This window comes from Ziziphus jujuba, chromosome 3 (assembly GCF_031755915.1).
Source record: "Ziziphus jujuba cultivar Dongzao chromosome 3, ASM3175591v1".
In the NCBI taxonomy this organism is placed as follows: Eukaryota; Viridiplantae; Streptophyta; class Magnoliopsida; order Rosales; family Rhamnaceae; genus Ziziphus; species Ziziphus jujuba.
In genome coordinates, this window is record NC_083381.1 from 19,182,475 (window position 1) to 19,253,094 (window position 70,620).

General features: G+C 35.5%; 5 protein-coding genes across 6 annotated transcripts in view; all 5 read left to right on the forward strand.

Annotated features, from left to right (window-relative positions):
• LOC125423400 (MDIS1-interacting receptor like kinase 2-like) overlaps window positions 1-830 on the forward strand; it is a 3,420-nt gene extending 2,590 nt beyond the window's left edge. For both annotated transcript variants that reach the window (XM_048477280.2, XM_048477281.2), the window contains one exon: window positions 269-830. In XM_048477280.2, the coding sequence (XP_048333237.2) occupies window positions 269-639 (371 nt within the window). In that variant the 3' untranslated portion in view covers window positions 640-830. The remainder of the gene's footprint in view (window positions 1-268) is intronic.
• Window positions 831-4,663: 3,833 nt separating this feature from the next.
• Window positions 4,664-5,533, forward strand: LOC125423223 (MDIS1-interacting receptor like kinase 2-like). Its single transcript, XM_048476878.2, has one exon. The coding sequence runs from the start codon at window positions 4,664-4,666 to the stop codon at window positions 5,531-5,533; it is 870 nt and encodes a 289-aa protein (XP_048332835.2).
• Window positions 5,534-5,963: 430 nt separating this feature from the next.
• Window positions 5,964-6,727, forward strand: LOC107422645 (MDIS1-interacting receptor like kinase 2-like). Its single transcript, XM_016032119.3, has 2 exons — window positions 5,964-6,395; window positions 6,491-6,727. The coding sequence occupies exons 1-2, from the start codon at window positions 5,964-5,966 to the stop codon at window positions 6,725-6,727; spliced, it is 669 nt and encodes a 222-aa protein (XP_015887605.1).
• Window positions 6,728-7,363: 636 nt separating this feature from the next.
• LOC107422644 (MDIS1-interacting receptor like kinase 2-like) lies at window positions 7,364-8,499 on the forward strand. Its single transcript, XM_016032118.3, has 2 exons — window positions 7,364-7,823; window positions 8,381-8,499. The coding sequence occupies exons 1-2, from the start codon at window positions 7,364-7,366 to the stop codon at window positions 8,497-8,499; spliced, it is 579 nt and encodes a 192-aa protein (XP_015887604.3).
• Window positions 8,500-31,280: 22,781 nt separating this feature from the next.
• Window positions 31,281-56,804, forward strand: LOC125420409 (probable LRR receptor-like serine/threonine-protein kinase At5g10290). Its single transcript, XM_060815385.1, has 2 exons — window positions 31,281-31,434; window positions 56,380-56,804. The coding sequence occupies exons 1-2, from the start codon at window positions 31,281-31,283 to the stop codon at window positions 56,802-56,804; spliced, it is 579 nt and encodes a 192-aa protein (XP_060671368.1).
• Window positions 56,805-70,620: the final 13,816 nt, after the last annotated feature.

The following is a 70,620-nucleotide window of genomic DNA, read 5'->3' on the forward strand; positions in this document are numbered from 1 at the left end:
AAGAGCTTCAAAGGCAGATTTCTAGACCAGACATGAGAACGATGTATTATGCATATTTGCTAGACATAGATAACAAAGATTAACTAGAATGGTTTGAGTACTGTTGATGTACTTTTGAGGCCTCTGTATATACATAAATAGAAGAGGATTAATATAATTTAATTTACCTACTCTGATGAAAAGAAAATGTACCTGACTTATTTGCAATTACATATACGAAATTTACGATCATCATAAGATATTAACTCAAAGTCATATTTCTTTGAAGAGCTTGCTTATACAATGGAAGTAAATGAGAAGATCGACGTGTACAGCTTCGGAGTTGTAACATTAGAAGTGATCATGGGAAAGCATCCAGGAGACCTCATATCATCTCTGTTATTATCACCACTACTGGCTGTTGACGCTCTGATTAAGGATGTACTGGATCAACGTCTCTCACCTCCAAGGGGGCGAATAGCACACCAAGTGATCTCCATTGCAGAGATAGCATTTGCGTGCCTGCAACAAAGTCCACAGTTCCGTCCAACTATGAAGCAAGTATCTAGAAAGCTGTCAACTCCATTAGAATCATTATCAGAGCCATTTCATATGATTACAATAAAGCAGCTGTTTGATTCCCCAACATGGACATCCTAAACTGCTGGGATTTCTCCTTGTTTGATATTGTCAAATTTTGTTCATTTTCTTTCTCAGATTAGTCCTAGGATTGTGTTTCTTTTCTTGTGTAATAAGATAGCCCGAGCTTGGATACACCAGGACTTTGTTATGTCTTGTACTTAAATAAGGAAACTGATTTTTTTGTCTCTAATGGATAAAACTGAAACATGATCCGGTATTTCTCTACGAGTTTTTCCAGAACAAAACAATTTCATAATCTTTAATTTACTAATAGATGGAACTGAAGCAAAATTTGCAGCCATATAATATTTACTAAAACCATTTCCATATGTGACATTGTGTTTGGACCATAATTTCTTGCATGAGGCACACACTTTTATCCTGCTGCAACAACAATTATAATCCCAAGCCCTGCAAAAACAGATCCAATTTTCACCTGGCCTTACAATTATATATAGTCCCAAAATAATCGAATGCATTGCAGCAAAGTTACGTTGTTCTGCCCTGCAATGGTGCATTACCATCTCCAAAGTCATATGGACAATTTTCAGCTATTAAATACCTCTCTCAAAAAAAAAAAAAAAAAAGTTGGATCAAACCAACCAAACTGTTGGACTATTCTCTAACCTAAAGAATGACAGTTCAGAAACTAACAGGCCACCTAAATGTTGACCTTGAATAATAAAATAACTTTACCAGCTACAAATTATAAATTCATCGAATATAAATGTCATAATTTCCCCAAAAAAACAGACAAGATATTTTTAAGTCAAAATATATATAAATACATGAATCACAATATTTTTGTTATCTCCTTCCAACCCTAGACTTGGAGGGCATAGTACAAAGAGGGATAGATGGAATTCTTGTTTAACCAGTTGATTCCATTTTTAAGCAGGACAACAAAACTATATAAATTAATATAAAAATATTGATTTTATGGAACTATCAGAATTCTATACAGAGTACGGTATAATATAGCAGATATATACAAATCAAAACAAAATCTCTGTTTCAGGTATTAATTTACAAGTAATTATAAAAAAAAAATTTATTATCTATTGTTATGCTTGTGGACATATATATATATATGTACATAGAAATAACAAATTGCTTTACAGCAGACCATTTACAAAATTTCTATGAAACTGTCATATTTGTCTAATATAACCACACATTTGTATCTAAACATAGGAATTAATTTTTTTTAATAATTTGCATATTTTAAATTTAAATTAGAATAACTTCACCTAATTCCTATTATGTAAAACTTTCGTTCCTTGATGTATCTTGGCCATTTATTGCAATATATTTTGTCCAATATATATAAGTCGGTCGATCGGAGCAGTTTTATTAAAACAAGTGAAAATAAGAAAACTTGTGTAAGGATTTTCTTTTGTTTTTTGTTCCCCTCACCTTTTTATATTCCCTATGAAAATATGAAAAGCAAGGATGGGCCTATGCGGCCCATCAGTTAAATATAAAAATGACCAAACAGATTGCACAAGAGTGCACCTTTTTGCACGGCAAGAATTGCTACCCACACTACATAGAATGTAAAATTACTTAAAAACTTCTTTTTTATAATTTTTTTTGAATTTTTAACCAATTTTTCTCTCCTCTTTTATGGGATTTTTAAAATTATGGTCTTATCTTCATCAACAAACTTTCTCTTTATGCCCTGTTTGGTAGAAAGGGAAATATTAAAGAAAATTGATTCGCGAGAATCAGGTTTTTGATATTCAATTTCCAAATAATAAGTTTTTTTGGAATTCCTTTTATAATGTTTGGTCAATAATAGAATTATTTAAGACTTACAAGTAATTAAATAAGTTTATGAATTAAAATTAAAAGGTAAAATTTTATTTAAAAAGATAAATAAAACCAATTTTCTCAGAGAATTTTAGAATGATACATATTTAACGATAAATTTAGATAACAGTACAGTTAGTGGAAATTTAATTCCCTTGTAAATCAATTACTTTCTTTTGTTTGAATATTTATTGTAAGGTAGAAAAATATAGGTCCAAAGAATTAGATTCCTACCAATGTAGGAAAATATGTAAAAAAGTTGTTACACCTATAGATGTGTCATTTTGAAAATTCCAAACAAAATAGTTTTAAAATATATATTTATCTTTAATTTATTATACAATGTTAAATTTAATTACTTACAAATCCCAACTTTCCTATTACTCACCGAACATATCAAGAGAAAAATTAATTCTCATGAAACTGAATCGTAGAAAACTAAATTTCAGGAATCAATTTCCCTCTCAATTTTTCATGTTAGTTTTCCATATTCTGAGATTTATTTTTTGCTGGTCTCATAAATTCTTCCTTTTAAAAATCATCCAAACAAGAAAAAAATTTATTTTTCTAATAATTTCAGATTCTTAATAACTTTGTCATTACCCAAATACCCTATCAGCATTAGTTTTTAACCGGTAAGTGCAACAATTTTTATTTCAAACTTATTTAAAACTTTTTTTCTTTTTTTTCTTTTTTTTTACTTTTACATTGGGAAACAATCTCATTCCAATAAACCATGAATAAAAATACCAAATGTCCAAAATATCAAAATATTAATAAAAATATTGAAAATTTTTTAATATCAATTAAAATTTATAAAAAAAAATAAAAACTTATAAAATAAAATAAAAATTTTTATTAAAACTTTAAGATTAATTTATTTAATTAAATAATGATCAATTTCACTATAAAAATTGAAAAAATATTAAATATCTATTATATTTTCTTAAATAATCATTAACAGATATAAATATAATATTATTGATTAAAATAACAAAAAGCAAAACAATACATATTTGGTAAAATTTTATATTAATTAAAATATATCATACAACTATTATTAATTACATTATAATCTATGAATATTATCTCAATATCACACATAGAGTTCCTTAATGGTTAAAAATTATTTTTTTCTTCCTCATTCTTATTTTTAAATGTATAGTACGAAAAGTAATAATGTAAATTAAATAACAATAATATTTTTTAATTTTTTTGACAAAAAATATTAAATTTATATAGATATTTTTGAAATTTTTGCAGAATCTTTAGTAGAAATTTTGGAAATGCGGATGGATATTGTTGAAATTTTGACCAAACTGTAAAGGAACAGATGTGGATGTATATAAATGGAACGTTTCGGAAAAATATTAGAAATTTCATTGGAAATTATTAAAATTTTATCTATTTCATTTTAAAACCTATATTTTCTATTGTTCTATTGGGAAAATGTAAATTTCAAAGAACTTATGGATATTTTAAACTATGCCCGCAGCCACCATCAACAATAATATAAACCATGCCATAAGAGACAAAATTGTGACGACCAGTGTATTACCAATTGCGAATTTGATATTGTTTATCAACCTACCACTTGGTTAGTCATGTGGTTAATGCTTTTCCTTTTTTTTTTTTAACCTCTTTTTTTCCTTTTGGCTTTATTAGATAGCCAGCTCATGGATCAAACAACAGTCATGGCAGCAGCATATATATATATATATATATATATATATATTAACAATTTTAGCACAAAACAGAACTCCATTGAGGTATTGAACTTACTTGTTTGAGCTTAAAAAAAAAAAAAAGGAAAAAAAAAAGGCTTTGCAGCATGTTGTTTGAATTTATTTAGCATAATAAGAAAAGCTTTAATTATAATTAACAATGATTTCTTCCTCTTACTTGACCAATTAATCAGTTTGAATGATGATCATTTTCCAATTTAATCAGCAGATATATACCACTTTCAGTATCATATGGGATTCTTTTTGTGCTCAATGTTACAGTCACCAAATTAATTAAAGAAATTGAAAATATATCTTACCAGTACAAAGTGAGGCCAAATATTATCCTTTTCCACATCTGTAACCATTCGAAACTGACCAATCTTCGCTTGGATATAAATAATCTCTCGGGGAAGATTCCATCGCAAATAGACCTTTTAACAAGTTTGCAACACCTTGACTTGAGTTCCAATGATTTAAGTGGATCTATACCATATGAAATAGGCATGTTGAGGTCTCTTATGGTGTTCAGAGCTTCTAACAATAGTCTTTCAGGTTCAATCCATGCATCCACTGGAAACCTAAGCATCTTAACCATTCTAGACCTTGGTCGGAAAAAAATTTCTGGATCAATACCGGAAGAAGTTGGACATATTTTATCATTGAATAAATTACACTTCTATGGGAACCATCTCACCGGCTCAATTCCTGCCTCCATTGGGAACATTAAAGCCTTAAAGGAGTTGGACCTTTTTAACAACCAGCTTTCTGGACTTGTTCCCACCACGATTGGAAACTTGACTAATCTCAATGTCTTGGACGTAACAGTTAATCAACTATCTGGCCCTATACCTCCAGGAATTGGAAAACTCAGATTCCTCACATGGTTGAGCTTTTTCAATAACAGCATGAATGGATCCATTCCATTGGAAATGGACAATCTTACAAACTTGGAGTATTACCAACTGCAAGTCAATTCATTCACTGGATATCTACCAGATAATGTTTGTCTTGGTGGGAAACTTTTAGAGTTTTATGCAGATGATAATAACTTCATAGGTCCAGTTCCAAAAACCTTGAGAAATTGCACTAGCTTGATCATAATTCATCTTGAAGCAAATCAGCTTACAGGAAATATATCAGAAATTTTTGGAACATGCCCAAATTTGTATTATATGGATTTGAGTAGAAATAAGTTTTTTGGTGAGCTTTCTGAAAGGTGGGGAAAATGCAGTAATCTTTCTTTGTTGAATATCTCTAAAAATGACATTTCAGGTAGGCTATCTCCTGAACTCGGGAAAGCTACTGATTTGCGTATACTTGACCTATCCTTCAATCATCTTGCAGGGAAGATTCCAAAAGAACTTGGCCAATAGAAATTGTTATTCGACCTCAGATTGAACAACAGTAGTCTTTCAAACGAAGTTCCATCAGAGATTGGAATGTTATCAGAACTCAGAAATCTTGATCTTTCAAAAAATAATCTGACTGGACCAATTCCTAAAGATTTAGATAGATGCTCCAAGTTAACAGGGTTGAACTTGAGAGATAACAAATGTTGGGGCTATTCCATTCCAAATTGAGAACTTACACTTTCTTCAATATCTAGATGTGATCCACAATTTTCTTGGAGGGGAGTTGCCTTCAAAGCTTGGAAATCTATAGAATTTAGAGACGTTACAACTCTCTCACAACAATCTGTCTGGCTTTATTCCATCCTCTTAAGATGATATGTTGAGTTTGATATTTGTTGATATATCATACAATCAGTTGGAAGGTCCACTTCCAAAAACCAAAGCTTTTACCATGGCAGTATTGGGAAACAATAAAGGTTTGTGTGGCAATAATACTGGTCTTAAACCTTGCCCAACAAACAGAAGAAAAGGTAGCAATGCAACTTTAGTATTGATCATCCTCTATATTGTATGCCTTATAATTTCATTGCTTATCATTGTTGGCATAATTTTCATCTACCGAATGAGAGAGGCTGCCGTGGATGAGCCAACAGCAGCACCTATTGAAACTTACTTTGCGACATGGAACTATGAGGGGGAAAATGTACATGAAGAAATACTTAAAGCCACACAGAAGTTTGACTCCAAATATTGCATTGGAGTTGGGGGATATGGGTGTGTCTACAAGGCACAATTACCGACAGGTGAAGTTGTTGCTATAAAGAAATTCCACAAAAACGATGGAATATTGGACGGTGAAGAAGCTTTTACAACTGAGATCAATGTATTACCAAATGCACATCATCGAAATATCATTAAGCTTCATGGTATTGTTCACATGCAAGATATTCATTTTTGGTGTTTGAATTCATGGAAAAGGGAAGCTTAGCAGACAACTTGAGAGATGAAGTTAAAGCATTGGAGTTGGGATGGAGAAAGCGAGTGAACATTGTGAAAGGTTTGGCAAATGCCACATGCTATATGCACTATGAATGTTGTCCTGCTATAATTCACAGAGACATATTGAGTAAGAATGTTCTGTTGGATGACGAATGTGAAGCTCACATTTCTGACTTTGGTTCTGCTACAACTTTAGATCCAGACTCATCAAATTAGGCTTCGTTTACAGGGACTTTTGCTACTCAGCCCCCGGTAAGAATTCCATCAAAGTTATCTTTTATTGACAATCTTTTTGTTCCTTTTAGCAATCAGGAAAGCTCATGTTTATCTTAGTTTTATTAGAAAAATCATTTAGAAATAGATCTTTTTATGTTCAACAAGAGAAGATCAAGTTTAATTATCTAATTACTGAAAGATATATGCATTTACACACACACACACACACACTCTTATATATATATATATATATATATATGAGTGCATATATTAATTTAAAAGCCATTTTTCTCTGATTAGAGCTTGCTTACACAATGAAAGTAAATGAAAAGTGCGACGTGTACAGCTTCGGAGTTGTAATATTGGAACTGATCATGGGAAATAATCTCTTCTTGTCTCATTCTGAATCATCATCATCATTGTTACCAACTGCTCATCAAATTCTGCTTAAGGATTTATTGGATCAACGACTTTCACCACCAAAAGGTCGAGTAGCAGAGGAAGTTGTCTATAAAATTCTTTGAACCATGGAGCCATAATGGGAGAAAGGTTCATGAAGAAATAGTTGAAGCAACAGAGAGCTTCAGCTCCAAATATTGCATTGGAGTTGGAGGATATGGAAGTGTCTATAAAACAATGCTGTCAACGGGTCAAGCTTTTGCTGTGAAAAAATTGCATGAGAATGAGGGAGTGGTTAGTGAGGAAGCTTTTGAAAGTGAGATTAATGTGTTGACAAGAGCTCGCCACCGAAATATCATTAAGCTTTACGGATTTTGTTCACATACAAGACACTCATATTTGGTGTATGAGTTCATGGAAGAGGGGAGCTTGTTGAAGATATTGAGCGATAATGTTAAGGCAGTGGAGTTGGAGTGGACCAAGAGAATAAACGTGGTGAAAGATTTAGCCGATGCTATATCATACATGCACCATGAATGTTGTCCAGCTATAATTCATAGGGACATATCAACTAAGAATGTTCTATTGGACTATGATTACGAAGCTCACATTTCTGACTTTGGTGCTGCTACAACGTTGGATCTAGAGCCATCGAATTGGACTCCATTTGCAGGAACCTTTGGCTTCTCTGGCCCGAGTAAGTGTCCAATCAAAGTTACTCTCCTTTATGTTAAATCTATAATGCATCCTTTGGTTCCTTTTTTATTTCTTTTAAGCAACCAGGAACTCATGTTCTGCTGATTTTATTAAAAAAAATTAATAATAATTTGTACAACAGAAATAGTACTTTTTATTTCGACAAATAAGAACTAGAAGTTCCTAGCTGAAGCATAAAGATATACCTAGCAAAAGGATTCAAGATCAAATCACAGATCAAATCATACTCTTTGTATATATTTTTTACGTATTGTATTTTTCAAATAGCTTCAAAGGCGGATTTCTAGATCAGACATGAGAACCATGTATTATGCATATTTTCTAGACATAGATAACAGAGATTAACTAGAATGGTTTGACTACTTTTGTTTATGTACTTTTGAGGCCTCTGTATATACATAAATAGAAGAAGATTTATATAATTTAATTTACTTACTTTGATGAATATATATATATATACCTGACTTATTTGCAATTGTCTTATACGAAGTTTCTAATCGTCATAAAATATTAACTCAAAGTCATATTTCTTTGAAGAGCTCGCTTATACAATGGAAATAAATGAGAAGATTGAAAGTGATCATGGGAAAGCATCCAGGAGATCTCATATCATCTTTGTTACCATCACCGTTACTGGATTTCGATGTTCTACTTAAGGATGTACTGGATCAAAGTCTCTCGCCTCCAAGGAGGCAAATAGCGGACCAAGTGATCTCCATTGCAGAAATTGCATTTGCATGCCTGCAACAAACTCCACAGTCTCGGCCAACTATGAAGCAAGTATCTCAGAAGCCGTCAAGTCCATTACAATCTGTAGTTATAAGACACCAGATAAAATATTGAAGACCAGAATGTGTTTTTTATTCACTGCACTACTCTTTATATAGAGCTAACATTTAACAGAAAAACAAAAATATTTCCTAAACACAAGGCATGACTAACAGCTTCCTAATTTCTAGCTATTAACAAGTAAAACAGCATAACAGCATAAATAATAACAAATATCCTAAAGACTTGGTCAGCTAACTGCATAACAAATATTCTAATGACTTGGTCAGCTGACAACAACTCCATATGCAGCTACCTAGGCACTGTTACAACAATTTCTCCTCCTTGCCTAATAGCTGCATAGACTTAGTTTGTTTCTCAGAACTTCGAATCTTGCTTTTGGAAGAGCCTTGGTAAGCACATCTGCAATTTGGTTCTCAGTCTTACAATAAACCAGTTTAACTTCACCAGCCTTCTGTTCTTCTCTCAAATGATATAGCTTGATCTTGAAATGCTTTGTCCTTCCATGAAAAATAGGATCATTTGAAATTGCAATGGCAGCTTGGTTATCTACATAAATTTCTGTTGGCTCAGTTTGGTTCATGTGTAAATCTGCTAGTATTTTCCTGATCCAAATTGCTTGATTCACTGTAGCGTTTGCTGCAACATACTCTGCCTCCGCTGTACTTTGAGCTATCACATCTTGCTTTTTTGAGCTCCATGAAAAAATTCCTGATCCAAAACTGAAACAAAAACCTGTTGTGCTTCTCATGTCATCTATAGAACCTGCCCAGTCACTATCAGAATAACCATGAAGCTTAAAAGAGTGACAGCTAGAATATTTAATTCCATAATTTGTTGTGCCCTTGATATATCTTACAATTCGTTTGGCAGCCTGAAAATGCATTTCACTAGCACAATGCATAAATCTCGAGAGCAAACTTACTGCAAACATTATGTCTGGTCTGGTAGTTGTAAGATACATCAAGCAACCAATCAGACTCATGTATAAGCGTTCATCAACTTTTTCAGCTCCATCCTCTTTGCTAAATTTCTCCTTTTGATTCATGGGTGTGCTAGTGCTTTTGCAATCTTCCATATGGAATTTCTTGAGTATTTCCTTTGCATACTTCTTTTGGCTTATGAAGACTCCATGATGGTCTTGCTTCACCTCCATTCCTAGAAAATAGGACATTAAGCCAAGGTCTGTCATCTCAAATGCTTCAAGCATTTTGGCTTTAAATTCTTTCACCAGCATCTCATTGCTTCCTGTTACAAGAAGATCATCAACATAAACAGAAACTATAATTAAGTTAGCATCTGTTTTTTTTATATATAACGTAGCTTCACTTGGACTTTTAACAAAACCAAGGCTTTGAAGATATTCATCGATCCTGCTGTACCAGGCCCTAGGAGCCTGTTTAAGACCGTATAATGCCTTCTTCAATAAGTAGACCTTCTCCTCCTATCCCTTGACTTGAAATCCTTCAGGCTGCTCTACATAAATTTCATCTTGAAGATAACCATTTAAAAAAGCAGATTTAACATCCAACTGGTAAATCTTCCATCCCTTTTGTGCAGCCAAAGCAAGTAACATTCTGATTGTATCCAAGCGTGCTACTGGAGCAAAGGTTTCTGAAAAATCTACTCCAAACACTTGACTATACCCTTTCACAACTAATCTGGCTTTGTGTTTATTTACAGAACCATCTGCATTAAATTTGGTTCTGTAAACCCATTTGACTCCAATGACCTTTCTATGTTGAGGTCTATTCACCAACTCCCATGTGTCATTCTTCTCAATCATCTTAAGCTCTTCTTCCATTGCTTCGATCCACTTGACATCCTTTTCAGCTTCTTTAAACTCTGTAGGCTCAAACACAGCAATATTACATCTTTCATAAATATCAGATAATAACCTTGTACCTCTAATTGGTTCATCATCTATGTTATCATCCATATTTTGTTGAATTTCAGACCGCTGCTCCTTTACTGACTCCTCCCAATTCCATTGTCTATCTTCCATGAATGTGACATCTCTACTTACAAGAATTTTTCCACTTTGTGGTTGGAAAATTCTGTAAGCCTTGGATTCTTTACTATATCCAATAAAAACTCCCGGTTCCGCCTTTTTATCGAGTTTCTCTCTTTTCACCTGTGGCACATGAGCGAAACAAAGACAACCAAAAGTTCTTAAATATTGCAGGTCTGGTTTGTAACCAAACCAGGCTTCAAATGGAGTTCTTTTCTGTAGAACTCTGGTTGGCAATCGATTCAACAGATAAACTGCAGTATTTGCAGCCTCCGCCCATAGGTTCTTTGGCAATTCCTTTTCATGCAGCAAACACCTTGTCATTTCCATAATACTTCTATTTTTTCTTTCACTTACACCGTTCTGCTGCAGAGTATACGGTGCTGTAAACTGGTGCTCAATGCCAGCTTCATCACATAAATTTTTGAAACTATCACAAGTGTATTCCTTTCCATTGTCTGATCTGATTGTTTGCATCCTGTAACCACTTTGATTCTCCACCCAAGTTTTATATTTCCAAAAAACATTAGCAACTTCAGATTTAAATTTAAGAAAATAAATCCAACAAAATCTGGTGCAATCATCAATAAATACAATATAATATTTACTGCCATTTAAGGAAGATGTTTTTAGAGGTCCTCCAACATCTGTATGTACCAGTTGAAGTTTGCGTGTTGCTCTCCATGCAGTTTGAGGAAAGGATCTTCTGACTTGCTTTCCATATTGGCAAGCCACACAATCAGAAAGTTTGTCTTCCAGTAATGGTACTCCTTTTACCATTTTGTGATTCTGCATGTATAGAAGTCCAGCATGATGAAAATGCCCAAGCCTTTTGTGCCACAATTCCGCATTGCTTGCACTGCTAGGAAATGCTATCTGCTCCCCCTCCATCAGATTTAGAGCAAAGCTTTTTGCTCTCATTTTCACCTTAAAAGCATCTCTTCCTTCTGCATCTTTAATCCTGCACCATTTGTCTTCAAATATAACTTTGAAGCCCTTCTCAATCAGTTGTCCAACACTAAGTAGGTTTTGGTCAATATCAGGCACATATAAAACGTCAGTAATATACTTCAAACCTGATAAGCTTTCTAAAGCTACAGTTCCTTTGCCTTTGACTGAGATGTATTCCCCATTTCCAATTTTTACTTTGGAAATTTCAGTTTTGTTGAGTTCTTTGAAAAGCTCTAGATCATTAGTCATGTGATGTGTGCAACCACTATCAATCAACCAAGAATCACTATAACTGTTGCTTGCTGCAAAACAAGTTGCAACAAATAGCTGCTCCTCTTGATGTTGCTCAACAGCAGTATTTGCTTTTCCTTCATGTTGTTGTGACTTACAGATTCTCTCCATGTGCCCAATCTGACCACATTTCCTGCACTTGACATCTGGTCTCCACCAACACTTCCTTTGTGGGTGGTTAGTTTTTTTACAGTATGGGCAAGGTGGATATGTTACCTCATCCTTTTTGTCATTGTATTCAGTTTTCTTGCTGTACTTCTTTTTGCTGTCCTTCTTGTCTTTGCCTCCTCCTGAATTTTGTGCCTTTGCTTGAAAAGCACCCTCTACATATTCTTCTTTTCTCATCATTCGCCTTTGCTCTTGGGCCTGCAATGCATTTACTAATTCTGCCAAGGATATACTTGACAAATCCTTAGATTCTTCTAATGAAGAAATTTTAGATTCGTACTTTTCAGGCAAAGTCACAAGAATTTTTTGTACAATTCGTTCATCAGAAAAATCCTTACCCAGCAACCTCACCTTGTTTACTATGCCCAGCAACTTGTCAGAGTAGTCTTTGATGGTTTCTGTCTCCTTCATTTTCAGCATTTCAAACTCCCTGATCAAGTTAAGCACTTTCATGTTTTTGGTTCTTTCATTGCCTTGGTATTCGCTTCTGAGATAATCCCAAATAGCCTTTGCTGTCTGTAGATTCATGATTCTTGTAAATATGGTGCTTGAAACAGTAGAGAATAGACATGCTTTAGCTTTGGACTTCTTTGTCTTCGTCTCTTTGTGAGTCTTTAGTTGTACTATCGTTGGATTTTCTGGCACTGGTAGAACATCATAGTCCTCCTCTACAGCCTCCCAAAGATCTAATGCCTCAAGATGGACCATCATTTTAATAGCCCAAGCCTGATAGTTATCACCATCAAAAATTGGTGGAGCAATATGAGAAAATGTTGTTTCAGCTTCCATTTCTAAAGGTTTTTGTGTTTCTGGTCTTTTAAGTTACTGGTTTTGGTTTGTGTTTCTGGGTTTGTGTTTAGATTCACTCAACTCACAGATCCCTCAAGAAAAATAGCTCTGATACCAATTTGTAGTTATAAGACACTAGATAAAATATTAAAGACCAGAATGTGTTTTTTATTCACTGCACTACTCTTTATATAGAGCTAACATTTAACAGAAAAACAAAAATATTTCCTAAACACAAGGCATGACTAACAGCTTCCTAATTTCTAGCTATTAACAAGTAAAACAGCATAACAGCATAAATAATAACAAATATCCTAAAGACTTGGTCAGCTAACTGCATAACAAATATTCTAATGACTTGGTCAGCTGACAACAACTCCATATGCAGCTACCTAGGCACTGTTACAACACAATCATTATCAGAGCCTTTTCATGTGATTATAATAAATCAGCTGTTTGATTTCTCAACATAGACATCCTGTATTGCTTCAGTTTTTCCTAGTTTTAGATTGTCTACATGTGTGTCTTTGCATTTTCTTTCACTGTGTCATTCTTCATTAGTCACCTGGTTGTTTTTCTTTTGCTGCTTAATAAGTTAGCCCAAGCTTAGGTATTCCAAGACATGGTAGTGTAATGCCTGGCTTGTTGTGTTTTTAATGGATAAAAAACATGATCTGGTATTTCTCTAGCAATTATATATATACATATATATGCACTTTTTTTTTGGAACAAACAATTTCATGACTCTTTTTAATCATTGGAGGGGAATGTCTTCGGTGACTTTTAACACATAAGACTTTAATAATGTTCTGTTCCTTTTAATGAGAGAAATTATATCTGTAGCTTTCAGAATTCACTCTAATAATGTTCTGATGAGCTTTTTCTTTTTTTTTTTTTTTTTTTGGAAAAAAAAATCATATTATATCTCTGTCTTGTGAGCATAAAAGTAAGAAATTGCTCTTGATCGATAGGCCATCTCTGACGGAAATCATTCTCCATCTTATATCACTGAAATAATTGAAATCATTCACCATCTTGAATGCATGATGCATATCATGTAATAACTTGCAGAACTGGAAACAAATCACAAGCCCCCTAAAAGAGAAAATTTCACCCAATAAAACAGAACATTAACTTGGCCTATAGAAGGAGCAGTCAATTGTATCCACGACCAGAAACGCTGAAAGTCACTGTCAAAATTAAAAATCAAACAAAACCCATCAATTCATTCTCCTTTAAGTCAAGGCACGTACTCGTGTGTAAAAGTGGGAAAAACGAATAACTCATTTGCCAAAGTGTAAAAACTTGCACAAAGTGCTCCATAAGTCTAAAAAGTTTCGGTCAAACTAAATTCATATACAGCACCTCAAGCCAAATAGGCTACCTCATTTCTAGTGTGAAAGACACAATGATATATTAGCAATCAAAAGGCCTTTGCCAGCGTGTAACACGTTTATCAATTCAGGTCAAGCCAGTGTGTAACAAGTGTATCAATTTCTAAGGTCATTGCAGTATGTAACATGTTTATCAAATACAAACACGAACTCAAATCCTGGCTTAAAAAAGCAATTATTAAGAGGACTTCGATATGGGGAAGTGCACAGAGAAAGATCCATTACAAGCTGAAAGTCACTAATCAAAAGGAAAAATTAAATGGAATCCTCAACTCATTGGCAAAAATAATAATAATAACAATAATAATGATAATAATAATAATAAAATAACATGATTTAGACACTCATAAATTTATACGAACCATTATTTTATTTATACTTTTTTTAGGCATTTTTACTTTAGTTAATTATTACATTTACATATAAAATGTGTGCAATTAGATCATATAGCAATATATAAAAGGGCCATACCTAAAGAAAAAAAATAATAATAATATATAAAAAGCGTTAATTGATTCAAGCAGAATAAAAATTAGAGCATCAAAAGAATTGCAAATAGCTAGCATTATTAAAACTGGGTACATATAAAATGTGACTCCACAAGTATCCAATTACAAAAATAAAGTAAATGAAAAAAAAGAAAAAAAAATTAGTTCGACTTGTTCATGAAAAGGTCGAGCTTAGCTTGGTTCTATTTGTTGCAATATAAAAAAGTTTGAAACTTAAACATTTGTGTTAAAAAATAAAATCTTCGATATTGATAATCAATAAATTTTATTTGTTTTATTAATTTTATTATAAAATAAATTTATTTTAAATATTTTTATAATTTAAAATATAAAAAATATTGTTCATGCATTATAAATATTAAATATGTTTAAATTCATAATATAGTTTTCAATATATTAATATAAAAAATAAATTCAAGCTATTTACTAGCATGATTTATTGTTCAAGATCAAACCATGAACTTTGTTTCTTATTCAAGATTGGTTAGTTTTCTTTACAAGTTGAGCTTGAGTTAAAATTAGACCACAAGCTACTCAAGTCTATTTACAACCCTAATTAGGATTGGAAATAGAACTTAAGTGACTCTAAGTATATATACAATTTGGTACAAGTAAAAATATTCTCATCTTTTAAAGTTGAGAATAACTGAAGTTGATAATATAGAATCTCCGATTACATGTCAAATTGAATTTGTCACATCAAATAATTATAATCCAATGGCTCTTAATGTTGAAGGTGAAGACTGAAAAAGATGAAGATAGGTAGTTAAACCAGCGAATGAAAGGTCTCAGTGCTACTGCTGATGTAGCAATAGGTAGAACTCATAGGACCATGCAAATAAAGCTGCAATTCCTGCGGCATTGGTTGCATGCTTCTATAGAATTAGATGAGGTAGCGCTGTGGTCCTGTAGCGGGTTCCTAAGGTGTTTTTTTGTTTGTTGACTCTTCTGCCTCGAGTTTAATATATATTTAACCCTATGATATTTTTTGTGAATTCTTTGAGAGAGAGAGAGAGAGAGAGAGAGAGATTGTCTTCACCATTGTAAAATCTTCAAAGATTGATAGTAAAACTTGAGTTGGTGTGTGTTATAATTATAAATACAGTATATATCAAAGTTTGAATTGTGCTCCGATACATGCGGTTTGTAATTTAATCATATAATTTTTTTTTTCAAATAATACAACATAAATATATAGACATATATATAATAAATTGGGTTTACAATATCTATATTATTTTATCTCAAGTAATACAATATATATATATATATGTGTGTGTGTATATATTATAAATATAATAAATTAGGGTAGCATTAGAGAATGCATTGTGGACCCAACTCACAGGTCCCAAGGTTGAATCTGGACCCTAAACTAGTGTACTCTGTGAATGTAAAGATCGTTTTACAAATAAACAGCCTCTTTCTTTTGTCCTTTTTAGTCATTTGACAATTAGATTGTTACAACTATTTTTGTCTTGTAGCAGAGGAAAAATCTCGTTTCTTCTTTTTCTTAAAAAGGGTTCATATACTCTGTAACTGATTGAAGAATATTAGCCTTCTATACAACCATTTTCCAAAATCAATAAGAATATTCTTCACTTCTTCATTCATTCATTCATTTTCTATAGTATTTTTTTTAATATGGTATCAAAGCAATAGTGCTTTTGCTGCTAAGATTCAGTCCTGGCTTGTGGTAGATCTAAAAACCAGGGGAATCGCTTTGCCCCAATCTCATCTTCTTCCTCGGATTCGTCTTCAACCTCCTTTCAACCAGCAATGGAGGACAATAGCAGCCCATATTTTCTACACCATGCAGATAATCTCGAGCTTCAACTCGTTAGCCACCAACTCACTGGCCCTAACGACAACAGCTGGTGTCGTTCGATGGAAATGGCTTTCAGAGCTAAGAACAAGTTGGGTTTTGTCAATGGGAGCATACCCAAACCCAATCCAACAGATCTTCTCACCTTAGTTTGGGATCGTTGTAATAGTATGGTGCATTCATGGCTTCTCAATGCTGTCTCCAAGGACATAGTAGATAGTTTACTGTATCAAGAGTCTGCTCATGCGGTTTGGACTGATTTGTGTGACAAGTTTCATTAGAGCAATGCGCCTCAAATTTTCCAGATTAAGTAGCAATTACATGCTCTTTTGCAAGGATCCATGGATATAAACTCTTATTATACTCGTTTAAAGGTGCTTTGGGATGAGCTTCGGCACTATCAGCCCACTCCCACTTGTCATTGTGGGGACATAAGAGCTTGGGCCCTGTATCAAAAGCAGGAATATGTCTTACATTTTCTAATGGGGTTGAACGAATCCTTCTCTACCATTTATGCTCAAATCTTAATGCTGGACCTTTTGCCTCCCATTGCTGAGGTATTTAACCTTGTGATTCAGGAGGAAAGACAACGACCTATTGGGTCAATTCCTCCAAATCCTACTGAATCTATGGCATTTTCAACTGCAATTAATGTTGTAACATAATCGGGACCCAAACGTAATAGACCAACTTGCACTCACTGTGGTCTTCAAGGTCACACAGTGATAAGTGTTACAAATTGCATGGATACCCACCTGGATATAAGCCCCTAACCAGGTCCCCATCTCACGCTACTCCCTTTAATTCAAATCTCAAGGTGGAAATCAGAGATCAGTATCAATACAACCAAAAGTAGCAAACACTATGGGAACCTTAGGTACTCCTTCAACATCCCCTGCCACACCTCATTCGAATTCCAACTCAACCCAATAGTCAGGACAAGTGTCACCAATTCAGCTTAATCATGAGCAAATTTAGCAAATGATTTCATGCTTGAGCTTACAACTCCCAGCTTCTTCAACACCAATCTCAGCTGAGAATCAACAGCAGTCGAGACCTGTGACTTCAAATTTCATTGGACCAGGCACCTCTCTTCTCACCAATCTCTTGGTAATTCTCTAGCCTAATCTAATTTGTCTCATCTTTGGATCATTGACATGGGAGCAACCCATCATGTTTGCTGTAATCATTCCCTATTTGTCACTTCACATCCCCTTACATCCACAATCACATTTACCTTACCAAATTCCCTCTCTGCTCAAATCACACGCATTGATACAGTTCGATTCACTAATGGTCTACTCATAGAAAATGTCCTACTTGTCCCATCTTTTCCTTTTAATTTACTCAATGCTAGTTCGCTCACAAAGTCCCACATTAATTTCCTTCCTGACTCATGTTTGATTCAGGAGCATACTCTGGGCTCAATCATTGGGAAGGGTAGACATCAAGGCCAGCTTTACATTCTAGATTTAGTGGCTGCTCCCTCATGTAATGCTTTTGTTGTTAGTTCAATTTTTGTTTCTAAATGTGAACTATGGCACTCTAGGCTTGGCCATCCTTCCAATGTTAAATTGTAACTTTTAAATGGGAGTTTACAACTTGGAAATTCTGTATTGCATTTAATTTCACTTTGTAAATTTTGTCATGAAGTAAAACAAAAACGTTTGCCTTTCATTTCACATAACAATCTTACATCACAACCTTTTGATATAATACATAAGGACATATGGGGTCCTTTCCATGTCCTAACTTGGGGTGGACACAAGTATTTCCTCATTATTGTTGATGATTTTTCAAGAGCAACATGGGTATACCTATTGTAGTACAAATCTAATGTTAAACGCATTTTTCTCGAGTTTTATGCATTTATTCTCACTGAATATAAAATTCCCATTAAAGCAGTGCATTCGGACAATGCACCAGAATAAACTTTCCACAATTTCTTTCGCTCAAAATGGATTGAAAATTTTTATTCTTGTATTGAAACCCCTGAGCAAAATGCTGTAGTTGAGAGAAAACATCAGGATATCCTTAAGGTTGCCCGTGCATTGTTTTTTAAGTCTCATGTATCATCTTGTTATTGGGGAGAGTGTGTCTTAACTGTTGTGTACCTCATTAATCATATGCGATCCCCTCTATTGTCTAATTGTACTCCTTTTGAACTTCTCACAAAAAGAAAACTTGCATATCATCACTACGAGTCTTTGGTTGTTTGTGTTATGGTTCAACCCTTAATCGTGGTAGGCACAAAGTCAGTCCACGTGCTCGTGCTTCGGTGTTTTTAGGATATCCTCCTGGGTATAAGGGGTATAAGCTGCTTGATTTAGAAACTAATCAAATTTATGTCTCATGAAATATAGTTTTTCATGAGACTATATTTCCTTTTCTTGGACACACCACACTTGACTATGATTTATTTTCTAACCATGTCTTGCCCTTACCAACACATGAAATTTCTAGTTCATCAAATTCAGAGATAGTGTCAACTTCCTTATCCACACCGCCTCCCACTTCTGTAGCTTCTACCCGTTCTAAGTGAGTTGTCAAACAACCTTCCTATTTGTCTAATTATCATTATAACCTAGCATTCAGTTCTTCATCCATCACCCTATCCCATTCCAAATCATCAACTCTGCATCCACTTTCATCCTATCTGTCCTATAATCATCTCTCTTCAACCATAAAGCCCTTATTCTCTTCATCTCCTCATACACGGAGCCTAAGTCCTATGCTGAAGTTGATGCTTCTCCTATTTGGAATGAAGCTATAGAAACTGAATTACAAGCCTTGGAAGACAATGATAAATGGAGCATCATCTCTTGACCTCCGGATAAGCAACCTATTGGATGTAAGTGGGTCTATAAAATTAAGTTCAATGCTAATGGGAGTATGGAACGATATAAGGCACGACTTGTTGCAAAAGGATACACTAAACAAGAGGGAATTGACTACCTTGATACTTTTTCACCTGTTGCCAAGCTTGTTACAGTTAAATTACTACTTGCTCTTGCAGCCATTCATGGGTGGATTTTACATGGTAACCTTTCTGAGGAAGTCTACATGAGCTGACCACCTGGATACTCATGTTGATAGGGGTAGTTTTTACCTAAGAATGCTATTTGCAGGTTACATAAGTCATTATATGGACTTAAGCAAGCTTCACGACAATGTTTTAGCAAGTTTTTAACTGCTCTTTTTCAAAAGGGTTTTGTTCAATCTTATGGAGATCATTCTTTGTTCATGAGGCATTTAGGTAACATTTTCATAGCACTCTTGGTGTATGTGGATGATATTGAAGTTGTAATGGAATTAAAAACTAGTTTGAGCCTTCAGTTCAAGATGAAAGACCTTGGAACATTGAAATATTTCTTGGGGCTGGAAGTTTCACGCACAACTGCTGGTATCTCTGTGTGCCAGTGAAAATATGCCTTAGAACTATTGTCTGATGCTGGTCTTTTGGGCTGCAAACCAATAAGCACACCTATGGAACCAAATCTAAAATTGTCTTCCTCAGATGAGGAAATTCTTTCAGACCCAACTGCATATAGAAGACTTATTGGAAAGCTCATCTACCTCACTATAACCACGCCAGATATTACATATGTTGTGAATCGGCTTAGCCAATTTCTAGCCTCACCATGTGACTCTCACCTTAAAGCAACAACTCGGGTTCTACAATATATTAAAAATGCTCCAGGCCAAGGGATTTTTTATCCTTCTAATTCAAAGTTGCAGCTTAAAGGGTTCATAGATTCAGATTGGGTAGCATGTCCTGACACTCGCCGTTCTGTAAGTGGTTTTTGCATCTTTCTTGGCTCATCCCTAATATCTTGGAAGTCAAAGAAACAACAAATAGTGTCAAGGTCTTTAGCAAAGGCAGAATATAAAGCCATGGCCAATGCAACATACGAGATAGTTTGGATATTGTCTCTTCTCAAAGATACGAAGATCAATAAAAAAGGACCAGCAATAATTTTTTGCGATAATCAAGCTTCTCTACACATAGCAACCAATCCTATTTATCATGAGCGTACTAAACACATTGAGATTGATTATCACATTGGTCGGTAGAAGATACAGCTAGGGATTCTCAAAACTTTGCATGTCACCTCACGAAACCAACTGGCAGACATGATGACCAAGGCACTACATTCACCACTGTTTCATTCTCTTTTAAGCAAGATTGGAAAACATGATATGTATTCTCCATCTTGAAGGGGAATTTTACAAATAAATAGCCTCTTTTTTTTTATCCTTTTTAGTCATTTTACAATTAGTTTGTTACAACAATTTTTGTCTTGTAGTAGAGGAAAAATCCCGTTTCTTCTTTTTCTTAAAAAGGGTTCATATATTCTATAACTGATTGAAGCATATAAGCCTTCTGTACAGCCATTTTCCAAAATCAATGAGAAGATTCTTCACTTCTTCATTCATTCGTTTTCTATAGTATTTTTATTAATAGATCTCATTGATTACTAAACCACTTAAAAATCTCTTGTCCCCTCTTTTATTTTTCTGTTGTGTGTGTTTAGTGTGTGCTTTGATATTACTCATGCAATTTCCCTGCTAGTATCAATCCCAAGATCCTATAGAAAATTACGAAAGAAGTGTCAGTTTTTTTTTCCAACTCTAAGTAATTGAGGTCATTTATCCTCCTTAACTTTTAAAGTCGGAAATATTGTCACTTGAGCATCACTGTGTGTATCATATATATAGAAATAGCTACATAAAAAGTGAGCCGAGTATACTACTGTGAAGCTTTGAACTTGGCTTTTTTGTATATTTGAAATTAAAGAAAAATATATAATATTTCATAATATAACATATATTAAAATATTTATTAAATTTATTTACCACATGATATGTATTAAAATATTATTGATTGAATCCTTAAATGGATAAATAAATTAAAAAAATTAAATTAATTCAATATTATCACATTATCTATCATATCATTTAATTTAAATTTAATAAATATTTTAATAACTCCATCATTATTTATAATATTTTTCTCGTTGATTTCCTTCTTTATTATTTGTTCTTGTTTGTTAGGTTTGGGTGTAACTTGGCAAATATCCACACCTTACCATGTCTAAAAATCAGATATTCATAAATTAGAAAAAAGTCATCATATAGAAAAAGTCAAAAACAAGAACCCTATCAACAATACATATTCTGCACCAGAAAAAACTTGTATAACATGGTATTAGCAAGTCAACTGGTACCATTCCAAGTCAATATTTGACACTTGTTAAAATGTCATAGCATCTCACCATTCTGATTCTTTTTTTTTTTTTTTCTTGAAAACGTAAAAACATCTGCATGCTGTTTTTTCTTCCCTTCCATGGTGTAAATGAACAACTCTTTCCTTTGTCTGCAATTGCTGGTCATCAAAGCCAGATTTTTATTTTTTTTTTAAATTGACCTATCTACCGAACTCCTTCAATTTCAAATTATTTCGGATTTGGTTTGGACGGACAGAGGATACATACAAGCATTGTAACACAGGAGATCTTACATAAGTCGGTCTACTAAAATAATATAGCTCTCCATCTCACATGTTTGATTTGTATTTGAGTTTTACATGGTGATTTTAACACCAAAAAAGAAAAAAGAAAAAAGTTTGGAGCTCTCCTTGAAGGCTATCTAATGGTTCTAAAACAGAGATTTTGGAGAGTTCTAATGCTTTTGGAATGTAGATTTTTGAGAGCTTTACGATTTTACATAGAGGATGCTTTTATTTATTTTGATTTTAATTATTACATTTTTATTTAAGCTCTTAATCCCAATGGAGATCAAGAAAGAATAAGCCATAAACCAATGGATAAAGGCCTCTATGCTTTTCTCCTGTAAAAGGTTTTAAATTGTAAAGGGAAGAAAAAGAAAAAAAAAAAAACAAAATAGAGTCATCAAAATATTTACCAAATATATTTATCAAATAATATAATATACAATGTGATAATATTTAGTTGGTTTATTTTTTAAATTTATTTCTTCATTTAAAAATTTACTTTTTTATATTTAAAATATATAAATACATCAATTAATAATATTATCTGATAAATATTTTTGAAAATGTAAGATTTTTAAAAAATAAAATAATGAATATAATAAATTAGAGAACTAAGGTGGTGGTGTTAATATTGATAGAAGTCACTTATTGACTTAAATTGATCTGTTACCACCGTTACAAGCATGTTTTTCTCCAATTGCACGGGGCCGGTATGTAATATCTTTGGACACATTTTGCATTAATTATTGAGATTTGAGAGAAAAGTGGCACATTTTGAAATAGATCTTTTTCTTTAATTAACATGTTTTTCATGTGAGTAAAAAGAAATTCCCAATCTTTTTTTTTTTGCTGGTGAGGTTCGAACCCAGCTCATAGGCTTGGATATGGATGTTGGTGTCTCTAACCATCAAGGCTACCACATGGCCTCGAAATTCCCAACCTTTTGTCTTATTCATTTATTAAAATACATATAACAGCAAAATATAAAGCAGACTCAAAACAGCACAAAAACAGAGCATTTACATTGTCTGAACAAAGGGCACAGCTAACCTTTTCAATTAAACAGAGGACTATTCTTCACAATGATCTCTCTATATATATTTGAAACAAAGCTAATGCATTTAAGCCTAATTGTTTTGTTTAGATAATCAAATTTCAAAACTTATGAAGTCCATGGCACCCTGGATTGTAAGCCTCGTTGCATGACCACATGATCAGGTTTTGCTGTTTATCATTAGTGTAATGTTTCTTCTTTGTTGCTCTAATACTTATTGTGCCACAACAAATGGTAAATAAGCAGAGGCGCTTGTGAAATAGAAGAATAGCCTTGATATGAGTCTAGTTACTCATTTTCTTCTCTGCTCTTGGAAATCTCTATTCCACTAATTCAACTTCTCATCATCCCTATACCACCCCCTGCACCTAGTTTGGGATCACTTGTAACGAGTCTAGAAGTGTGATCGAGATTGATCTTTCAAACAGTAATTTAAAAGGTACGCTTCAATACTTCAATTTCTCTTTGTTTTGTAGCTTACTTAAGCTTAACCTATACAACAACTCCATTTGTGAAAGTATCCCTAATCACATTAGCAACCTTTCCACACTCACCTCACTTGATAGGGGGTCCAATCATCTCCCTGGAAACATTCCTTCCAAAATATATCATTTGACAAGTTAAAGTTTCCTTGCTTTGCCAAACAATTATTTAAATGGCTCTATACCACCTCAAGTTGGCATGTTGGTGTCTCTTTAAGTGTTTTATGTTTATAATAACAATCTCTCCGGTTCAATTCCTATGTCCATAGGAAACCTAAAGCAACTTAACCAAGTTAGATTTTAGTAGAAACAAAAATAGATGGGTCCATCCCTTATGAGATTGGACATCTTAAATCACTCACTCTACTTTATTTGCATCATAACCAACTCACTAGTTTAATTCCTGTGTCTATTGGACAACAAAAATCTCTCTTCAAGATTTCATTGGACGATAATTATCTCACTAGTATGATTCCTGCATCCATTGGAAACCTTACATCCCTCACTGATTTTAGATTATTCAGTAACTACAGTATCGGATCCATTCTACCTGAAATGAACCTTACAAATATAGAGCTCTTCCAATTATGCCACAATTTCTTGTCCGGCTGTCTTCCAGATAATATCTATCTTGGTGGGAGACTTAGATGGTTTTCAGCAAATTATAACAACTTTAAAGGTTCCATTCCAAAAAGCATTAGAAACTGCAGTTCCTTACTTAAATTTTCAGTTAAAGGGAATCAAATAATAGGGAATATATCAGAAGAATTTGGAATATACCCAAACTTGGATTATATGGAATTGAGCAACAATAAGTTTTTTGGAGAACTTACTAGAAACTAGGAACAACACCTAAAGCTCACGATGTTGAACATCTCTAATAATAAAATTTCCTATAGGCTACCTCCTGAACTTGGGAAGGCTACTCAATTGCGAAAACTTGACCTTTCTTCGAACCTTCTTGTAGGTAAAATTCCTAAGGAATTAGGACAACTGAAAATGTGTTGTGATCCTTTGATCACCAAAAAACACACAAAACTAATACAGAAAAATAAAGGGAGACAAAAGGCACAAAAATTGAGAAGAAAAAGATGTATTATAACTATAAAATTTATAAAACAAAAGACTTCTCTCAGCCTCTCTTAAAAACCTATATTTTCTATACTGTGTGTTATGTGATACAAGACTGACAATGAGCTTCTATTTATAATGCTCTTTCTAGGGTTTCTAGGGTTGAAACCCTAATGGGCTTGGGCTTTAGGAGATTAAAGGCTAGACCCCCACAAATCTCCCCCTCCAGCTGCATTTCAAAAACTTGATGGTCACCCACCATCTAAACCAGTTATGCCTCTACACAGCTTCAACTTCTCTGGTGTGACAATCTTTGTAAACATATCTGCTGGATTTTCCTTTGTGTGAATCTTCACCAACCTGAACAATTTATGCTCAGTTATATCGTGTATCCAATGATAGCGGATATCAATATGCTTTGTTCGAGAATGATATATTGAGTTCTTGCTTCAATCCATAGCACTTTGACTGTCACAATGTATCTTGTAGTCGTTCTGCTTGATGCCTAGTTCATGGAGCAAATGCTTTAACCACATCATCTCCTTACCGACTTCCGCTGTGGCAATATACTCTGCTTCTGTCGTGGATAAAACTACATTTTTGCAATCTTGACTGCCATGACACAGCTCCTCCAGCAAAAGTGCAAATATAACCTGAACTAGATTTCCTACTATCAAAGTCTCCGCCCATATCTGCATCTGTATAGCCATGTAGAACTGTATCATCTCCCCCGTAACATAAGCATACTTTGGATGTACCTTTAAGATACCTGAGAATCCACTTGACTGCTTCCCAGTGTTCCTTTTTAGGATTTGAAAGAAATCTGCTCACGGTACTAACTGCATGAGCAATGTCCGATCTAGTAAACACCATTGCGTACATTAGACTTCCCACCGCTGAAGAATAAGGCTCTGAAGCCATATCCTCTATCTTTACTTTGGATAAGGGGCATGATTTCTTACTCAACTTGAAATGGTTTGCTAATGGAATGGGAACTGGTTTGGCCTTTTCTCCATGCCAAATCTCTTTATCACTCGTTCAACATATTTCTCTTGAGATAGCCATAACTTGTGATTCCTCCTATCTCAAGCTATTTGCATTCTTAAAATCTGTTGAGCTGGTCCCAAGTCCTTCATATCAAATGACTTGGAAAATTCCTTCTTCAGCTGACTAATTTTCATTGCATCTTGTCCAACGATCAACATGTCGTTGATATAAACCAAAAGTGCAATGAATTTTCCATCTAGAAATCTCTGAATATAAACACACTGGTCTGCATCGGTCTTCTTGTATCCTTAACTCACATAAAAGAGTCAAACTTCTTGTACCATTGTCTAGGTGCTTGCTTGAGACCATACAAGCTCTTCGTTAGCTTGCAAATGAGATTCTCTTTCCCTAAAACTTCAAAACCTTCTAGCTGCTACATATAAATCTCCTCATGTAGATCACCATAAAGGAACGCTGTTTTCACATACATCTGCTCAAGCTCTAGGTCTAAACATGCTACTAAACTGAGAATAACTCGTATCGAAGTCATCTTCACCACTGGTGAGAAAATCTCATCAAAATCAGTTCTTTTCTTCTGAAGGAAACCTTTGACGACCAATCAGGCTTTGTGCTTCACTACCCATCCGTTGTCATCTTTCTTGAGCTTGAATATCCATTTGTTCTTTAGTGCCTTCTTTCCTTTTGGAAGTTCTACCAATTCATAAGTATGATTTTTCTATAAAGATTTCATCTCACCTTGCATTGCATGCAGCCATTTTTCTTTATCTTGATGAGAATTAGCTTCCTGAAAATTCTCTAGCTCCCTCTCTTTAGTAAGTATAATATATTGAGATTCTGGATATCTCTTTGATGGAATACGGTCTCGTTCAGATCTTCGGAGAGCTGTACCATCATTTGACTGTTGTGATGGTCCTGCAGCTTCTGGTGTTTGAGCATCTCTGTAACAGCCTAGACCACCTGCATGCGATATTGTCCTCTTTAGGCCTGCGGAATCCTCTTACAACCCAGCCCTCAAAGTTTTAAAAAGCCTCGCAAAGGAAAGGTATCCACACCCACTTATATGGCATGCTTTGTTCTACTTTCCAACCGATGTGGGACTTTCACAATCCTCCCCCCTTGGGCCAGCGTCCTCGTTGGCACACCGATCCGGGTACTGGCTCTGATACCAACTGTAATAGCCCAGACCACCTGCATGTGATATTGTCCTCTTTGGGCCAGGGGAATCCTCTTACAACCCAGCTCTTAAGGTTTTAAAAGGTCTCGCAAGGGAAAGGTATCCACACCCACTTATATGGAATGCTTCGTTCCCCTTTCCAACCAATGTGGGACTTCACAATCTCCCTGCTCAATATCCTCTTCTCTCTCCTATACTGCTTCTGGTAATTCTCTTACACCTTATCGTCATCTGTGGCAAGTTGTGCTGGCGCTAGATCAGGAACAAAATCATGGTACTGGTACTAGAAGACTTCATTGGCTTCTCAATGTCTTCTAATAGTCTGGTTTTCATGGAATACTACATCCCTACTTCTGATAACCTTCTTTTCTTTTGGATCCCATAATCTGTATCCGAATTCTTCATCTCCATATCTAATAAAGATGCATGGAGTAGTCCTTGCGTCGAGCTTCTGTCTAAGCTCATTGGATACATGTGCAAAGGCTAAACATTCAAATACTCTTAAATGAGAGTATGAGGGATTCTTATCAAACCACACTTTTTTTGGAATTTCAAAATTTAGTGGTACTGATGGCGATCTGTTAATCAAATAGCAGGTGGCACGAACAGCTTTTCCCCATAATGACTTTGTCAGCTTAGCCATAGTGATCATACTTCTAACCTTCTCCATAATCATCTGATTCATTCTCTCAGCTACACCATTAAGTTGTGGGGTGCGAGGGACCATCTTTTCATGCTGAATGCCATGTCCTCTATAGTAGGCATCAAACTCTCGGGAGGTATACTCACCTTCATTGTCTGAGCGAAGACACTTCAGCTTCTTTCCTATCTCATGCTCTACCATGGCATGGAACTCTTTGAAGTGATCTAAAACTTGATCCTTCATCTTCAAGAAATAAACCCACACCTTCCAAGAAGCATCATTTATAAAGGTCATAAAATAATTGTTGCCACCTAAAGATTCCTCTTCCAAAGGTCCACAAACATTAGAATGCACCAGACTAAGCAATTCTGATCTTCTCATTGAAAAGGACTTAAATGAGACTCTGTGTTGCTTACTATACAAACAATGATTACAAGGATCTAGTATGGCATCCTTGGAAATAGTGATAAGCTTCTTATTTGTCAAGGTAGACAATCATTTCTTACTCATGTGATCGAGTCTCTGGTGTCATAGATTTTGAGATACCTCACCTTCTGTAATGTTAAGGCTATTTGCACAAATCTTCACATTAGTCTTGTAAAGTGTTCCACAAATATATCCTCGAGCGACAACCATAGCACCTTTTGTCATTTTCTATGCGCTATTGTAAAAATGGTTGCTAAAACCTTCTCTGTCAAAAGCTATTCCTGCGAGCAGATTAAGCCGAAGATTTGGAACATGTCGAACATCATTCAAAGTAATTATATGTCCAACGTTGGTCTTTATTTGACTATCACCAATTCCAGCAATCTTAGCAAAACTATTATTTCCCATCTTCATTGTGCCAAAGTCTCCTGCTTTGTATGTCTTGAAAAACTCTATGTGTGGAGTAACGTGGTAAGATGCTACAATATTAACTACCCACTCGACTTCTTGGCTTGAAGTGTGAAGGCATGATTCTTCATATGTGGAACAATATGCCACTTCTCCTCTGATAGTTACTAAAGTTTCACCGTCCTTCTTTGGCTGATTGCTTTTCTGCCCCTGCTCTCGCAACATCTTTCTGTAGTACTTCTTCAAGTGTGCTTCTCAGCCACAATAATGACACTTGTATATTGGCCTCCTGCCATCTTTTGATCTGCCTCTGCTTTAGCTCCTGCCTCTCCCCCTGTCATGAGTACCTTCTTGCTGTCTCCCCCGTTTCTCTATGACAAGGGCATGTGTTTGATCATTACCAATGTCCTTCCTCCTGGCCTCTTCGTTAAATAGGGCATCAGTCACCATAGCCATGGTAAGTTTTCCGTTAGGGGCCGAATTATGGAGAGAGACTGCTAGTGTCTCCCAGCTGTTTGGAAGAAAGCTAAGAAGTAAAAGTGCCTGTTCTTCATCCCCTAGTTGTAACTCCATAGCAGACAATTGGTTGACTAAGTTCTGAAATATACTGGTGTGCTCGGCTAAACAAGTTCCATTCTTCAACTTCAAATTCACCAAACACCTCATCAACAAGGCTTTATTCCGAGTAGTCTTGGCTTGGTACATGTCCTCAGCTTCTTCTAGAGGGTGTATGCGTCTGTCTCTTGTGCAACATGATGGAAAACACTGTGGTTGACCCACTGTCAGATTTTACCAATCGTTTTCCTGTTCATCTTCTTCCATTCCTCTTATATAGTGGGATCCGGATTCTTTCCTTTGGCATCTAAGGGGTTAAACAAATCCTTGCAATTCAAAAGATCTTCCATCCGAGGTTTCCAAAGTGCATACTTGGTGGCAGTAAGCTTGATAATAGCTCCAGAATGTGACTCGTCCATTGACATCTAGTCTTGTAAAAAATTGGAGCTGAATTTGGCAAAATACAGTCCACCAATGTGTACAAAATGGCCAAAAATATTGGGTTTGACTATTCTCAGTTCAAAATCTGAATCTTCAAAAATTTAGGGTCAAAGTACAAATTCCAAAAGTTTTAGGTCAAACTGCAAATATCAAAACTTCTAGAAAAACTTGCAAATACCAAAAATATAGGGGTATTTCTGTAATTTGAGAAAAGTCTGGACCGGTGCTGACAGGTCTGAAGATGTGGCAAATCGAATGATGTGGCATCTGACGTGGCACAGCTCCGCTCAGCTTTTCCCAAATCTCGGTCACGGCTCGGCTCGGCTCGGCTTGAAGGCGCGTGGGTGGTGCGTAAGAGTTGACCAGCAGGTAAAAACCTAGATAAAACTTTGACTGGAGCATGGAGGCGCGTTCAACGTGGGATGGCGGTCCGGTTAGGCTCGTTCTCTTTGTCTCGGCGAGATCTATCTCCTGGTATGCCCAAATCTTTTGTTTGAGCTCTTCGACGGTGAACCCTATATTCCAACCTGTCTCTGATACCACTTGTTGTGATGCTTTGATCACCAAAAAACACACAAAACTAATACAGAAAAATAAAAAAAGGCAAAAGGCACGAAAATTGAGAAGAAAAAGATGTATTATAACTATAAAATTTATACAACAAAAAACTTCTCTCAGCCTCTCTTAAAAACCTGTATTTTCTATACTGTGTGTTATGTGATACAAGACTGACAATGAACATCTATTTATAATGCTCTCTCTAGGGTTTCTAGGGTTGAAACCCTAATGGGCTTGGACTTTAGGAGATTAAAGGCTGGACCCCCACAAATTGTTGTACATTCTAAAGCTAAACAATAATTCCCTTTCTAGCAATGTTCTTGCAGAAATTGGGATGTTGTTTAAGCTTCACAGCTTGACCTTGCAGAAAACAAATTAAGTGGACCATTTCCCAAACATTTGGAGCAGTTGTGCAAAACTACAACGCTTGAACTTGAGACACAATAGATTCAATGGGGCTATTCCATTTCAAATTAGGAATTCTCATTCTCTTCGATATGTTGATCTAAATTAGAATATGCTTAAAGCAGAGTTGGCTATAGAGCTAAGCAAATTGTACTTGTTAGAAACACTCACTTGTTAGAAACACTTAACCTCTCCCATAACAATCACTCTGGCTCAATACCATCTTCGTTTCAAAAGCGGACAAGTTTGAATTCCATTGATGCATCCTACAATCAGTTGGAAGGTCCTTTCTCCCCCCATTAGAGCCTTCATTGAGGCCCCAATTGAAGCATTGGAGCATAATAAAGGGTTGTGTGGAAAGAACACTAGCTTGAAGCCTTGCCACATATCTAAAGAGAAAAATGGCAATCAAGCTGCAATACTAATCATAGTATCCATCTCTGACATTCTATTTTTATTATTTGTCATTGTTGGGGTACATTTTATTCGCCAGAAAGGAGCAAGGAACATGGATCTACTAAGAGAAACACAAAATGAAACTTTCTTTGAAGCGTGGAACCATGATGGGAAAAAGGCCTGTGAAGAAATAATTAAAAAACCAGAGAACTTTGATTCCAAATTTTGCATCGGAGTTGGAGGGAATGGATGTGTTCATAAAACACTGCTACCAACTGGTCAAGTTGTTGCAGTGAAAAAATTCAATGAGAAAGATTGAATAGGGCATCAAGAAGCTTTCAAAAGTGATACAAGTATTTTGCCAAAAGTGTGCCATTGAAATACCATCAAGCTTTTTGGATTTTGCTCACATACAAGATACTCATTTTTGGTGTATGAGTTCGTGGAACTAGGAAGTTTAGTAAACATATTGAGCGATAATGTAAAGGCAAAGAAGTTGGAATGGTCTAAGAGAGTGAATATTGTCGAAGGTTTAGCAAATGCCATATCCTATATGCACCATGAATGTTGCACAACTATGGTCCACAAAGACATATATATATCAAGTAAGAATATCTTGTTGGATGATGAATATGAAGCTCATATCTCTGACTTTGGTTTTGCTACAACTTTAGATCCAAACTCATCAAACTGGACTCCATTTGCAGGAACCATTGGCTATTTAGCCCCAGGTAAGTGTTCCATCAAATTGACTCCTTGTTCTTAAATCCATAACATGTCTGTTGGTTCTTTTTAGTTACCAAGAAAGTTCATGGTTTGATCATTTCTCCCCAAATAAAAAATTAAAAAAATTAAAAAACGAAAGAAAAAATCATTTGAACAATAGAAATGGTACTTTTTATTTTTACAAAACAAGAAGTTCCTAATAGAATCATGAGAGATTTAACTAGCAAAATGATTCAAGACCAAATCGTATTTATTGTATGTATTTTTTTACATAATATGTTTTTCAAATAGCTTCAAAGACAGATTTCTAGATCATGCATGAGTACTAAGTACTTTATGCATATTTACTAGACATATTAACTTCAATGACCCAAAGAGATTAACTTGAATGATCTGACTATCTTCTGTTAATGAACTTTTGAGGCCTCTAAATACATAAATTGACGATGTATATAATTTAATCTAATTTACTGATTGTGATGAAAAAACATATACTTGACTTATATGCAATTGGCATTTACAAAGTATCTGATTATCGGAACTATTAACTAAAAGCCATATTTCTTTGAAGAGCTTGCTTATATAATGGAAATAAATGAGAAGATTGATGTGTACAGCTTTGGAATCGTAACATTAGAAGTGATTATTGGAAAGCATCCAGGAGACCACATGTCATCTCTATTACCATCACCATTACTAGCTGTTGATATGCTTTTTAATGAGGTACTCATATCATCTCCATTACCATCACCATTACAAGCTGTTGATATGCTTTTTATTACCATCACCATTACTGGCTATTGATATGCTTTTTAAAGAGGTACTCATATCATCTCTACTACCATCACCATTACTAGCTGTTGATACGGTTTTTAAAGATGTACTCGATCAATGTCTCTCACCTCCAAAAGGGCTAATAGCAAATTGTGACATCCCATTGCAAAGTACATCAGAATTTTCTTAACGTTGACCGAGGTTGACCGGGTTTAACTACCATTGACCGAGGATGAGTGCATTTTGACTTTTTGTTTCGGGTGGAATTTTGTATTGACCAAAGCACCATTGCGAAGTATGTGTTTTCCTGAGTTCGTAGACTAGTAGCACGTCGAAATCAGAGTTACCGTTTGAAAGTTATGAGCAAGACAAGTTGCGGTCTGAACTGTCCGAGGGTGCCAAGTTTGACTTTTTATTTATGGAGAATTTTGATTTGACTCTTATATGGTTATAAAGTACTCGTCGATATGAGTCCATAGACTAGTGGCACACCTAATTTGGACATCTGGTTAAAAAGTTATAGACTCGCAAAGTTATTTAACTACCATATTATTTTATATTATTTTATTGGTGTACAGAACATGCGCCACGTGTTGATTCCTCGGCCTATCCCGTGAGTGCACAGTGGCACCCACAGGTATTTTCTTCTTTGTCTAGCCAAAATGGAGTTTTTTTTTTTTTAAAAAAAAGGAGGAAAAGAAAAAGGGGGAAAAGGGAGGGAGAGAGAACGGAGAGGAGAGAGAGAACAACCCCACTGATTGGCCACCGCCATTGCTTCATTTCCAGCCACCATTCCATACATGCACCAGCCCACCAGCTTCACCTCCTCTTTTCCAACCAACCCATCAAAACCCATGGCCAACCGACCGTCGACGTGCCCGGATAGGAGCTTTTTTCGGCGGCGTCGTCAATCACTTCAAACCCAAATTTCTTCCCCATTAGGCCTCCATTTGCTTCACCGCCGATGTAACACCCCGTCCCAAATCGCATCGGAATCTGTGCACGTTGACCGAGGTTGACCGTTGACCGAGCGGGTTAAAAGTTGACTTTTTGCTCCAGTTGGAATTTCGAGTTGACCAGGGTATCGTGGCGAAGTGCATGACGTCCTGAGTTCGTAGACTAGTAGCACGTCGAAAACAGAGCTACGGTTTGAAAGTTATGGGCAAAACAAGTTGAGGTTCAAACTGTCCAAAAGGTGCCGGGAGTTTACTTTTTCTTGAGATGTAATTTTGTATTGACTCTTGTATGGTTGTAAAGTACTCGTCGATACAAGTTCATAGACTAGCGGCACGCTTAAATCGGACGTTTGGTTAAAAAGTTATGACGTTTGAATTTCGCCGGATACCGTATTATTTTAATATATCTGGATTAAGTGCACAATGATGCCACGTGTCAGCTTCTTATTGGTCCACGTGGCATGAACAGTGTCACACAGGGGTTTTTATTTGATAAAATTCTCGGGGAAGAGAGAGAAAGAGAGAGAGGAGAGAGAAAAAGAGAGAGTCCACCGACCACCGAAATTTTTCAAATTTTCCGGCCGAGTTACTATACATGCACCGGCCAGCAAGGTTCCCTTCCCCATTTCCGGCAAAACCTCCAAGTTTCACGGCGATTGGCCGCCGGATGGGCCCGGATCGGACGTCCGAAGATCGGCGGCGAGTTTTTCCCTCCACCGCCGGCCAGTGTGTTTTAAAAATAAAATGTTTTAAAGCTGTATTGGAATTAAAATTAATTATTACTGTTTCTGGGATTTATTTGATGTCTTGGTTTTCGGGGAATACGAACAAAGGGTTTTGTGAAAAGGTTTTAAAAGGGGAACTTTTCCAACTGAGAGAATTGTAAGGGTTTTGAGAGAAATTATTATTTTCCAATTAATTATTATTTATATACTTATTACCGTGGTATTATATTATATAGTAGATAGGGTCACTCACTGAGATGATTAGCATCTCGCACTCTTAAATTCCGTTCCTCTAGGTACCAGGTTGTCGGTGTTTATTCGGAGTGGACTTGATCTACCTCGCTGTTTAGTTCGTGAAGTACCCTGTTCTTCTTTTATTGCAGTTGTAATATTTCTTTCACTCTTGCTGTATTCAATACTTTGTAGTACTTCATAAAGCTCTGTATACTGTATGGGACACTTATGTATTTATATTGCACTGGATTACTGTATTTATTTTGAAGTGCTGAAATTTGTGGAACCAACTTGTAGTACTGTGGGAGGAATAAGGGGACAAGTATAGAAGTGCGTTTTCAATGCAGGGAATTTTATGGTAAGTCCATCCTTTAGGGGAGGTTCTGCCGGATTTTCCACAGGAGGGTCCGGTAGGGTTTCCCTGGGATCAGAGCTTGTCTAGGGTTCCGGTGGGGAACTTTGGATGGGTCCTGACAGTTGGTATCAGAGCATAGGTTCTTGTAATCCTAAGGAACTGTGCATTGCTGTACAGCCCATCCATAAATTCTTCCTTTTTGTAATCGTGCTTAAGTGTCCCTGTTTCTAAACTCTTGTTTGTTTCCTCAGAATCTACTACGATGAGTCGGCGGGACACACGTAGAACTCGGGAACGCTCAGCTGAGGTTCCGGGAGTCGATCGAGCCTTAGAAATCTGGTCTCTCAGCTAACTAGAGCCTTAGGAGGTTCAAGCTCTAGTAACCGCTCCGTGGATCAGGCTCGACGTTTAGGAGCCGTGGAGTTCGATGGAAGCCAAGCCCCAGCTGCAGCCTTGAAGTGGCTATCTAGCATGGAGAAAATCTTGGAAGAGGGGATGCAGTTGTAACACCCCGTCCCGAACCATGTCGGAATTTTTGCACGTTGACAGAGGTTGATCGTTGACCGAAGGGGTCAAAAGTTGACTTTTTGATCCGGTTGGAATTCTAGGTTGACTGAGGTACCGTTACGGAGTACACAATGGCACGAGTTCGTAGACTGGTAGCACGTTGAAAACGGAGCTACGGTTTGAAAGTTATGAGCAAAACAAGTTGAGGTCCAAACTGTCCAAGGGGTGCCGGAGTTGACTTTTTATTCATGCAAGGTTGAGCTTTGACTCATGCATGGTTGTGAAGTGCTCGTCGATACGAGTCCGGCACGTCCGATTTGGACATGTGGTTTGAAAGTTATGGACCTGTAGAGTTTTTCAAACACTGTATTATTTTAATATTAATTTTGAACGTATAACGATGTGCCACGTGTGACTTACTGAAGGTGACCATGTGTCAGCATGGTGAAATGCCACATGTCAACCATGTGTAAAATCAAATTATTTTTATTATTATTTTAAATAATAATATTATTATTTAATTATTTTTATATATTTTATTTTCTTTTCTTTTCTTTTTCTTTTTCTTTTTCTTTTTCTTTTTCTTTTTTCCCCCACGTGGGAAAACACCCTTCTTTTTTCTTTTTTTTTTTCTTTTTTTTTTCCTTCTTCTTCCCCGAGCATCAAAACACAAAACACGCACAGTTTTTTTTTTTTTCTCCCACCGGCCGTCTCTCTCTCTCCCGTGTTTAACTTTTCCGGCCACCCATACAGTACACGCGCCGGCCACCGTCCAAGCCCACCACCTCGCAACCTCAGCCACCAAATCTCCCGGCCAGCCGCCGCCGGAAGCGCCCAGATCGGGCCGCCTAAGTCGCGGTGGCGAGGTGAAATTTTTCCGACGATTCTCGCCGTTTCCGACCAACCCAGCCCGTCCCATACCTCTATCCCACTATTTTCGACCCCTCCGAGTCCATTTCCGGGGTTAGTTTGCCCAAAATCCCCACCGTTTGAAAGATCCCTCAAGTTTAAATCCGGCCAAAGCTTTCCGGCCAAATTCCGACCACCTCTGGCGGAATTGGGGTCGATGGAGACCGGATTGGTAATCCTCGTTCCATGAGCTTCGATTCGGTATATTATTCGCCTTTTTTGGATAACGTTTGTGTTTTGACCCCCCAGGTACCGGATATTATTTACTCGATTAAAATATTAATTTATTTGACTGTGTGTGAATTGTATCTTAGGAGCACGGGTGAGTCATGAAATTGATCCCATGGTGGATCATGGTTTAATTGCGTGCTTGAGGTGAGTGACCCACCTTCAAATTAATTTTGGGAATTTAATTGGTGAATATATTATGTGTGATTTAAATATTTGGAATTTAATTTTTATGTGCCAAATATTTATTTGATTTATTGTGGATTTATTGGTGAATTTATTGGATTTAAGAAAAGGTGCATTTTACAAATTTATGCCATGTGAAATTATTTTATGGTTTTGAGAATTTTGAAATTCTTGTGGTTTTAATATTAAATTGTGCATGATTTGATTTTCAAATATTTCAAAGAAAATATTTGGTTATGTTGGTGATTTCAATTTTTATAAAATATGCCCATGGAATATTATGAGATTTAATTATTATATTTCGAGAATTATTTATGCTATTGGGAAAATGTGGATATTTGAATTGGTGGATTTGGGAGTTGGTGGATTTGAAAATCATGGAATTTATGGTATTGATTATAAAGAAATTGTGGAGAATTTTCGGGTTCAAGCGGATGGAATATACCCGCTGTGTTTATGCAAAAATGTGAGATTTGATACAGAAATTAAATTCATGGATTTTATGATTTTTAGATGCACCGTGCACGTACTGGTGTTCTGTTTATATGTGATATGGTTAGTGTGCACACGGTTGTGATTAGCGCGCAGGTGGGTGTGAGGAGCGCGCAGGTGATATTATGAAGTTGTCCTGTGGTTGCCATCGGATGAGGGTAGGCCACCCCCCATGGCCGGGACACCAGGTTAGTAGCGGCGCAGTGGGACGCCACGCGACCGTATGCCGGTTTCTTTCTATAACCTCCTGTCTGGCGGTACCTCGGGACGTTGGGTACTGTTGGCGCCACTGATATATAGTGGGTGCATCAAATGATTTTCAGAACTGTATTTTAAAAAAATAAATTGTTTTAAAACTGTATTGGAATTAAAAATATAATTATTACCATTTCTGGTATTTATTTGATGTCTTGGTTTTCGGGGAATACGAACAAAGGGTTTTGTGAAAAGGTTTTAAAAGGGGAACTTTTCCAACTGAGAGAATTGTAAGGGTTTTGAGAGAAATTATTATTTCCAATTAATTATTATTTATATACTTATTACTGTGATATTATATTGTATAGTAGATAGGGTCATTCACTGAGATGATTAGCATCTCACACTCTTAAATTCCGTTCCTCTAGGTACCAGGTTGTCGGTGTTTATTCGGAACGGACTTGACCTTCCTCGCTGTTTTAGTTCGGCAGTACCCGTTTCTTCTTTTATTGCAGTTGTAATATTTCTTTCACTCTTGCTGTATTCTATACTTTTTAGTACTTCATAAAGCTCTGTATATTGTATGGGACACTTATGTATTTATTTTTCGCACTTGATTACTGCATTTATATTGAAGTGCTGAAATTTATGGAACCAACTTGTAGTACTGTGGGAGGAATAAGGGGACAATTTTAGAAGTGTGTTTTCAGTGCAGGTAATTTTTGGTTAGCCCTACCCTTAGGGGAGGTGCTGCCAGATTTTCCGTTGGAAGGTTCGGTGGTATTTCCCTGGGATCAAGGCTTGTCTAGGGTTCCGGGGAAGGAATTCTGGACGGGTCCTGACAGTTGGTATCAGAGCCCTAGGTTCTAGTATTCCTAAAGGACTGTGCATTGTTGTGTGTCCCATCCGTGTCTAATCTCTCGTTTTACCCGTCTTAAAGCGTTCTTTCCGTTTGTCTCGAAGCAAATTCGTTGCCCGAGTTTGAATAACTCTAATCTTCGAGGGTGTCAATTAGGATCATCTAGCCTAACGGGGAATTCCTATGGCCTAGTCGATGGTCGAGGATGCCTTTTCTTTTTTAAGGTCAAGCTTATCATCGTGAATGGTATCTGTTTCGTTCATGGAGAAGAAGGATGATTGCCTAAGGATGTGTGTCGATCGATTTCAAGGCATCAAAATATTTTTTTTCCGATCAATTATCAAAATTAAATACTTTTCAAAGTGGTATTTGAAATTAAAGGTGTTTTATTCAAGTATTTATGGTTTGTATTCGTACATGTATTTGTATGTTATATTGTTTGATATTATACTGCACCATATGGAGGCGGCGAATCAATGTGGTCCATGTAGAGCTAGCCCCATGATCATGTTACCTACGAGTCCAAGGGATTGGACGGCCAATATAGGCAACCACCCTGGTTTGTATTGGTAGCAAAGTGTCGGCGACAGTTGGAATCATGGATTACGTAGCATGTAGAAGGTGTCGTACGTACCTCCATTACAAGCGTGCATATTTTATTTTATGCTATGGATTTTAAGATATGATTTTGTGCACTTATTCATGTTTTTATTATGCGATACACCCCAAGGGTATAAAGATGTATGCGATACACCCCAAGGGTATAAAGATGTATGGAATGCTCACTAGATGACATTATGGTTTGGCACGATAGAGGAAGTTGCAGGATTCGAATAAAGGTACTTAAGTCACCGACAAGTAAAAGTGGGGAATAAAAACGTTTGAAGTAGTTTAGATCCTTGCCCATTTCCATGTCGGGTGGGGAGATGTAAACATGGATTTCGTGCTTAAATTATCATTCACAAAGAGAAGCTACGACAGCGTTTAAAGAATCAAGCAAGATCCGGATAGCGATTAAAGTTCTACTTGGTTGTTGATGAGGTTAATGAGATGAGGGTGATTCCTTAGGCATGGTTAGATGATTAAGCATGGTTATTTTCATTCTAGAAGCTAAGATCTTGATATCTTATTTCCTTGGAGATTTAAGGTTCGTATTGGTGGTGCTTTATCGATTCAAGGTGGTTGATATTGTTGGTGATAATTTACAATGATAAGGAGTACGATTTTTGGGACGTAGTTAGAATTTGAAAAGTGTGGAATACTTTATTGGGTTAAGGATCTAGTGATTTGTTCATAGTATTGGTGGTGATGCTAGAATTAAGATTTAAATTCCTTATTGCTTGAGGTGTGGATTCATGGAATTTATTTGAAATGGGGGAAACTTAGGGTTTTCAAGAATGGTATTTGGATGTTGAGAAATTTTATTCATGACCTTGATGAATTTAGTTAAAAGAAAGATTGATGTTTGTCGAAGTTAAGACTATTGGTTAATCAATGAGGAGCAAGGGTTTTATAATTGTAAGTACTAGGAGGGTAATCGAAGACAAGTGAATTAATCTCAACCTTAACTTGGTGATACCAGTATTTGAGGAAATTAGACTTAAGTTCTAATCTTACCTTTTGAATTGCTGATCGAGTTACGAGAGTTGGTTGTTGGTTTAAGGATGCATGCTTCAGAAGCACTTTATGGTTAGCGTTCGACTATGACCAAGACTTGCAGGTCGTGTTCTCGTGGACTAATTTGAATATCCTTAATTAGTGGGCATGAGAAGGAAAGTTGCACAAGAGGAAAGTTAAAGTCACTATTAGGCGTGATGGTAGTATAGTGATAGTGGATGAGGCCTCTATTATACTTGCTTAGTTACGCTGCCGACAAGTGGAAGCGGGAAAGCAGACATCGGCATGCAGCGTAATTCACGTGTTGTTGCTACAAAAGGACATCGAAGACCTGTCAGAGTCTCATGGTGAATTAATTTAGTCAAGGAAACAACGTGGAAGCTTGATGCACAAATCCGTGACTGATGTTCTTATGCGTTTCAGCGACGTAAGAAATTTCGAGGATGAAATTTTTGTAAGGAGGGAAGGTTGTAACACCCCGTCCCGAACCATGTCGGAATTTTTGCACGTTGACCGAGGTTGAGCGATGAAGATATGGTGAGGATTTCTGGGTTCATGTTAGAGGGAAACACCCGGAAGTGGTGGCAAATAGAGAAGACTCGCAGAAGGCATACGTGGGATCAGTTCAAGATTGCCTTCTCTACTGAGTTTTGTCCTCCTGCCTACTGTGAGGCAAGAAGGAGAGAGTTCGAGGAACTGCGACAGGGGAACATGACAGTGACCGAGTACGAGAGGAGGTTCCGGGAACTATCAGAATTCTGCATGCACCTGATTCCTGACGATCACGCGAAGAAGGTGAGGTTCATAGATGGATTGAACGAGAGCATCGGCTACACCCTTTCTGGGTCAGTACATCCCACTTATCAGTCCGCCAGGGATGCAGCGCTCGAGCTAGAGAGACAGGCGGAGATACGCAGACCCTCGAGGCGCAGATCATTCGAAGGTTCGTATAGCGGGGTACCTCGACAGGGGGCAGCTAAGAAGAGTCATAGTTCAGGCTCAGACAGTGATGGGTTCAGCCCACGAGGCAGATTTCAAAGGAGAGGCGGTTATCGTATGCCCCAACCAGCGCGCCATTCCATTAGCGGCGGCACGAGTTCATAACAGCGCTCTGGGTTTAGCCCCAAGCCATTCTGCAGACGTTGCAATAGAGCACACCATGGGATTTGCCAGTATGAGGGTGTGTGCTTTCAGTGTGGACAGGCGGGACATATTAAGAGGAATTGCCCTTATGGAGAGACGGGAGTGTTAGGGGCGAGCCCACCATCACAACAGGCCAGTGGATCGCGGGGTCAGAGTTCCCGAGGGAGTTATGCAGTAGGAGGTTCATTGGGATCAGTCCCACAGCCTGTTGGGCCGAGCAGGGGTAGAGGACGGAGGCCCCAGCAGATAGGTCAGGGTCGAGTGTTTGCGATGATGCAGCAGGAGGCCCTAGCTACACCGGACGTGGTGACAGGTACATTGAATATATTCGGTAATGATGCACTGGTACTTATAGATCCGGGAGCAACACATTCATTCATCTCCAAGGAATTCGTCACTCGGGTCGGTATGACCCCTACTCCTTTAGGATGCCTAGTAGAGATAGCCACTCCTGCAGGAGAATCCTTGTGGCCTAGCCAGTTAATCAAGGAATGTTTCTTTTGCATCGAAGATCAAGTGATGGAGGTGGACTTGATCCTGTTGGATCTATCCGGACTTGATGTAATTTTGGGCATGGATTGGTTGGCAAGGAACCATGCATCTATAGATTGTTTCAGCAAAGAAGTCACATTCAGGAGGCCAGGGTTGCCAGAAGTAGTATTCCGTGGAGGAGTTGGAAGGCCCTTACCGAGGTTGATATCTACCATTACCGCCAAGAAGCTATTAAATAAAGGTTGCCAGGGGTATTTGGCTTATGTGATAGATACCCGGGTAAGTGGGGTCAGGTTGGAAGACATGCCCGTTGTGAGGGATTTCCCGGATGTGTTTCCTGAGGACTTACCACGATTGCCTCCGGAAAGGGAAGTTGACTTTCCCATTGAATTGGTTCCGGGCACCGTGCCTATTTCTCTACCACCGTATCGGATGGCTCCAGTGGAGTTAAGGGAGCTAAAGGTCCAATTGCAAGATTTGGTAGATAAGGGGTTTATTAGACCAAGTATATCGCCGTGGGGAGCTCCAGTTTTGTTTGTAAAGAAGAAGGATGGTAGTCTAAGGCTGTGTATAGACTACCGACAACTTAATAAGGTCATCATCCCTAATTGCTACCCGTTGCCAAGGATAGATGATCTATTTGACCAACTCCAAGGTGCCAAGGTGTTCTCCAAGATCGACTTGAGATCGGGATACCATCAGTTAAGGATCCAAGAGTCGGACATCCCTAAGACTGCCTTTAGGACGAGGTACGAACATTATGAATTCCTAGTGATGTCGTTCGGACTCACCAATGCCCCAGCAGCTTTTATGGATTTGATGAATAGGGTGTTTCGTCCGTACTTGGATCGTTTTGTCATTGTATTTATCGATGACATTCTGATCTACCAAGAGCCAAGAAGAGCACGTGAGACATTTGAAGAGAGTGCTCCAAACTCTAAGGCAGCATCAGCTATATGCTAAGTTCGACAAGTGTGAGTTCTGGTTGAATCAAATGGGTTTTCTCGGACATATCGTGTCGGCCGAAGGCATCTATGTGGACCCTGATAAGGTAAAGGCAGTGTTGAGTTGGGAGCGCCCTACCACTGTGAGGGAGGTACGAAGTTTTCTTAGATTAGCGGGTTACTACCGTCGTTTTATAGAGGGGTTTTCGAAGATCACTAGACCGCTTCATAATTTAACTTGAAAGAATGTTGAATTTAGTTGGACGGACAGGTGTGTACTGAGTTTTCAGGAGTTGAAGCAAAAGTTGACATCCGCACCTGTTTTAACTTTACCTGATGGAAATGAAGGTTTTGAGGTCTATTGTGATGCGTCCCATCAAAGGTTGGGTTGAATGCTAATGCAGAATCAAAGGGTGGTAGCGTATGCATCTCGGCAATTGAAACAACACGAACGACTTAGAATTGGCGACGGTAATCTTTGCTCTAAAGAAGTGGAGGCACTACTTGTATGGGGCCACATGCCAAATTTATACCGACCACAAAAGCCTCAAGTACATTTTCACTCAGAAGGAGCTAAATATGAGGCAAAGGCGATGGATGGAGTTGTTAAAGGATTATGACTGTGTGATTGATTATCACCCAGGCAAGGCGAATGTAGTGGCAGATGCTTTGAGTAGGAAGGCTAGTGGATACCTCGCTCACATCCAAGTCATCCAACTACCTCTCATGGTGGAGTTGAAGAAGATGGGGGTGTTAATGCATATGCATCCTTCAGGAGTTCTTATGGCTAGTTTCCAGGTACGACCGGTGTTGGTGGATCATATAGTAGAGACCCAAATGGAAGATCCTAAGTTGAGGACAATTAAGGGCAAGGTACAAGAAGGTCTTGATCCGGAATTTTCCATAAGGAGGGATGGAGCCCTCGTGTATAAAGGACGACTTTGCGTTCTGGATATCTCAGGACTCAAGAAGGAAATTTTAGAGGAGGCGCATAGCTCGATGCATGCGATGCATCCTGGGAGTACCAAGATGTACCGAACGCTTGTTAAGTATTATTGGTGGATTGGTATGAAGAGAGAAGTGGCAGACTTCGTATCAAAGTGTTTGATTTGTCAACAAGTGAAAGCAGAAAGACAAAAGCCTTCGGGACTACTCCAACCCTTACCTATTCCCGTGTGGAAGTGGGAAGAACTCAACATGGACTTCGTATTCAAGCTTCCTTCCACACCTAGAAGATACGATGGCATTTGGGTAATCATCGATCGTCTCACCAAGTCGGCACACTTTCTACCGGTACGAGAACGTTTTTCACTCGAGAAGTTAACCCAGTTGTTCGTGCAACGCATTGTAAGTCTTCATGGGGTACCGTTAGCCATCGTCTCCAATCGAGATCCGTGCTTTACTTCACGACTATGGCGGAAGTTGGCTGATGCACTAGGAGCAAGACTTAATTACAGCACCGCTTTTCACCCGCAATCTGATGGACAAGCAGAGCGCACAATTCAGATATTAGAAGACATGCTAAGGTCTTGCATTATGCAATTTTGCGGTAGCTGGGATGATCAACTTCCATTAATAGAATTTGTCTACAACAACAGTTACCAGGCGAGTATTGGGATGTCCCCGTATGAAGCTTTATATGGGAGGCAGTGTCGGACACCTTTGTGTTGGAGTGAGGTAGGAGAAGAGAGACTCCTTGCAACAAATAATGCGGTCGGATCTGAGTATTTAAGGATGACCTTGGACAAGGTGAAGATCATTAGGGATCGATTGAAGGTTGCCCAAGATCGACAGAAGAGTTACGCCGATGTGCGTAGAAAGGATTTGGAATTCGAGGTAGGAGATTGGGTATTCCTAAAGTTATCTCCACGGAAAGGAGTAGTACATTTTGGTCGACGAGGTAAGTTGGGTCCTCGTTATATTGGGCCTTACGAGGTTACGGAGAGGATTGGCCCTGTGGCGTATAGGTTGGCGTTACCGGGAGAGCTAGCTCGAGTACACAACGTGTTTCATGTGTCGATGCTACGGAAATATATTGCAGACCTTTCGCACGTACTCGAGAGTCCGGACATAGAGTTAAGGGAAGATCTTTCGTATGTGGAGCAGCCAGTACAGATTTTGGATCGCGAGGAACGGACGCTACGCAACAAGACTATTCCTCTAGTTAAAATCTTATGGCGGAACCACTTAGTCGAGGAAGCAACGTGGGAGCCCGAAGCGCAGATGCGTGAGCAGTACCCGTATCTATTCCAGTGACGTGCGAAAATTTCGAGGATGAAATTTTTGTAAGGGGGAAGGTTGTAACACCCCGTCCCAAATCGCACTGGAATCCGTGCACGATGACCGAGGTTGACCGTTGACCGAGTGGGTCAAAAGTTGACTTTTTGTTCCAGTTGGAATTTCGAGTTGACCAGGGTACCGTGGCGAAGTGCATGACGCCCTGAGTTCATAGACTAGTAGCACGTCGAAAACGGAGCTACGGTTTGAAAGTTATGGGCAAAACAAGTTGAGATTCAAACTGTCCAAAAGGTGCCGGGAGTTGACTTTTTCTTGAGATGTAATTTTGTGTTGACTCTTGTATGGTTGTAAAGTACTCGTCGATACGAGTTCATAGACTAGCGGCACGCTTAAATCCGACGTTTGGGTAAAAAGTTATGACGTTTGAATTTCGCCGGATACCATATTATTTTAATATATCTGGATTAAGTGCACAGTGATGCCACATGTCAGCTTCTAATTGGTCCACGTGGCATGAACAGTGTCACACAGGGGTTTTTATTTGATAAAAGTCTCGGGGAAGAGAGAGAAAGAGAGAGAGTCCGCCGGCCACCGGAATTTTTTAAATTTTCCGGCCGAGTTACTATACACGCACCAGCCAGAAAGGTTCCCCTCCCCATTTCCGGCAAAACCTCCAAGTTTCACGGCGATCGGCCGCCGGACGCGCCCAGATCGGACGTCCGAAGATCGGCGGTGAGTTTTTCCCTCCACCACCGGCCACCGCCGATTGACCCACTTCCGGCCATTTTCTGGCCACACGCGCCTGACACCCATCATCCTCTCCTCAAGTCCGGCCGACCCACCAAATTTCACGGCCATCGGACCACCGACGCGCCGAGATCGGAGCGTTTTCCGGCGAGGGGCCGGAAATCTTCAAACCGTGATTTCTCCGCCGTCCGGCCTCCGTTTGCCTCACCACCGGTCCCGTTGGATTGCTCTCCCCACGATCTACAAATCTGCAAAAAATCACGACCAACGGCCACCGTACGCACCGCCGTCGGCGACGGTTGCCGGTGACCGCGGCTGCTCGCCGGAAAGTACTGTTCCGGCGAGTACCCAAATTCCCGACCGGCTCCAGTCCACTGTGTTCGACCTCCTAAACCCGAATCCGGCATCCGTTTCCACCAATTCGCAATGGTTTGGGAGAATTGCGGAGCCGAAATCCGAAAAGCTTTCCGGCGAAATTCCGACCCCGTCGGGTACGATCATCGGAAATTAAGACCGAATCTGTGATCACTATCACTCGAGCTTCGATTCGGTATATGATTCGTAAATTTTAGTTATCGTTTGGTGTTCGCTCCCCGGGTACCCATTTGGGAATTACCCGAATAAAATATTAATATTTGTGGTTTGGTGTACTGTGGATGCTTAGGTGCACGTGCGAGTAGCGGAGTCGATCCTACGGAGGATCTTGATTGAGATACGTGCTTAAGGTGAGTGACCCATCTTCAAATTAATTTTGGAAATTTAATTGGTGAATATATTATGTGTGATTTAAGTATTTGGAATTTAATTTCTATGTGCCAAATATTTATTTGATTTATTGTGGAATTATTTGTGAATTTATTGGATTTAAGAAAATGTGCATTTTACAAATTTATGCCATGTGAAATTATTTTATGGGTTTAAGGATTTTGAAATTCTTGTGGTTTTAATATTAAATTGGATATGATTTGATTTTCAAATATTTCAAGGAAAATATTTGGTTATGTTGGTGATCTCAATTTTTATAAAATATACCCATGGAATATTATGAGATTTGATTATTATATTTCGAGAATTATTTATGCTATTGGGAAAATGTGAATATTTGAATTGATGGATTTGGGAGTTGGTGGATTTGAAAATCATGGAATTTATGGTATTGATTATAAAGAAATTGTGGAGAATTTCCCGGTTCAAGCGGATGGACTATACCCGCTATATTTATGCAAAAATATGAAATTTGTTATATAAATTAAATTTGTGGATTTTATGATTTTTAGATGCACCGTGCACGTACTGGTGTTCTGATTATATGTGATATGGATATTGTGCACATGGATATGATTAGCGCGCAGATGGGTGTGAGTAGCGCGCAGGTGATATTATGAGGGTGTCCTGTGGTTGCCATCGGATGAGTGTGGCCACCCCTCCATGGCCGGGACACCAGGTTAGCAGCGGCGCAGTGGGATGCCACGCGACCGTATGCCGGTTTCTTTCTATAACCTCCTGTCTGGCGGTACCTCGGGACGCTGGGTACTGTTGGCGCCACTTGTATATAGTGGGTGCATCAAATGATTTTCGGAACTGTGTTTTAAAAATAAAATGTTTTAAAGCTGTGTTGGAATTAAAATTAATTATTACTGTTTCTGGGATTTATTTGATGTCTTGGTTTTCGGGGAATACGAACAAAGTGTTTTGTGAAAAGGTTTTAAAAGGGGAACTTTTCCAACTGAGAGAATTGTAAGGGTTTTGAGAGAAATTATTATTTTCCAATTAATTATTATTTATATACTTATTACCGTGGTATTATATTATATAGTAGATAGGGTCGCTCACTGAGATGATTAACATCTCGCACTCTTAAATTCCGTTCCTCTAGGTACCAGGTTGTCGGTGTTTATTCGGAGCGGACTTGATCTTCCTCGCTGTTTAGTTCGTGAAGTACCCTGTTCTTCTTTTATTGCAGTTGTAATAATTCTTTCACTCTTGCTGTATTCTATACTTTGTAGTACTTCATAAAGCTCTGTATACTGTATGGGACACTTATGTATTTATATTGCACTGGATTACTGTATTTATTTTGAAGTGCTGAAATTTGTGGAACCAACTTATAGTACTGTGGGAGGAATAAGGGGACAAGTATAGAAGTGCGTTTTCAGTGAAGGGAATTTTATGGTAAGTCCATCCCTTAGGGGAGGTTCTGCCGGATTTTCCACAGGAGGGTCCGGTAGGGTTTCCCTGGGATCAGGGCTTGTCTAGGGTTCCGGTGGGGAACTTTGGATGGGTCCTGACAGCCGGTCCCATTGGAACACCCATCATTTGATCTACATTTCCTCCAAAAATCACTACTAGTAGCCACCGGACGCACCGCAGGCAGTGACGGTTTCCAATGACCATGGTGGCTCATCGGGAAACCGATTTCTGATGAGCTCCTAGTTGCACCGTCCATTCCCTTCCACTAATTTCGACCCCATGAACCCAAATCTGGGGTTGTTTTCTTCCAACTCGCAGCGGTTTATGAGATTCGAGGATCCAAAACCCAAAACCTTCTGGAGAGATTCCGGCCACCTCAGGTCCAATCTCCGAGAGGTAAGACTTAATCCGTGATCCTCGCTTCATAAGCTTCATTTCGGTATATTACTTGTAAATTTTGGACACCGTTTGTGTTAGCTCCCTTGGGTACCTTTGTATAAAATATCCAAATAAAATATTAATTTATTTGATCTTGGGTACTGTTAATATTTTAGGTGCACATGTGAGTCGTGGGACCAATCTTATTGAGGATTGTGATTGATACGCGTGCTCGAGGTGAGTGACCCACCTTCAATATTATTTTCAGTTGTTAAATTGCATTTATTTTTTTATAAGTAAATGTTTGGATTTAATATTTTATGTGTTAAATATTTAGAAAAATTATATTTGGAATTTTGATGGCACAATTTGAATAAATTGAAATGTATATGTGCATTAAAGCATATTTTGATTTTGATAAATTATGGAGATTTTATTTTTATGAAATTCAATTTTAAAGAAATCGTGAAATTTTATGCATTGATTAATTAATAAATTTCGATGCCAAATTTGGGGTTAAGTAAATATATGTGTATGAAACCCATATGTTGAATTCTAAGAAATGGTGAGTATAATTTTATTAAATTATTGTTGATGTCAATTGCGGGTTATTCATGATTATTTCAAATGTATTATATGAGTTTATGCACATGTGGATTTCTATGCGGATTTCAATGCGGTTTTATTTGTATTAAATTTGGAGGATGTGAAGAAAATATTTATTTAAATGTTAGGAAAATGATTTTATGGTATTGAAAAATATTGGATATATTTATATATATATATATATATATACCTTTGGATATTAAGATGGTCGATTATTTGATGAATTGAAGTTGTGGGTGTTATACCTTGTTTTATAAAAATTGAAAAATTGGTATATATATATATATATATATGGTTTTTAGACGCATCCATACAGTACTGGTGTTCTGTAGTTGTGGATGTAATTAGCGCGATGGTGGAGTGTGATGAGCGTGCAGGTTTATACTCTCCCGTGGTTGCTATCAGACCGAGGGTAGGCAAGTTTGATATTGGTCATAGCCGCCTCCCTCCGTGGCCGAGATTGAGTTTTCAGCATCAGCACTGCTGGGACACCAGGACGGCCTGGATGTCGGTTTTCTCTCTATAACCTCACTGCCAAACGGTGCCTTGGGACGCTGGGCACTGTAAGGCATCACTGGTATATAGTATGGTGCGTCAAGTTATTTTTCTCCCACCTGATTTTCAAAGTTAAATGTTTTCAAAATGGTAATTGAAATAAAGAGTGTATATTGTGTTAAATCTTGCGTGGTTAATTTGATTGTGCCAAATTCTTCTAATATGAAATTTGTGCCGAATTCTTCAAATATGAAATTTGCTATTTATTTATTTATTTATTTAGCTGTGATCTTATTTATCTTGTGGTAATTTACTATAAATTCAATTAATTGTTATTAATATATTCTCAAGGTAAATTTCAATTCTTAATATTTGTTACTGTTTGCATTTATTCATTTATGATGTCCTTACTTTTCGGGGTATATAAATATTGGGTTTTGTGAAATGCTTTAAAAAGGGGGAACTTTCCCAACTGAGTGAGTTGTGAGAATTTTGAGAGCAACATCATCTTCAAATAATTACTATTATTATTCTAGCATTATTAATATTATGGTAGTAGATCGGATCACTAACTGAGATGATTAGCATCTCATGTTTTTAAATTCGTTCCCCTAGGCTTAGGTTAGTAGACGTTGACGTCTGAGGCAAGCTTTACTTCTTTTCCATTGCAGATAATTCGAAGAGTGCTGTCTTTCTTCATTTTCCTATTTCCTATCCTGTAATATTTCTTTCTTTTCTCTGTTGTCACAACTTTTATTTTCATGTTGTAACTTAAATGCTTTGTATACTGTATTTGACATTATTAAATAGTGTATTGCATGGATCCCCTATTTATTATTTATGAAGTGCTGTAAATTTGTGGAATGAATTGTAGTAAGGTGAGAGGAATAAGGGGACATCTTTAGAAGTGTGTTTTTCGTACAGGGAATTTTGTGGTAAGTCCAACCTTTAAGGGAGATGCTGCCGGATTTTCCTTGGAAGGTCTGGTAGGGTTTTCCTGGGATCAGGGCTTGTCTAGGGTTCCGGTGAGGGATCCTGGACGGGTCTTGACACAAATCAAGTGGTCTGCATTGCAGAAATAACATTTGCATGCCTACAACAAAGTCCAATCTCAACCAACTATGAAGCAACTATCTCAGAAGCTGTCAACTCCTTCACCATCATTATCAGAGCCTTTTCATATGATTACAATAAAGCAGTTGTTTGATTCTCCAACATGGACATCCTAAACTGCTTCAATTTCTCCTTGTTTGATTGTTTGATATCATCTATGTGTATGCATTTTCTTTTGCTCTGTCATTCTTCATTAGTCTAGAATTGTTTTTCTTTTCTTGTGTAATAAGATAGCTGGAGCTTGGATATACCAGGACTTGGTTATGGCGTGTACTTAATGTGTAAACTGATTTTTGTTACATCTAGCTTCTAGACTGTCTAATGCAGAAAAAACATGGTCTTGTATTAGTGATGGAACTGAAGCAAAATTTACAGTCATGTGACATTTACTAGAACCATGATGTGACAAAGTTTTTGGACCATAATTTCTACCATGAGGCATACACTCTTATCCTGCTGCAACATCATTTATAATCCCAGGCCCTGCAAAAACAGATCCAATTATCACCTGCCTTGCAATTATATATGATCCAAAATAATCAAATGCATTGCAGCAAATTTACCTTTTCTACGCTGCAATGCTGCATTCATGATTTTGGATTTTTTGGTTTTCCTGAGAACGAAGGTCTTTTTAAAAAGAGCTTGAGACCATAAAAAGCTACTAAATATCTGCCAAATAAAAGTAAGAATCAAAATACTCAACCAACGAAACTATTTGACTTTATAATAACCAAAAAGAATGACAGTTCAGAAACTAATAGACCACCTGAATGTTGTTGTTGACTAAGATAACATCACAGACTTAAAAGACACAGTTCAGAGAGGGGTTGATGGAATTCTTGTCTAACCAGTTGATTCCATTTTTAAGTATAACAAACTAGATAAATATAAAATATTGATTTTGTGGTGAAAGAAAGTTAAATTTTATTTTATTAATTTTTTATTATTTATTATTTATTATTTTCTTCTTTTTTTGTAAGGAAGCCGTCCTTTGCTGAAACTGAAAGTGGCTGTCAGAATTCTCTCTGGTGTACCATATAGTATAGCGGATAAATAAATCAAAACAGATATCTCTGTCTCAAGTATTTATTTACAAGTTTCCTAAAAAAAATTATTAATTTACAAGTAATTATAAGAAACTTTATATTATCGTTGTTATGCTTATGGACATATATGCATGGAAATAACAAATTGGTTTAGTACATCAAACCATTCACAAAATTTCTATAAAAATGCATATTTGCCTAATATAACAACATAGTTGTATCTAAACATAGGAATTAATTTTATAACTAATTTATCATATTTTAAATTTCAATTAGAATAACTTCATCTAATTCCTGTTATGTGAAACTATCATTTATTGATGTATGTCGGCCCTTTTTTTTTTTTTTTTTTTTTGGGTTGAGAAAAAAATGTTTTATAGTAGGCATCAGGGTGGCATAAAATGTGAGTCGGATTCTTTCGGTTAAACTACCACTCTTAGTTATTTATTGCAATATACCTATGCGGCCCATCAGTTAAACATTAAAATGACCAAACAGATACATAAGGAGTATGTTTTTGCCCGGCAAGGATTGCTACCCACACTACATAGGATATAAAATTACTTAAAAACCTTTTTTTTGTTTTTTTTGTTTTTTTTGTTTTTTTCTATTTTTTTTCTTTTTGAAAATTTTAACCAATTTTTCTGTCGTCTTTTATGGGATTTTTTAAATTCAGCTCTTATCTTAATCAACATACTTTCCCTTCGGCATCAGTTTTTAACCAATTGGTGCAACAATTTTTATTTCAATCTTATCTAAAACTTTTCTTGACTTTTCCATTAGGATACAAACTACTTCCCAGTTCCCACAGCCACCATCGACAATAATATAATCTTCCATGCCATAAGAGACGAGATAGATAGGCACAAGATTCCTCCACCACAAATGGTAATGAAAAATGAAAACTCAATAATCACCAATGAAAAAAAAAAAAGAAGACCGTAATTATTTCGATTGGAGAGGTTTGTTACCGATCTTCGCTACAAGTCATCAGCATTTATGTCTGATTGCTGCTATTTCTTTGCTGTTGCTGTGGGCCATTAAGTGGGCTATTAAGAAGAAACCTAACCCTAAAGAAAACTGAACAACTAATTAGAAAAAGAAATACATCAAATGGACCTTTTTGGTAATTATATATAAAAGCATAGTGGAGATAGCAAATTTGGTCGTGCAAAAGGCACCACCCTTGAAAAAGATTGAAAAGGTGGGAAACTCGAAGAACTATAAGGTCCAAATTGAGAATAACCAGTAAATTTCTCGCAATGAACATTTGTTAGTTCAAAATATATAGGAATAATATATTCTCAATTCAATTAAGAAATTAAGATAAAGACTTCTGTTGCTTCCAGTTATTAATTAAAATGTTAAACCAAAAAAAAAAAAAAAAACACGGATACTTAACCAGAAAAAATGGATAATATATATATGCACCGAAATTGTGGAATTATATCGTTCAGCAAAATATACAACACTTTCTCCAAATATATATATATATATATATATCATCAAAGTTAATAATTTTTCCTTCTCATTTTGATATCTCGATTCTATGACATTTCAATTGTAATTATGAATGACTTATTAACTAAGCCAACGTACTTTCTCAAAAAATATCTTTTTTTAACTACACTATATGAAACTATAGTTTGTGAACAATAATGTTTGAGCCAAATTGCTTAATTATAAAAAATATTTATCAAATTACATGACAAATTTAATAATGTAAGTCAATATATTACTAATTGAAAAACTATAATATAACCTATCCTTAAATAGATATCGGATTTACAAATATAAATCAATAAAATATTATCATATTATTGGTGGTCATATTGGTTATAAATGTGGTAATTAACAATTGATTGGTGAATGTAGTATTATGCTATTATGTCTATGTATACCTCAAGTAGTATGTATGACCGACATGGAATTTTATGTTTTGTTTCATGTTTATATCGTGTATTTTTTTCCTTTTTTTAGTTGTTTTATGTTTATTGTTTATTGTTTATTGAGTTGAGTTTATAGTGCATAATCGCGCGTAGAACCCAAAGGCCACAAGTCTTTTTCCGCCCACAAATGGAAGGACAAGAATCCTCTCCACTTCATTTGAAATGGAGGATCACAATTTGGATTACCCAAATTGTGCCACATTAACTTTTAAAATTTAATGGTTAGATTTATTCCATGTTATCGCTATTAACTTGGAAAAAATGTCATTAGTCTTTGATTTGTGCTAATTTTATTATATGATTTAGAATTATAAATAAATTAATAAAATATGGCTATTCATAATTGAATTGCTAATTGATTGATTAATTTTAAAGAAAACATCCCAAAATATAATATATTTCTATGATAATTATCTTTTAATAAACTGTAGAATTAAATAATAAAATAAACTAAAAACAAAAAAATTAAAAAGCAAAGCTGATTGTAAAATATGACATTTATGTATGTATTTTGTATATGCAATGATTATATATGAATCTGCTAGTATTATATGAATAATTTAAGATAAAATATTAAAACTTTAGAGGAGATGCATAAAAGTTACTGTTTTTAATTACTTTTAGATTCTTAAATTCTAACTCAATATATATATGACATATATATATATATATATATATATGTATATACACATGTATAACATTTATATATATATAGAGGATCTTGAAAGCTCATAATGAGCTATAAATATTGTATACGACGGAAAAAAAAGGAAAAAATATATTGAATCGAATACTTTATTAGAAAAATTTCATAATGAAAGGAATATATATATATATATATATATATACACACACACATATACACAGGATCTTGAAAGTACATAAGAGCTATAAATATTGTATACGAAGGATAAAGAAACAAAAGTGAAAAAGGAAAAAAAAAAAAAAAGTATATTGAACCGAATACTTGGTCAGAAAATTTTCAATGTTGAAAGTAACCTTTTATCACTTGTTATCAATAATCATTAGAATTATAGAAAAGAATGCACCACATAAATAAATTTTCAACATGTATATATATATATATATATATATACAGAAATGCTACAATGTAAATGATATACATACAGATCCATAGTATTGATTAAAAAATCATCGTCAATATCGTTTTTGTATGATAGTATTGAAAATGATTTTTTCAGAAACCATCGTCAATATTGCAGATCCGCATGTGGACAGTCCGTACTATAGCATTTCTCTCTCTATATATATATTTGAATATTTATACATATATATCAAGAAGTTGCAATAAACATGCCATTAACTGCTACATACTCCATTCTAATATGCCTTTACCAAATGTTAGGAACAATCCAAAAGGAAGATGTGGAAGGATGCCCTCCCATATCATGATCAATATTGAACTTCATAAAAGGATGATGAATATGGATATTTCTTCTTTCCAAGTTATACTCTAACTTTACGAACATCATAAAAATATGGAATACGAGTCCAAAAATACTCCGATCTTCAATCGTGACATACAATAAATTTTCTGTATAATTCATCATTATAATTATATATAAATATATATATATATATATATATGCATTTTATGTTGGGTGGTGAGGAGAGTTCATACCAGTTCTTATAATATAAGTGAGATATGCCTATCTTTTCAAATTCTTAAGAATCTCCAAATGCTCCATGTGATCCTTAAGGTTGGAAACTTTTAAGGAAGAAAATAATAAGTTAATTTTGGATATAAATTAACAAAAAGAAAAAGAAAAGAAAAAGTTACATTCTTTAATTTAACAAATAATATTTTCATCTTTCTTGCATTGAACATTCAATGAGAATGAGTAGAAAACCTTTTACTTGTCTTCTTCATAAAATTGGCGGCTTAGGTAGTGCCTAATTTTATATTTAAATCGATTGGTTAAGAGACCAAATTTATAATTAGCTCTCCAACAATATAGGATATGTATTTAAGCCAATGAACCCTTAACAATCTCCAAAAAAGTTTGCTTTCTCTGATGTTAATCTTCATAATCCCGTAAATTCCAAGTCTGATTTGTGTATTAAAGAGGGGTTCTTTAAATTGCATTGGATTCTTATCCAAAAATACTTTTCATTGTGTATGGATCTGCTTAATTAGTTAATATTATTCTTGCTACTGAGCCAATCTCATCTTAGTAGAATGGCAAGTTCTTACAGCAAGCAAAGCAACTAAAGCAGTTCTTAGGGATGTACTATTAAGTTGTTTCAACTAAAGCAGTTCTTAGGGATGTACTATTAAGTTGTTTCCTTTTGCGTGTCATTCTGCCAGGTAATTAGCTTAAAAGCCTAATACTGCATTAAAAGGAGTAAAACCATTATCTGTCATTCTGTGTGATACCTCCTATCCAGCCCATAACAAGCTAACATAACCCCGCCATGGGTCGTTCCATGTTCATGCGTGTCCTTTTAAGGATAGCTGCTAATCCGTATTTTAATAAACGTGAAAATGACTGTATATATATATATATATATATATCCTAGTATATTGACTTATATTTTATATTTTATTTTTTTATTGTTTGATGAAGCAATTAATCTGTTCATAATTGGTGCTTATAATATCATGAATATGTATACTTAATAAAAACAATGAAACAATTAAACAGAAGGGTCGAAGAGTCCATTATTTACCACCCCAACCCCCCCAAAAAACAAAAAAAAAAAAAAAAAAACAAAGCCACGCTATAATCATTACCAAAAAAAAAAAGTCTGTTATAGAAAAACTAAAAATTATGAAATGTAAAGTAAACATGAGTGTGATAATGCTATAAGTATCTAAATATTTATCAAAAATATTTATTAAATTATTTATGTTAATATATTATTAATTAATATATTTATATAATTTAAATATGAATAAATAAAATTTTAAATATATAAAAAAAATTTTAAATATTATAATATTATTAATCATATTATTTGATGAATATTATAGCTCTGTCTCTAATATCTTTTTTCTTGGTAAAAGTATATAGACTACAAGGCATTCATGAAGTTACTAAGCACGTCATTATCTGTCAGTACTTTACAGACGACTTTCTTATTGTACACATGTTTATTAATCAAGAAAAGAACTTCCCAACCTTTTGTATTATTCATTTATTAATATAAATATAACAGCAAAAAAAAAAAAAAAAACAGTAAAAATAAAGCGGAGACTTTTTTTTTCGACAAAGCATGTTAGTATGGTGTTCCACGACAGCTCGTCCCACGTCAGCATGTTCCACATCAGCTTGTCTTTGTTTATCTGTTAATCAAGTTGTTTTAACTAGTTGTCTGACGTGGCCTTTTATAGTTAGTAGCTCTAACTAATTTAGTTAGAAAGTTGAAGAAACAAGGTGTGAAGGCTTATTTTGTATGAAAGCTTTTCTTTCTTTGTAATTGCTTTGTACGATTAAAAAATAATAATAATAAAAACAAAATCTGTCAAATTACTCCATTGATCAGCAGCTATGGATTCTTCAAGATCAGCTTTTGCTTGGTTGGTTAATTTTCTGCCATTGAATTTGAAGAGCTTGGATATCTTGTTGGAATGAAGACTTCAAGACGTGTTTGGATCTCTATTGGAGAAACATATGCTTCTCACTCAGAGGTCACAATGATTCAACTCAGGAATGAATTGCAAACAACAAAGAAAGGTGCATTGAAGGTTATTGAATACTGCAAAAAGATGAAGAAGATAGCTCATCAATTCTTTGCAGGAGGATTCCTTGTTTCAGAGAAAGAGCTTGTCATATGTATATTGATAGGTTTAGGGCCAGAATATGAAACCATTAGAGTCAGTTACACCAGCAGTCTACCTTTACCAAGTCTTCAAGAAGTAAATAATTATCTGGCTCATTATGAAACCACTCTTGAGCAGAATAGCGTTTCTGGTTATGTTTACATCTTTAAATCTTGTTTCTGCTTTAAATCATCAACTGCAACTAAATTCTAATAATCCTCGATCTTCTTTCTCTACTTTTGTCAATCCTGCTACTCATTCTGATGCTTCAAATGGGAATTACACTGCAAATGGTTAATTCTTTCTATAATGATGAGTCTGGTTCTGGCAAATCTGTTCTTTCTGGTTATTTTGAACGAGGTGGTTATTTTGATAATCGTGGCAGAGGATTTTATGGAAGAGGCAGAGGAAGATGTCGAAGTAACAGTGGTTGGAGGCCTCAATGTCAAATCTGTGGAATTATTGGTTATATGGCTAATGTTTGTTACTATTGGGATTCTAATACTGGTAATTCAATTTTTCAAGGAAATCATGGGATTAATGCTGGTTTTAATTCTCTGAATAACAATTTCCAGCCTTCTTACATCTCCACTGGTCCTAATGCTCAGTTCTCACAATGTGTTGGTAGAATTTGATGCTAAAAGTTGCTTGATTAAGGACAAACAGTTGGGAAAAATTATACTCCAAGGAATTCTTGAAGATGCGCTGTACAAGCTTCAAATACCATATAAAAAGCTTGGTCAAAAACCTGAGTGGTTGCGGTTGAAGAACCTGCCGTTACCAATTACCAATTATTTTCATACTAGTCTAGACTCAAATTAAGCTGTTTGTGTGCTGTCAGGAACTGTTGGTTCTACTAATGAAGTTTGTAGTTCACATTTAACTTCTCAATCTGAAACTTTCATGTCTTGTGCAAATAATTCAGCAACATGTCTCTCAACCACAGTTAATGATGTTTTTCAGAAGCATGTTGTAGCTGAATGTCAAAATGTTGAAGATGATTGTTCATATGTACAGCTCTTGATGACAGCAATATTGCCTTCTAGTTCTATGTCCAATAAACCCACATATGTTCATGGCAAAGTTGATTTGGTTAAAACGGATTGTAATTCAGTTTTACCTTCTGATTTATATTTTTCTCCTACTTGTAACAATTCCATAGTTGACAATTCTTTTTGTGGTCTGTCTAGTCAAAATAAGAAGAGTGTTGATATTGATATCTTACATCAGAGATTAGGCCATGCTTCAGCTGCTGTCATTAGCAAAGTTCTTTCTTTGTATCAATCCAGTCTTCATCTTAATAAAAATTCTTCATTTGTGAAGCTTGTCAGTTTGGTAAAAGTCATCTCTGTCATTTTTCATTGTCTGATTCATGAGCTTCAGCACCTCTAGAACTTATTCATATTGACATTTGGGGACCAGCCTCCACTATTTCAAAGGGAGGTTTTCGATGTTACATACACTTTATTGATGATTTTTCAAGGTATACGTGGAGTTATCCTATGCAAGTTAAATCAGAAGCTCTTGCTATCTTTAAACAATTTCACATAATGGTTGAAAGGCAGTTTAATACCAAACTCAAATGCTTACAGTCAGACTGGGGAGGTGAGTACCAGTCTTTCCTTCCATATTTGCAATCTTTTGGTATAATTTTTCGTCACTCTTGTCCTCATATGCATTGGCAAAATGGTCGAGCTGAAATGAAACATTGTCATATTGTTGAAGTTGATCTATGTTTTCTTGCTCAAGCTCATGTGCCTCTGCTTTATTGGTGAGAAGCTTTTAGCTTAGCTGTGTATGTTATAAAGAGATTGCCTACTATAGTTCTTGATTCCAAGAGTCCTTATCAAGTTTTGGTTGATAAAGTTCCTAATTATGAATTCTTGGTCTTTTGCAGCACTTGTTATCCATTCTTAAGGCCTTATCATACTCAAAAGTTCCAGTTTCATACTGAAAGTGTGTTTTTATTGGTTATAGTGCTGAGTACAAAGGATACAAATGCTTAGTTCCAATGGTAGAATTTTTGTTGCAAGAAGTGTCAACTTTAATGAACAAGAATTTCCTTTCTCTTCTCTGGATTTATATTTTGTGAATATTTAATCCTCAAGAATCAGTGAAGTTTTGAAGCCTTTATTGAGCTTCAGCCACTCGAACACAAGCAAAGAGGCAAGGAAGGAGAGAGAGAAGTTTTTTTGTTTTTGGTATAAGCCAATAGGCTTGTGACACGAGCTTAAGTGATTTAAGAGGGACGATGGCGTTTTGGCATTAGGTAGCTTTAAACAACTTAACTGCATCATGTGCGAGGTGTGTGAGTTGTTAGCAATTCAATGGCTTATAAAGATAGTTCTCAAGTCCAATGGGCTAAACCGAAATACTAAAGAGTGTATAATCAAAGGTCCTATTACAAAATAATAAACAAATCAGTCTCCTTAATAGAATAAATGGACTGTCAGGACCCGCCCAGAATCCCTTCCCTGGAACCCTAGACAAGCCCTGATCCCAGGGAAATACCACCGAACCTTCCAACAGAAAATTCGGCAGCACCTCCCCTAAGGGTAGGAATTACCAAAAATTTACCTGCACTGAAAACACACTTCTATACTCATCCCCTTATTCCTCCTGCAAAACTACAAATTGATTCCACAAATTTACAGCACTTCATAACAATAACGGTAAACCAGTGCATAAATAAAACATAAGTGTCCAAATAGTATACAGAGCTTTATGAAGTGCAATTCAACAGAAATTCAACAAAGATGAAAGAAATAATACAACTGAAAGGAATGAGTACAAAAGTACTTCTCGAAACACGATAGCGGCGGAGAACTAGTTCGCCCCGGAAGAACGTCTATCACCCCTTGCACCTAAGGGAATAGAACTTAAAAACGTGATATGCTAATCATCTCAATGGTGGAAAAGGATGCCGGATTTGGATTCAGGAGGTCGGAATCAGTGGACAGGGACCAGCGGTGCAACTGGGTACTCGCCGGAACAGTAACTTCCGGTAAGCCGCCGTGGTCACCGGCAACTGTCGCCGACGGCACCGCGTGAGGTGGCCATTGGCTGAGATTTTTGGTGGCTTTGTAGATCGAAGGGACAGGATTCCAACGGGACCGGCGGTGAGGCAAACGGAGGCCGGACGGCGGAGAAATCGGGGTTTGAAGATTTTTGGCCCCTTGCCGGAAAACGCTCCGATCCCGGCGCGTGGGAGGTCCCATGGCCGTGAAATTTGGTGGGTAGGCTGGACTTGAGGAGGTGGTGAGGGGTGGCTGGCGCGTGTGGCATGAAAATGGCCGGAAACAGGGCAAACGGCGGTGGAGGGAAAATCGGCGTCGAGCTTCGCCGCCTCGATCCCGGCGCATCCGGAGACCAACGGCCTTGAGATTTTGGGGTTTGGCCGGAAATGGGAAGCCGCTCCCGTCTGGCCGGTGCGTGTGGCAAAAATCGGCCGGAAAATCGGACGATTCCGGCGGCCGGTCGATTTCTCTCTCTCTCTCTTTCTCCTCTCTCTCTTTCTCTCTCTTCCCCGGCGTTTTTGCTAAATAAAAGCCACCGTGGTGACACTGTTCATCCACGTGGACCAATCAAGTGATGACACGTGGTGTTACTGTGCACTTAAGCCAGATATAATAAAATATTGCGGTATCCGCCAAATTTCAAACGTCCATAACTTTTTAACCAAATGTCCGATTTAAGCGTGTCGCTAGTTTATGAACTCGTATCGACGAGTACTTTACAACCATACAAGAGTCAAAACAAAATTACGCAACAAGAAAAAGTCAACTACCGGCACCTTTTGGACTGTTTGCACCTCGACTTGTTTTGCCCATAACTTTCAAACCGTAGCTTCGTTTTCACCGTGCTACTAGTCTACGAACTCGAGGCATCATGCACTTTGCCACGGTACCCTGGTCAACTAGAAATTCCAACTGGGACAAAAAGTCAACTTTTGACCCCCCTCGGTCAACAGTCAACTTCGGTCAACGTGCACGGATTCCGGTGTGATTTGGGATGGGGTGTTACATGGACCATGTAAATGAGTAACTGATTATGTTAAAGCCACAAATATTTATTTATTTAACATTAATTTCCATGATTGTTGTTTGTTTCCCTTCGTCAAAATCATTTAGCTATTTAACAGAGAGAAAACAAGCTTGTTACATATTAGTCTCTGTTTCTTTTCTGTTAATTTTCTGTGTCAATGGAATATAGAAATCTAAACTGGCCAATCCATGAGAAGTACAATATTTCATTGATATTAGTACGCTACTATATATACTCTTCATATATTTCTGATAACTTTAGGACTTCCTTTATCAAAATTCCATAATGAATTGGTCGGTGTATAGAATAAATAAGTAAATAAATAAATATATATATTAATTTAATTAAAATTTTCAAACTTCCACGAAAATTTTTTTCTAGTGTCGTATCAATGCACCTTCCTACTCTGTCTCTTTTTGACTTTATTAAGTAGCTAACGCAAAAGACTTTGAATGCAATTGACTTTGACAATAATATATTCAGACAATGCGTTAGTAGGCCTGTAATTTTCAATTAGAATAGGTGATATCAGTCTACAACTTGCCTAATAAAGTTAAAGACAGCGAAGAAAATATCAATGTTGATGGAAATGTATACGGAATTGAGCACATGGTTGACTACCACATTCTCGAGAAGATCCTGATCCTTGACCTCTAGGGTTAAAAAAGTTTCTTCCTTGTTCTTTTTCCCATTTGTCTTGTTTAGATGCACAAACTGCAGCTTTATATGAGTCTCTTTCATCAGGATGCATATGTAACACCCCGTCCCGAATCGCACCGGAATCCGTGCACGTTGACCGAGGTTGACCGTTGACCGTTGACCGAAGGGGTCAAAAGTTGACTTTTTGACTCGGTGGGAATTTCGAGTTGACCAGGGTACCGTGGCAAAGTGCATGACACCCTGAGTTCGTAGACTAGTAGCACGTCGAAAACGGAGCTACGGTTTGAAAGTTATGGGCAAAACAAGTTGAAGTGTAAACTGTCTAAAAGGTGCCGGGAGTTGACTTTTTCTTGTGATGTAATTGTGAGTTGACTCTTGTATGGTTGTAAAGTACTCGTCGATACGAGTTCATAGACTAGCGGCACGCTTAAATCGGACATGTGGTTAAAAAGTTATGGACGTTTGAAGTTTACCGGATACCGTATTATTTTAATATTTTTTTTTTTGGGTCGGTGAACAGTGAAACACCACGTGTCAGTTTCTGATTGGTCCACGTGGTGGTGAACAGTGTCATGCAGGGGTTTTATTTGTTAAAACACTCGGGGAAGAGAGAGAAAGAGAGAGAAGAGAGAGAAAGAGAGAGAGAGAGAGAGAGCCACCGCCGGCCACCGGATTTTGCCACTGTTCCGGCCGAGTTACTGTACACGCGCCGGACAGAAAGCTTGCCCACCTCATTTCCGGCAAAACCTCCAAATTTCACGGCGAACGGCCGCCGGACGCGCCCGGATTGGACGTCCGAAGTTTGGCGGCGATTTTTCCCCTCCACCGCCGGCCACCGCGAATCGGCGCTATTCCGGCCGATATACAGTACACGCGCCATACTGTTCCGGCGAGTACCCCGAAAATTCCGGCCAGCTCCAGTCCGCAGTGTTCGACCTCCTGAACCCAAATCCGACTTCCGTTTCCACCAATTCGCAACGGTTTGGGAGAATTGCAGAGCCGAAACCCGAAAAGCTTCCCGATAAAATTCCGACCCCGTCGGGTACGATCATCGGAAATTAAGACCGGATCTGTGATTAGCACCACTCGAGCTTCGATTCGGTATATCATTCGTAAATTTTAGTTATCGTTTGGTGTTCGCTCCTCGGGTACCCATTTGGGGATTACCCGAATAAAATATTAATATTTGTGGTTTTGGTACTGTGGATGTTTTAGGTGCACGTGCAAGTAGCGGAGTCGATCCTGCGGAGGATCTTGATTGAGATACGTGCACAAGGTGAGTGACCCACCTTCAAATTAATTTTGGGGAATTTAATTGATGAATATATTATGTGTGAATTAAATATTTGGAATTTAATTTCTATGTGCCAAATATTTATTGGATTTATTGTAGAATTATTTATGAATTTATTGGATTTAAGAAAATGTGAATTCTACAAATTTATGCCGTGTGGAATTATTTTATGATTTTGAGGATTTTGAAATTGGTGTGGTTTTAATGGTAAATTGGGCACGATTTGAATTTCAAATATTTCAAGGAAAATATTTGGTTATGTTGGTGATTTCAATTTTTATAAAATATGCCCATGAAATATTATGAGATTTGATTATGAGATTTTGAGCATTATTTATGCTATTGGGAAAATGTGGATATTTGAATTGATGGATTTGAAAGTTGGTGGATTTGAAAATCATGGAATTTATGGTATGGATTATAAGGAAATTGTGGAGAATTTCCCGGTTCAAGCGGATGGATTATGCCCGCTATGCTTATGAAAAAATGTGAAATTTGTTTTCTGATTTAAATTTATGGATTTTATAATTTTTAGATGCACCGTGCACGTACTGGTGTTCTGATTATGTGATATGGTATATGTGATATGGTTAGTGTGCACACGGTTGTGATTAGCGCGCAGGTGGGTGTGAGTAGCGCGCGGTTGATATTATGAGGGTGTCCTGTGGATGCCATCGGAGAGGGCGGCCACCCCCCTTTGGCCGGGACACCAGGTTAGCAGCGGCGCAGTGGGACGCCACGCGACCGTATGCCGGTTTCTTTCTATAACCTCCTGTCTGGCGGTACCTTGGGACGCTGGGTACTGTTGGCGCCCCTGGTATATAGTGGGTGCATCAAATGATTTTCAGAACTGTGTTTTAAAAATAAAATGTTTGGAAACTGAATTGGAATTAAAAATATAATTGTTACCGCTTCTGGTATTTAATTGATGTCTTGGTTTTCGGGAAATATGAATAAAGGGTTTTGTGAAAATGTTTTAAAAGGGGAACCTTTCCAACTGAGAGAATTGTAAGGGTTTTGAGAGACATTATTATTTCCAAATAATTATTATTTATATACCTATTACCGTGGTATGATAGTGTAGAGTAGTAGGGTCGCTCACTGAGATGATTAGCATCTCACACTCTTAAATTCCGTTCCTCTAGGTACCAGGTTGTCGGTGTTCACTCGGAGCGGACTCGATCTTCCTCGCTGTATTTGTTCGTGCAGTACCTTGTTCTTCTTTTACTGCAGTTGTACTATTTCTTTCACTTTTACTGTATTCTGTATTTTGTAGTACTTCATAAAGCTCTGTATACTGTATGGGACACTTATGTATTTGTACTGCACTGGATTACTGTATTTTTATTTTGGAGTGCTGAAATTTGTGGAACCAGTTCGTAGTACTGTGGGAGGAATAAGGGAACAATTATAGAAGTGTGTTTTCAGTGCAGGAAATTTTGTGGTAAGTCCATCCCTTAGGGGAGGTTCTGCCGGATCTTCCACAGAAGGGTCCGGTAGGGTTTCCCTGGGATCAGGGCTTGTCTAGGGTTCCGGTGGGGAACTTTGGACGGGTCCTGACACATATCAGTGGGATATATATATATATCATCACCATCACCATCATCATCATCATCATCATCATAATTACTCCGAGATGGAGTTAAGTTATCTCATAATTCATTACGAATATCTTCCTCCATTATCTTTTCTTTCAATTTTGCATGTTCTTTCTTCCTCAAATAATTGTAAATCTCTTTCTTCACTTCTGGAGGTACATTGGGGTACTTTTTGACATTACGTTTTGGATCAAAATGTGCTAAATGATACTTTAATCTTGTTATTCCACCACTTTGCATTTTATGATTATAATATTTACAAATTGTACCATACCTGTTACCTTCAATTGGAATACAATGTGATCAAGCTGGATCTGCTTTTCCGCTACCACTTTCCATTTTTCCTTTTAATAATCATAAATAATTATTAAGTTAATAATAATATTAAGAATAGCAATAAGAATAAGAAAAATAACAATATTAATAACAAGTAAAAAAAATAATAACAATAATAATAATATCAATATTAATAAGAATAACAATAATAACAATATTAATAATAATAATACAAACAACAAAAATAACAACATTAACAATAATAAGAATATTACGATAATAAAAATAATAACAACAATAATAATAAGCAGAATAATAACAACAGCAATAATAAAAAATTAACAATATTAATAATAATAAGAGTAGTAACAATAATAATAATAATTATTATTATTATTATTATTATTATGACAACATTAATAACAATAATAACATCAACAGTAACAACAATATTAATACCAATAATAATAACAATAATAATAACATTTATAAGAATATTAATAAGAATAACATGAATAACAATAATAATAATAATAATAATAATAACAACATTAATAATAACAACAATAAAAACAACAAAAATAACAACATTAATAATAATAACGATAATAACGATAATAAATATAATAACAATAATAATAATAAAAACAATAACAATAATAATAATATTAATAATAATAAACAATAATAATAACAACAATAATAATAATATTAATAATAAAAATAATAATGACACCATTAATAATAACGATAATAAAAACAACAATAACAACAACATTAATAATAATAACGATAATAACGATAATAAATATAATAACAATAATAATAATAAAAACAATAACAATAATAATAATATTAATAATAATAAACAATAATAATAACAACATTGATAATAATATTAATAATAAAAATAATAATGACACCATTAATAATAACGATAATAAAAACAACAATAATAACAACATTAATAATAATAACGATCATAACGATAATAAATATAATAACAATAATAATAATATTAATAATAATAAACAACAATAATAATAACATTAATAACAATATTAATAATAAAAATAATAATGACAACATTAATAATAATAATAATAATAATAAAAACAACAATAATAACAACATTAATAATAATAAATATAATAGCGATAATAAAAATAATAACAATAATAATAATATTAATAATAATAATAAACAACAATAACAGCAACATTAGTAATAATAAAAATAATAACAACAACAACAATAAGAAAAATAATAATGATATTAATATTCATGATAATAATAATAATAACAATAATAAGAAGAATAATAATAACTATAATAACAATATTAATAAAAATAATAACAACATTAATAATAACGATAATAAAAACAACAATAATAACAACATTAATAATAATAAGTATAATAGCGATAATAAAAATAATAACAATAATAATAATATTAATAATAATAATAAACAACAATAACAACAACATTAGTAATAATAAAATAATAACAACAACAAGAATAAGAAAAATAATAACGATATTAATATTTATGATAATAATAATAATAACAATAATAAGAAGAATAATAATAACTATAATAACAATAATAATAAAAAAACAAGAATAGCAATAATAATAATATTAATAATAATAAACAACAATAATAACAACATTAATAATAATATTAATAATAAAAATAATAATGACAACAATAATAATAACGATAATAATAACAACAATAATAGCAACATTAATAATAATAACAATAACATTAATAATAACAATAATAAAAACAACAATAACGACAACATTAATAATAATAAATATAATAGCGATAATAAAAATAATAACAATAATAATAATATTAATAATAATAATAAACAACAATAATGACAATATTAGTAATAATAAAAATAACAACAACAACAAGAATTAGAAAAATAATAACGATATTAATATTCATGATAATAATAATAATAACAATAATAAGAAGAAGAATAATAACTATAATAACAATATTAATAATAATAATAACAACATTAATAATAACAATAATAAAAACAACATTAATAATAATACGATAAGAACAATAATGATAAGAACATGAATAACAATAATAATAATTTTAATAATAATAATAAACCACAATAATAACAATATTAATAATAATAAAAATAATAATAAAAACAAGAATAAGAAAAATAATAACGATATTAATATTCATGATAATAATAAGAACAACAATAATCAGAAGAAGAATAATAACTATAATAATAATATTTATAATAATAATAACAACATTAATAATAATAAGGATAATTACGATAATAAATATAATAACAATAATAATAAGAACAAGAATAACAATAATAATAATTTTAATAATAATAATAAACAACAATAATAACAACATTAATAATAATAATAATAATAACAATAATAAAAATAAGAAAAATAATAACGATAATAATATTCATGATAATAATAACAATAACAATAATAAGAAGAAGAATAATAATTATAATAACAATATTAATACTAATAATAACAATAATAAAAAAATAATAATAACAACATTAATAATAATAACGATAATAACGATAATAAATATAATAATAATAAGAAGAAGAACAAGAATAACAATAATAATAATTTTAATAATAATAATAAACAACAATAATAACAACATTAATAATAATATTAATAATAAAAATAATAATGACAACATTAATAATAATAACAATATCAACAATAATAACAATATTAATAACAACAACAACAATAATAACAATATTAATAACAACAATAACAGTAATAATAATATAAATAATAACAACATTAATAAGAATAATAACATAAATAATAACAATAATATATTAATAATTACATAATATATTACATTATAAAGCAAAATTAATTTTATATTAAATCAATTATTTGGTGCATATCTTATACATATAGTTAACTTTATGTTAAATAGTAAGCACAATTTTAACAATATTTGTTATTAAAATGCTTATTTTTGAGGGTCAAGAAATTGTAAATTGAGACTTTATTTCTAGCGTGAATCTTCCAAAAGCTCTTCCTTTTATGAATATAAATATTGAATAAAGAAATAAAAAAAAATTAAAAACTAATTACTTCAGTGAAAACTTTGCGTTTACTCTATTTCATTTTTCTGAAACTTTGTGTTTACTCTCACTACGATTTATGTTGAGGAAGAAGGACTCAAAACATAAAAATATGACTGAGCTGCTATACACGCATTTTTATACTATACTCATTTCCTTACCTCTTTAGAATTATAAACCACTAAAAAATAATTTCTCTCGTGAATGTTTGTTTGTACTTTTCAAGTACGCAACGTAATAAAAATATTAAAAAAAACAAAAAAGATAGCAAAGTACTTGTCTATCATTATTTTAGTGTATTATTTCTTCCCGTAATTCTCTCATTGTATTATTTCTCCACGCATTTTTCTCTCGTGAGTTTTTTTTTTCAATCGAATGACTTTATTTTTTCAGTCTATATTTACTATTATCATGTGAATTCACAACTGTAAAATTTTCTATCAAATTTTTGAAAAAATCATCTGAAAAGATTCCTTTTGATATTTATAGTTATTTTTCTATTCTCTTTTCATTTCAAAATTTTTCTTTTTCTTTACTTTCAATATCCTACTCAATTAACATTTTGAAATAAATCAAAGTAATTATTCATTCACATTTTGCACTATCATTTACATTTTTTTTTCAATTTCGGCACTTTCATACTTTCATTCATAATTTTTGTTTTTTTAAGTCAACAACAAAAAATAAAAAATAAAAAAAAATATTCCTGTATTTTGCCATCTCTTTCCTCTTCTTCTCTTTGCGTATCCCTTGCCATCTCTTTCCTCTTCTCCTCTCTGCGTCTACGTATCTCGGCTTCTCCCTTCTGGCCGACCCTCTCTTTCCCTTCAGCCATCTCAGCTTCTCCTTTCCGGCCGGTCATTTCTTTCCCCTCTTCTCTCTTCTCGATCGGTCTTTTCAGTCTTCTCTATTCTCGGCCGATCTCAAACATACAAACCGATCACAAACATGCAAACAAACACAAACACACACACCCAGTTCGGCCGACATTTTCCAGAAATTTCCATCGACAACCGCCGATTTTTCCACAACATTTCCACCGTATCCATCCAAAAACTGAAACCCTCACTGACATCGATCAATTCTGTCGACTTCCTTCGATTCCGACTACAAATCGGTGGAACCCAGGACAGAAAATCCCCCCCCCCCCCAATCAGTGTTGAAGGCGGCTGGCATCCAAAAGTATCGACGATATCTCGCCTGCTTCATTGACTTTTGCTTCCTTGGTTGAAGTAACTATGCACCGGATCAGAATTTTAACACACAACTTGGCAGGAGAACTGGAACTTCCATAATTTTAATCAATGATTTTTTTATTTTGGTGCAACTTTAATTACCTTATTTTGTTTGTCTCCTTATGTATAGTTCAAGTACTTTCATGCAAGTTATTCACCAAAAAAAAAAAAAAAAAAGAGTTAATTTCATTCAAGTTTACTATGGACTCTGTTTTTATAATGGACTCTGTTTTTCTGTTCGATTCTGTTCTTTTGATTGTATTATGTTTTTTTTTTAACTCTATTTTTCTTGTATCTAATTTGAAATAGTACCGAACTACAGCCATAAATAAGCTGATCACTATTTGCCTTAATAATTGTTGGAAATTATAAAATATTCAAGAAATTATTCAATAACACAAGATATCAAATATATGTATATATAGTACTCTCTTATTAATGAAACAAAGAGAAAATTCAAAACTATACTAGGATTTTGAACTAGGCTTTGGATCGGGCTGATTGGTAACTATATTTGTTGAGCTTTAGATTGGGCTTACTCCCAAAAGTTTAAAACCCAACCCAAAAAAATTAGACAGCCTCAGTCAAGCCGGATTGGGCTCAATATGAACTGTGTGTTTTTTGTTTTTTGTTTTTGTTTTTGTTTTTTTTTTTTTTTTTTTTTTGTTGGGGGATTTTGGACTCTCGGATTTTTGTGCATACCTCCAATATATACATACATATATATATATATATATATATATATCTATATATATATATATATATATATTTACTATATATATTAATAATATAATGTTGTATAAGGCTAGCAAACCTTTCCAGGCAAAATCTGAGTTGCAAAAGAATAAAGACAACTAGTAGCAGGAAATGGATATGGCTCCATATTTCTATTACAATTCTGATTCTTGAAACTTTATTTTCATGGTGTTGTCTGATGATGCTTCTGTACTCTTCTTCCTCGAAATCCATTGCATTCTATTCTGATCTCCTCTAATAGGGCTGGCGGTAATTTAGCACATCCATATGGTCATAGAATATAATTCTGGACAAATTTTTGTAAGGTTTGCTGAACGAGAGAATTATATATATAATATATATATATATATATATATATATATATATATATATGAATGAATATAATGTTGATAAAGAATTGGTTTCGAAGTGCACCTAATTAGACCAGCAATACATATTCCGTGCGAAGATTCTCTTCTTAATTTAATGTGTCCTTGTTAGTTACCAATTAGTCTTTGGTGCCTTTTACATACTACTACATATGAATCCTGCTATTTTTTTTTTATATGGATTATTGATCGGATACGAATAGAATAATATACATTCATGTATTGTAAGCTTTGATTGAGATTGGCAGCTTGGTGGAGAGGAGAAGAAAGATGGGTTTAGGAAAAATGGAAGGTAAGAAGCGGGGTTGGCCTCTATTTTTGATTTTTTAATATAAGGTGGTGCCAAATAGTCGTGCACATGTCATTACTTAATTGGATATGTTTTACAAGTAGCTAAGATGTCATACTGCCTTCACATTGTCTATTGTAGCCTAGCGATGAAATGCTTCTCTCCAATTTATACCCAAAAAAAAAAAAAAAAAAAAGGGGGTGGGGCATAGACGAGGCACATATAAACTAAATTTTTTAAAAGAAACATATTATATTGTGATAAATCCGATCCCTGTGTTATTTAATTAAACACTTACGTTGTAGCCTTTTAAAAATCATGTATTGTATTTATAACTTGGCGAGTCTTAACCTCTTCGAATATTACAACAATATAA

What these genes read in the sequence shown, in the direction of transcription:
- LOC125423223 (XM_048476878.2), top strand. Translation starts at nt 4,664, where the DNA reads ATGTTGAGGTCTCTTATGGTGTTCAGAGCTTCTAACAATAGTCTTTCA.
- LOC107422645 (XM_016032119.3), top strand. Translation starts at nt 5,964, where the DNA reads ATGGCAGTATTGGGAAACAATAAAGGTTTGTGTGGCAATAATACTGGT. An exon ending in CTTTTACAACTGAGATCAAT is followed by an intron (nt 6,396 to 6,490) that starts GTATTACCAAAT and finishes TTCATGGAAAAG; the next exon opens with GGAAGCTTAGCAGACAACTT.
- LOC107422644 (XM_016032118.3), top strand. Translation starts at nt 7,364, where the DNA reads ATGCTGTCAACGGGTCAAGCTTTTGCTGTGAAAAAATTGCATGAGAAT. An exon ending in CTTTGGCTTCTCTGGCCCGA is followed by an intron (nt 7,824 to 8,380) that starts GTAAGTGTCCAA and finishes ATTTCTTTGAAG; the next exon opens with AGCTCGCTTATACAATGGAA.
- LOC125420409 (XM_060815385.1), top strand. Translation starts at nt 31,281, where the DNA reads ATGGTCCACAAAGACATATATATATCAAGTAAGAATATCTTGTTGGAT. An exon ending in CATTGGCTATTTAGCCCCAG is followed by an intron (nt 31,435 to 56,379) that starts GTAAGTGTTCCA and finishes TTGAATTTGAAG; the next exon opens with AGCTTGGATATCTTGTTGGA.